At 39.3% G+C, this 72,089-nt stretch overlaps 2 protein-coding genes across 2 annotated transcripts; both read left to right on the forward strand.

Annotated features, from left to right (window-relative positions):
- Positions 1–5,519: 5,519 nt before the first annotated feature.
- On the forward strand, positions 5,520–25,659 carry LOC142159512 (histamine H3 receptor-like). The gene is made up of 3 exons (XM_075214406.1): positions 5,520–5,703; positions 12,907–13,073; positions 24,833–25,659. The coding sequence occupies exons 1-3, from the start codon at positions 5,520–5,522 to the stop codon at positions 25,583–25,585; spliced, it is 1,104 nt and encodes a 367-aa protein (XP_075070507.1). The 3' UTR covers positions 25,586–25,659.
- Positions 25,660–34,506: 8,847 nt separating this feature from the next.
- LOC142159513 (histamine H3 receptor-like) lies at positions 34,507–39,401 on the forward strand. The gene is made up of 4 exons (XM_075214407.1): positions 34,507–34,759; positions 36,369–36,538; positions 38,484–38,819; positions 39,324–39,401. Exons 1-4 carry the CDS (start codon positions 34,507–34,509, stop codon positions 39,399–39,401), a joined length of 837 nt encoding a protein of 278 aa, XP_075070508.1.
- Positions 39,402–72,089: the final 32,688 nt, after the last annotated feature.

Here is a 72,089-nt window from a genome sequence, read left to right on the forward strand (position 1 = left end):
TATTAGTGCTCCAAGTATATGGTGTATGTTGGGGTTGGGTACGTAACTGTGATGATGCGTACAGCGACAGCACTTATCCCATCATCTTGAGCGCGAATCTCAGGACCCTGACATGCTCTAAATAATGATTCTTTAAAAAAATGACTTTCAATCACCGCGACTGTTTAAGAAGCCAGGCGCACAGAATCACGTGACTTTGAATGCTGGCACTATTATTCTTGGTCTTAAGGGTGAAACGGAAGAAGGCAGCGCCTGTACAATGTACTTAATAAAACTTCTATAATATACAGGCGCCGCCTCCTTCCATTGCATCCTTAAGAGCAAGAATAATATTGCCAGCGTTCATAGTCACGTGATTCTGTGCGCCCGGCTTCTTAAACAGTCGCAGTGATTGAAGGTCATTTTTTTAAAGAATCGATATTCAGAGCATGTCAGGGTCCCGAGATTCGCACTGAAGATTTCGGTGTAAGTGTTGTCGTGGTAGTCATGTTCGGGAACATGACTACCACCGGTATATTGAGTGCACTGAAAATAAAGCAGACTTTGGGATCAATTATGTAGGCATTAATTTCTGATTCCATAATGTGGTCGCCATCTCTGTGACTACAAATATTCTCTGTTTTTCAAAACACAATATAAAAACTATGTTGGTTCTTCATCAGAGGCTGGCTGGCAAATTTTAGCCCGGGGTAGACTCGGCTCAGAAGCCTATTAGGAACATTTTAAAGGGCAATAAATGCATGTAGTCCAATGACCCAGCCCAAGGTAGCTCACTATAGGACCGGCCTGAGGGACATATGCACCCCTGCCCCCAAGCACAGCCAGCCAGTCCCTGTTTGTCATCAATAGAGGAGACTAGTCAATGATGTACCCCTATTCCATCAACAGCCGCAAGGCCACCATCTCTTTGACTGGGTCATACTGGTCAGTGGGTATGTGGTTGTCCCCAAGCAGTCAGGAAAAGTCAGTGAATGGAACACAATGCTTTGGTATTTCCAACTGATAACAAAATCTTAGCCACCCACAAGAGCCCAGGCTTAGTCTCACTGCTCCATATTTGGGTTCGTACCATTTACGTTTATTTGCTGAGCAATAATCACTTTTATGTTTTTTCACATCACAGGCTCCATTGCTATGGTTTATTTTCAAGTGTGACATACAGCAGCTGTGTTCCATCACAGGAGGATTTATTGGCCATGGTGGCTGCTCTGTGTGAGATTATTGTACTTGATTATTGTTACATTGTTACTTTTGTAGTATTGGCATACAGGAGACCGAGTCCACACCAGCGTTAAATTCACTTGTAAGGGTCACTTGATCCAAAATACTTGGGAGGCCATCCAATACCAGTTCAAACTTCTCAGTGCTCCTGCATACTACTATCCTGTAGTCACATTCTATCTCACGGTCACCAAGCTGAGAGATTGCTAGCTCTGAAAGGCATCTGGTGGGGTTGCCTACATAGACAAAGCCATGATTAAGGTCATTAAAGGTCATCATAAATCTAAATATGTACAGCTTGCCAACAGACTGAAACAGTGGGTTGAGTTTGTCCTTGTAGATCTCTTGGGTCAGAGTGCCATTGAAATTTTCAGAACTGTTGGGGGATATTTCCCCAACCCAGCCTGGATGGGGCCCACTATATTTCCTCTGTCCAGTGACTTGTACAAGGTTATTGCAAGTTTTCATCCACTGCATGAGTACATACACTGCATAAGTGCATCTTTATTGTTCTTTTTCATGTAGTTGAGCCAACCTCATTGTTCTCTTTGTATTCTTTATATTCTGATCATAGTAAATCATCCTCATTGAACACTCCACCTTATATTTTTAATATTAGACAGCATACATCAATGAAAGTGAAGAGGCAGTAATCAGAGGTTATTAGATAGATAGTGGCATCAGTAGACTTTTAGACAAGTAGATGGATGAAGGTGGCTGCACCCAGAAAAAAAATGGTGAGAGATAGACCATGAACAAAATATTTTTATCGTTAGCTAGCATGCATCACGGAAAGTGAATAACTCATTAAATGGAGAGCAGTGGACAATAGACATTTTACATAAGATGATAGACCAAGGCCCTAATGTAAAATAGTGCAAGATGGAATTGTCCCATATGTTAAAAAAGACATGCATAGTTTAACAAACCAAGCACTTCAGTGACCTGGACTGCCACTTTTGTGGCTGAAGTGATTGTGCCCCTACAAAACGAACATTTTGGTCGCTGGTTGAATTCAAAGAGGGTGTCTGTGATGCTATTTACTACATAATCATTAACATAATCCTCCACCATTCAACTAATACAAGATGTTTCAGATTGAAATATGGTAGAGGTGTCAATATATTTGGGCATTTTTTTGAAGCCTGACCAGATGTCATAATAGCCTTTCACATTGGTGTGCTGTGTTGACTCACCATCAGTGTGACTTTTAAAAAAAGGAAAGTTTTTTTCTGGTAGTAGCATTTGCAGAAGAAGTTAAGCAGGAGACTTGCAATGTGCAACTTGATCCGACATTTTGGTCACAAGAAGCTGTTTTCAGCTATGAAGATTTCTGTCTTGTGTTTGCATTACGACTGGGTGGATTTCAACATGTACTGTCAAAGTTATTTTTTGATGAAGCCAAAATATTAGTAAGTATACTTAATGTTAGTAAGTATACTGTTTTGTTTTATTTAATTTGGTATTTTTTGATTTGTTTGTGTGAGCTGGGAGACAGAGATGTGAGCAGCATTAGAAGAGATAATTCTAAGAACAGATGTTCCTAATCAATAGTCGACAAAGACATTCCAAGTTTCCATTTCATCCTTAGGAACGTGAAGCACCACAAAACGCCCATATTCTATCTCAGACAATTGTACTATGCAATTGATCTGTAACATAGCCTACTGTTCAGTGTCTATAATAGAACTGTTTAATTTGAAGAGGCAGAATCTCAGGATTGAAATTTTAAGTGATACAGCGTAAGCTTGTATTTAGTAATTAAACGATTCTACTTTTTTCTTAAAGTTCGTTTGCTGTAGAAATTCAATTATTACTTTAACAGTACCATGCTTTGCACACACAATAAACTTGGTGGTGCAGAATTTCTCTTACATCTGCCCTGTAGCTGGTGCAAGTAGTACAGCTAAAAATCACTTTCCCTGAGTTTGAACTAGAGCGATGTGCATGCGCTCAACCTTGACATGCCATTACTGTACATTGACTATGTGCATATGCCTCTTTCCTCCCCGTTCCGCTGTTCAAATCGTAGGCAGTCAGAAGTGTCCTTTGTGTCCGATGATGAATTGCATGCACTTGTCTTCAATGGCGTATTGTCTGTTTCTGAACATGTGCAGAGCAATTTTACTCAAAATGCAGCATGTACCATACCTTAATGAATCAGGCTCCAATTGCATGCTATTGCGTTCATTGGCGTTAAGTCCATTATGGCGCATGTGCAGAGCTCTTTCAAGCAAGATATCATTGAGGCGAATCGGGTTAACAACGCCTCTCCATATCATCCTAGGAACAATATCAGAATAGGTGGTCCTCAGGCCAGCAGGACCAAATCACCTCAAAATCAGACTTAATGTTCTCGATGAGTTTCAAGCCCATCAATGCACCTAGGTCTTTTCCACACAAATGATCCTGGGGCACCCAAACCAGGCCTCATTAGCGCATAGAATACCCAATAAGGAAGCCCAGTGAAACCCCCTAAAACCCAATCAAAAGAATCTGTCTAGCCCTGGGAAAAATGCTTGAGCTACGAGCCTGACCACTCTTAACTGGCCCAAAACACAAAGGAATGACCCACCAGTCACACCGTCATAGAGTTCCACCATGGACCTGAAACATGGAGTTAAATCAAGCATGAGCAAAACCAAAAGCATCACAGGAACAGCTAAACAGAGCAGGAACAGCTAGACACATATGTAGGTAAAACCGAAAAAGCTTGGAGAGCCACAAGTCAATCAGGCCCCCCATTTAGAGAAAAAATAGACAAATCTATCCATGGCCCCTTATAAGACAATGCAAGTAACGCATGTCATTGATTCCACCGGGAGGAAAAGCTAGCTTCAGCATACAGGGCCTGGCTTAATGTACTTCTTAAAACACTCAGTCCTTCACCTACACAACAACATGATAGACAGAACAGAACAACCTTCCGAGGCTGCAACCATGGCATGACCAATCCAAAGGGAGTGACCGGCCGCGCAGAAGCCCCATGGAGATGGGGAACAGGAAAGCTTTGATGAGACGGGGAGGGGGCACCCTGAGCCTCTTTGGACACGGCATGCACAGCGGAGGAGGGAGAGCGAAATACAAAGTAGGGAACCAGAAAAGAAACAGGGTGAAAAATGGGAGAAGAGAAGAACAGAATGGGGCAGAGAAAAACTATACATAATACAGAAACACAGAAGATTAACAAGAAAAAGAAAGGAAAAAAACAGGAGAAGCAAACAGCAAAAGGACAGGAATGGAGACGAGCAGTCAAAGGCAATATACTCACCAACAAGTCAGTCAGGTTATACTCAGCAGAACTTTCCTGATGGCAAGAGAATGAAACTAAACACATTCCCATCCTTATAAGCCTTCCTCAGTTCAGGCCAACCCTAGACCCCTGTATTGTATTGGCCGTTAAATCATAACAAATAACCTGTTATATTAACTCTTGCCAAGCTTAATTCTTTTTATTTTACACACCTAGGTGCTTATATTTCTTCTGACCAATTCCTGGCCTCTTACTAACAGATGCAATACTTTACGCATGACTGCCCTAATCTAAACACTGGTGACTCCAGGATAGGTCCTCCTGCTCCCAGTTGGAAGGTGGTGGTAAATAACGAATTTCCTTCCAAAGACTAAACCCACAGAGGCTCTACCTCCAAAATTGATGGGATATGGGAACCTTAGGTACAAAGTCTACATACAGTACTTAGTTGTTATATACATTGGCAAATTAGAGTCTACACTTGTCGTTTTATTTTAATGTGTATTTAAATAATTAATTTTGCTGTACAATGCAATATAATACCTAAAAAAAAGAAGTTTAAAAAACAAAAACATTTGCCACCATGCATGAGAGTGAATTCTAGCATAATCTTTCCTACATTCTGTTTTATAAAAATGGGCACATAATTGTTATGATCAATGTAAATTAGCATCCAACAGGGAAAACATCTGTAATATACTACTGTTTTCCCCAATTTAAATTTGGTAAAATTACGTTACAGGTTCCTCGCTGTGATTTCCCTTGTGCATTTAACAGAAATAGGATTAAAGCTGTTTACTGAAAGCCAGTATAAAAAGCATCTAAAGATGATTTACACTATATATGATTGCGGCACAAGAAGTATAGCTCTTGCTTAGTAAGAGCCCTGAAATGCTGGACTAAGTCCTAGCACTGGTCACCCAAGTTCCGTTGTTCCATATGTAGCACTTACTGCAGAATATTTTTATCAAGATTGTCCACATTGCATATAATGAGAAATCAAAAATCATATAATGAGACTAGTGGGGATGTGTTAACTTTTAATATGACTGCTGACTTGCAATTTTCAGAAACTGCAAAAATCATGACGATGTTACTTATATCTTTATTTATTTTGCTCACAGTTCTCGGTAATATTCTGGTTATGATGGCTTTTATTGTGGAAAAGAGTCTTAGAACTCAAAGCAACTTCTTTCTTCTCAATTTGGCCATCTGTGATTTTTTCATAGGTAAGTCTTTCCCTTGATATCTGTAAAACATCTCTTTAAGAAATACTTGGGGACATTTACAGAAGGCAAAGCAAAAAGTGCAGATGCTGCTTTGATACATTTGTGACTTTACTGTGTCTAATTTTTATTATTTTAAAGTAACATCTATGTACAGGAAAATGTGGTTTTGTAAATTGGGCATGCTTTTTATGTGGAAAATGAGTAGATTGATGTTGCCAATATGTATAATAAGTCAGTGTACACAGACACAAAATAACAGCTTTGAAAGCCTGATATTTATGCTAAAGAACATTGACTGACCGTACTAGGAGGCATGCCCTTTATTTGCAACAGGATGTAGAGCATTATCAGAGCACAGACAAGTCGGGTTATTACGCTTGCTTGGTGAGTGTGTAAGATTATTTAATGCCAAGTCATAGACACACCTTAGTGCACAGTATACATTGTCTTTGCTGTTGTGAGCACTGTAAATCAATGCAGGCAAAATATTATCAAAACAAATGTCATACATGAATAAGATCAAGCCCAATGTATCTACTAATTTACCTGAATTGTTTAATTACATCACTGTATGGCAATAAAATAAGCAATACATTGGTATAGTTGCTTTAATCAAGATTTGAATCATAGGGACACCGGTAAACAGATCTTAGAATTTCTTTGCACGTTTGCATCCAGAGCACAAGGGCTGTGCTCAGACTTTCCTCTCAAAGAGATTTCAACCCATTTTGAATAAGCCACAAGATCATGAAGATTTTGTATGAACAAGGGTGCAAAAAATGCTGCATAGTGTTGGCTAGTTGTAAACGACTCCTCATTTGTTTGCCGCCATTGAGTTCAAAATGTTTTTAAAGACTGTGCCTGAATGACAACAATACAATATACAATGTAAAATGTTGATAAAATAGAAAACAAAGACAGGAAATTAGTTTGGGAGGGGAGAAGAAGAAAAAGAAAATGGTGAGGATGTATATACATACATATATATATATATATATATATATATATATATATATATATATATATATATATATATATATATATAAACAGGGATACTCTGCACTCTCCAAACACATAATTAATGCTGTACTAAATTAAAAACAGGGAATGATAGTTCCACATATTGCAATATATGAAGGGGTTGCCCACTTGGTGTGAGTTGGTCAGCTTAACATATATTGCAGTATGTGGAACTAACATTCCCTGTTTTTAATTTAGTACAGCATTAATTATGTGTTTGGAGAGTGCAGAGTATCCCTGTTTTTTGTCTATACAATGTGGGCAACCCCCTCTTGGACCCCAGTCTGTACATGGACAGTGCAGAGGATCTATGTCTGTTTTTATATATATATATATATATATATATATATATATATATATATATATATAACAAACAGACCAGCACCAGCAATAAGAACAATAGAAGATTTTATAGAAAAGAATAGAAAGATGCACACCGATTAATCACACCATTAAAGATCCTTTAAGTCCTGTAATTTGCGAGGTGTAGCCTCCATGGCTCGGACTTGTGTTTCCGGCACATCTCACAGATGCTGGACTGAATTCTTTGTCATGTTCCTCAAACCATTCCTGAACAATTTTTGCAGCGCACATTATCCTGCTGAAAGTGGCCACTGTCATCAGGGAATGCCACTTTGGAGAACCTCTGATTCAGTCGTCTATCCATAACAATTTGGCACTTTTCAAAGTCACTCAGATCCAGGGGTACGCTCGGCTGGGGGTAGGGGTGCATCTGCCCCCTGGGCCGATAACCTAGTGGGTTGCCTTGGGCTGGGTCACTGGGCCACCTGCATTTTTTTTCTTTTAAAAGTTGAGTCTTGCCCCAAGGCTAAAATTTGCCAGACCTCCTATGCTCAGGTCCTTACGTTTGCCCATTTTTCCTTCTTCCAACACAACAACTTCAAGAACTGACTGTTCACTTGCTGCCTAATATATCCCACCCCTTGACAAGCGAGTGGTGAGGATGAATGATAATCATTTAATAGTGAGTGGGAAATATTAGTAATTAGTATTAATTTAAGGTGGTGTGATGGCATTATTTAATTAATGCTAAGGTGGTTTGGGGGCTATTAATTTTATACAGAAGAAGGGCTATTTCTTAATTGTGAATACCAATTATTTAATACTGGGGCGATTTGTTGGGAAATAGGTTTAATTATTAAATGGAAATACTAATTATTTAATATTGGGGCTGGTCAGTGGGAAATACATGTATTTATTAAATGTAAGTACCATTCATTTAATGTCAGGGCATGTTGTGGGGGAAGTAGGTCTATCTATTAATTCTGAATGCTATTAATTTAATGGTGCTAATTGTGGGGATATAGGTATATTTATTAAATGTAAATGTTATTTAATGTGAGAGCTGGTAGGGAGGCTATAGGTCTACAGGTCTATTTATTAAAAATTAATCCTATTTATGTAATGTCAGCACTGGTTTTGGGTAGGGAGGCCCAATTATTAAATGTAGATGGAATTTATTTAACGTTGGGATTGGTTAGTGGGGAAAAAGGCCTAAATGGGTCACTCACTGCTAGACTTTCCATATTGTATGTTCCTATTCCTTTTTTGTAAACATTGCCCAAGTATTCCAGGATGCAGACACGCATCAACTCAGCTCAAGACACGGGCAGCAATAAGTAATGAAAGTTTCAAGAAAGGTAAGAGAGGTCTGCGCAGTTTGACAACTGTCCTAATTTTGGGGGGGAGGGGGGGGGGGTAGTCCCAATTTTGTATGACTGTTCTGCTCAATCAGGACTTTGTCTCAACCGCAAACATAGTTGGGAGGTACGTCCCGCTTCCCACGCAACTGCTCGTTAAGGGCCAGCTGTATTTAGATGTAAGCAGTTCGCCTTTAATAATCAGTTCAGTGTGAAGCGGGAAATTCCTCCCAACTGTCCTTGCAATCTGAACAAAATCCTGACTGAGCGGGAGAGTCATACAAAATTGGAACTGTCCCACCAGAATGAGGAGCTTTTGGCTACCATTGCCCGTGAATTTGAAAGGAATGGGAGGAGTTGGAGAGCAGCCAAGAATTGTCTCAAATGATAGCCACGGCCCTTGCATACACTAGCAGCGTGGCTATAACCCCTCCTCTAGAAATCCTGGGTTTGCCCTTGGCAGTGGGTACAGGTTGTTGCAATAGCATATTATAATATATATAGTAGAGACAGCAGTGAGCTGTATGACACTGAGCAGCACAGCACAAAAAACAAATAGATTTCCTTTGTTCTAAATCCCAAGTGTTTTAATCCGCAAGCAATTGTGTGAGGGACAGCATCAGTGACAGCTGAAGTGTAGATGTGGGAGTAGAAATCTGGCGTGTACATAACGTGTTTACGGCATACATAACTAGAATGCAGAACAGAGAACAGGAACATCCCAGCATGACTAGCCAATGGCCTCACTAGCTCTGGCAGGTCATACATTTACATGAAATATGTAGTGGACAAAAAACAGGGTGTTGTGAATGACCTATCACTGTGTGCTAGCTCTACTATACTGAAGGCATGAGAAGGATGATGATGATGCTACAGGCACTGCTGCTGCTGAAGGCGATACACCTACCCAGTGGGCTGTCACAGCCATGTAGTCTTTTGCTTGACCAGTACAACTTGTCCACATATCCGAAGTCAAGTGGATAGTCAGTACAATGGCATTTTTTAAGGACTGAATTACCTTTTGTTTATCCCCCCCCATACAGCTGAGGAATTGCTGTTTAGGAGAAATTAAATTAAGATGGAATTTAGTAGCGTGGACACATGATCTCAACTAATCTGCTAAAATCTTAAGCATTGATGGTGGAAATTGGATGCACACCCAATGCTAACATAGCTGTCAGAACTTTAGTGATCCGCTGAGCAACTGGATGCTGGCTGTCTTACTTGTCAAACACTTGCTTCATATACAATTATTATTTAAAGTTATGCTTATACTTCTTGCTCCCCTTCTGTATAGAAGTTTCCCCCCTAACAGCAGCAACAGATGTAGTGCACAAGGATGCCTCTTGGGAATCCAGGACTGCATTAGCGGTGTCAGTTTCCATTTGAAAATTGGACTATGTACTAAGAATGAGGAGGTTGATGATGAAAGTGTTAAAAGGGGAAGATTTCATGAGGTGTCTATCCTCTCTGCTGCTATCTGATGCTGGACTGCTTGTTACTATGATTTTCCCCTTTTTGATAAATTATTTGTTAGCGCTATATAAATAAATGATAATGATGATGATGATGAAGGTAGGAGTTGTCTATATATAATTACTGTAGCATCACAAAGGCTACAGATGCCTTGACAAATGTTGTCTGGTTTGGGATAAAATATTTCTGAATGCAAGAGATGGATTTTTTGGTCTTTTCCCAGACTTGATAATGCACTTATCATGCACATGAGGTGGTACCACTGGTGACTGACTTAATGACATACATCATTCTTCTCATTATCTTGTTCAAGTATAACACAGTGTAACATTTTCAGTTCCACAATGATCTCCCTCATCCTGTTGCACATTAGCAAGTTCTAAACTAGCATCCTAATATCTATGTCTAAATCATCGTCATTACAATTCATTCTCATATTTCCAGGTTTGGAGTTGATGGCTAGACATTCATTTGTTCAACATTCAAAAACTTAACAACATTACATAAACAATTTAAATGTAGACAGTATTATATGTTTAGGTGTAGGGTTAGTGATAGGTTTAGGGATAGGGTTAAGGTTATGGATAGAATTAAGGTTAGAGGTTGGGTTAGAGTTAGGGCTAGGGCTAGTACTAGGGATAGGGCTAGCCCTAGAAAAAGAAAAAACACAAACATAGCGTGATACTGTATAATAGCACAAAATATTAACTCCAAAATGTAATCCTTGTAATGATAATTTCAAATATTTGTTGACTTCCTTCCCCTGTAGGGAGTGCACTTGCAAAAACAATGTATCAGGTGCCGTCCCCGCACCGTGCATACGTACCGGGGACAGACATCTATCTTCTGTTCCAATTCGCCTGTCTTCCACCTTAACCTTGGATTGATGGAGGAAAAGTATTAAGCAATTGTTTTTCAACGTCGTCAAATCTACTTTGAGTAAGGTGTGAACAGTAGACTGATGGTGCCAAACACATTTTTTTTTTAATAGGAAAGTAATTTCAAGCTTATCAAACTGCAACAACAATAACGAGGAAATCTGAACTAGTATGACAAAAATGAGAGCCATGGCTGATAATACACACCTATGTAAAATACAAACATGCAAAAAATATTTTTAACTGGTTCAGTAACTATTCTAACCACTGACACCTGCTAGAAAAAACATATCCTCCAAAATGATATTTAATGCTTTTTCCCTGACACACTCAGGCTCTATTTTCGCACCCTATTAATTCCTATTAATTCTTGTTACAATATGAACTATTCTTCGGGATACATTCTTATTCAAACTTGGGTTCTGGCTCCAAAATAGAGCCTTTAACATTTGTAGTCCCTTCTATTGTGCTCATGAATATAAATTACAAATGACACTAGAAACTTTGTGTAAATTACACCTATGCTGGTATTAGAATTATACAATAGGTTATGTACAGTGCACACACTTTATTACAACATCCTTGCTTAACACCTGTTATATTCTTTGAGCAAAAAGATCTTAAAGCTTATATATCAAATAGGTTGCTATAACTAAACTCTAATATATATATATATATATATATATATATATTCTATAATATAAATGTCTAGTGGCGTGTGTTAGTCTGTGTGTGTGTGTGTGGAAAATATAAAACCAAGCTGCAGCGCCACCTGCTGGGCAGAGTTATACACTGACCTACTAAATTGTTAGTGTGTGTGGGAAAAAAAATTCAGAAAGGGCTGAAATTTGGTATACTAAGATGTTTTTAATTTGTTAATTTTCAAAAGTGTTTATAAAGATTTTTTAAAAATATATATATATTTCTTGAAGGAGAAGTGACAGTTGGGAGTGGTTGGTGGTTGCCGGGGGTGACAGTGGGGAGTGGTTGGTGGTTGAGGCCTGGGCTATGGCCCAAATGCATGACAAGAACCTTTTTAACACCTTAAGTAGCTTGATTTGACTAGAATGCATGAGTATCATGCACGGGATAACTTGTGTGTATATATATATATATATATATATATATATATATATATATATATATATATACATATATATACACACACACGTCTATCTATCTTCTATATCCCTTGTGTATATATATATATATATATATATATATATATATAGATAGATAGATATATACATACACCTAGCTATGCAGCCTTCATTTTCAGATGTTTGTGATACAAAATGTGTTGTTCTAAGGAGCTCAGTAAATTCAAGCGTGGTACTGTGATAGGAGATAGGATGCTTCCTTTGCAATAAGACTGTTTGTGAAATTTCATCTCTGCTGAACACTCCACAGTCAACTGTAAGTGATATTATTAGAAAGTAGAAGCGTTTAGGAACAACAGCAACTCAGCCAAAAGACGGAAGACCACGTAAAATCACAGAGCTGGGTCAACTATTGCTAAGGCGCATGGTGCGTAACAGTTGCCAACGCTTTACTGATTCCATAGCTGAAGAGTTCTGAAATTCCACTGGCATTATTGTTCGCACAAAAACTGTGCGGTGGGATATATATATATATATATATATATATATATATATGTATAGTATACATCCTTTGATTTATTGAGCAGAAAGAAGATTGCCTGTAGTGGAATGAAAGTCAACTGAAATAGATGGCTTTCAAAATAACATGGCAAGTGCAAGCGGTGGATTTCAACTGGGTGAAATCTAATGTGGCTTTTTATTACCTGTATTCCCCCCTCCAGCACTTTTCTATGCAGGAGGCCTTGAAGTCGGTTAACAACACTCATCTGTTATTATTACTATTATTTACCTTTATTTAATCTTTTGGCTTTAGTTATTAGATATTTGCAGTTATATAGTGTTGTGTATTTTTGTTTGCACCATGGCACTTATTGCTCTCACAGAAAGCAGCACATAATATCCAATGAGAGGATTATCCATTGCCCTCCAAAAATATTAATTTGTATTTGTACAGTATATTGATTGATGAATATTTGACTTTTCACCTCCTACTGCTGTACCCCTATTTGTATAACAGAACTTATTTCTATACTGTATACTGCATATTTTGTTTTTATTTTTTCCCAGGTACATTTACCAGTCCGATGTATGCACTGTATGCACTGACAGGGAGGTGGATACTTGGAAGATATATATGCAAAATGTGGTTAATTGCAGATTATATGATGACAACGGCTTCTGCTTTTAACATTGTTCTGATCAGCTATGACAGATTTCTTTCAGTAACAAAAGCTGTAAGTAAAGCACCATGTATACCATTTTATTTTTTACATAAATCTCAACACAATTAATACAAATACCGGTAAATATGGGGCCAAATTTCGGCACCCCCTAAACCATGGCACCCTAGTTAGGGTAGCACCAGTCCTGGGGCAGGAACATCTTATATTTTTGAAAGGCTTATTTACACAGACTTCAATGTGCTCACACATTTTGCTAATGTAGCTTTTAGAGTGTGGGTATTATGGAATTGGAGTGGAGAAATGTACAGTACATATTCATATCAGACCTTGTGCACTCAGATAACATAACAGATGTGCAGCATGCTAGAAGCAACAGTTCAACTACATCAAATTTATTGGCAATGCATTTACTGACAGTCCATGGTCACAGTTGGAATTTAGAAGTGGCGGTATGGAACTGTAAGTGAACATGATATGTTTGTTCTACAATTAAAGCAATAAGAGAAGTTGCGGTATGGCATACCACCGTATATCGCCCCACTTTAACGTCTGCTAACAGTAAAATAGTACATCTGCCAACAGATTCGATTTTTCTGGGACTGTCCTGGATTTCGTTGTGGAAAAGGAGAAAGGCCTGCTGCTAAAGAGCCTGGGCTTCCCAAAAGTTGTATGGTTTGGATGATATGAATGATCTGTGCATGGTTTGGTCAGATTGTGTAAATGGTCTATGTCTCAATTTTCCAGTTAGAAATGTTAGCAGATATGAAAATGTAGGGAAACATTATACAGGTCAGTAATAATGTCACATATTTCTGGTGCCATTAAAGCTCTTATATAAGCACTAAACTAATGAAGTTTCTGCAGGGTTATAAACCACTTTACCAACTTCCTGTTAGGCTGGCGGGACTTGTCATAAATTTACAGAACTAGCGGTAGAGGTCTTCACCTATAGTAGCCACCATTCCCGTAGAGCTTGATGTGCTCACAGGTACTCGGATGCCCCCAGGCCTTAACTCTAATGTAGTGTAAGTTTATAAGCAACACCACAGCGGATGGAGGATAAAGGATATCCAGATGGTAGCGGGTAGTCAGAAGGTAGCGGGTAGTCAGAAGGGTGGCCGAGGTCAGGAGGTTCGTAGGAGATAGGAAGGTCAAAGACAGACAATAAGATCAGGGCTGATGGCAAACAGAAGAATCAAAGAAACAGGTCCAGTTAACAGGCAATGTCCAATAACAAGCAAGAGGTCAAAACGATAGGTCAATCCAGAGTATCAGCAGTATACACAAGGTACTAAACACAACAGGTCAGCAAATCCTTAAGAGACGCTATAACCGGCAGGGAGGTTAAGCCCTCCCTACCTTAAATACAGAAAGTAGCCAATCAGAGCCCTGCCCGCAAAATACCCCCATGGGCTGCCTAATTAATACATCCATTAATTAGAACGCAGGCTATATTACTTAATGCACACGTGCCTGGCTGCCCAGTGTTGCCGGGACGCGGCGATGATTAGAAAGCGTCCCGGCAGTTGCCATGGTGACGGTTGGGACAGAGGATGGAGGAAGTGACGTCCTGGCTGTTGCTATGACAGCTGGGATGCAGCTGGAGGAAGCGAGCCGCGGTTCATTACACTTCCATGATCATCTCTCTCCTTCACATGCTGTTATTCTTTCACTTTTAGATTTAATTTGGCATGATATAATGTGTCAAGGAAATATGATGTCTGTCAATAAATTGTTACAATAATAATCAGTTAAAAAGATTTAAAGTCTTAGGGGCATATTCAAATGTTTATTTTCCGTGCCCCGGAAAAATTATTACCGTTAATACGGTAATAGATAGCTGGATTTCAGCTCGCGGCTCAGGGAGCTGCGAGCTGAAATCCAGCGAGTAAATTACCGTATTAACGATTTTTCCGTGCATGATTACCGTAATAACGGTAATCGTGCGCGGACCGCGAGATTCTCTGCGTTTCCGCCGAGAATTGAATATGCCCCTTAGTGTTAAATATTATTTTTTTTTACCATAGTTGTAATACAGGTTTTCCTAGGCCAGGAAAAAAACACTTGTAAAATCATTCCCCTCCTTTGGCATTTTCCAAATTTTTCTTCTTACATCATAGAATCATAATGCATATTTTTTGGAATGTTTTCCCCTGATCAAAACAAAACACTCTGTTATGTCAAATAGAAAACAAAACAAAATATATTAACTAATTGCAAATAAAAAACATAAAATAATTGATTACCTGCTTTGCAAAGATACACCTAAATAAACCCCGCAGCAATCAATTGCCAGATGGTTGATTGATAGAAGTTCACCTGTTTACAATTAAATTCTTTTAATTGGTTTCAAAACAAATATCATTATGAAGAACAAAGAACATTCAGAGAAAAGCTGAGAACAGGTTATTGAAAAACACTAATCAGGGGAAGGATATCAGAAGATTTTACTTTTAATATCCTCTGAGCACTAGCATATCCATTATAAAGCAACAGAGAGAATATGGCACAACTGTGAAGTTATCTACAACAGGCTAAGGCTCTAACAGTTGCAGTTTTCTGCGGCACAGATTTGTGTAACTGTTCATGAGATTACTATAGCTCGGTCATCTGCACGTTATGGGAAGGTGCAAAGGGAAATTCATTGTTGAAGGAAACTTACATGAAACCTCACATACAGAATGTATATCAGAACCTATGATCTGATGAGATCGATATTATACATTTTGCTGTTGGCATAAAATGCTTGCTACAAGCCTAAAGAGGCATGATCACTAAAAACAAAAGGTGGGAAAGGCCATTTCTCAGAGTTGTCAAGTTCGGCATTTAATCTTTGTGTTCTGCTTTTGCTTCAACAGTCAAAATGTATAGTGTTGAATAATAAAAATTTATTAAATATAATAGTTATATGGTTGCCATTACAGAAACTTGGCTTATCTTAATGACAGTCACCCTCAGACATACTCCCATGTTCCGAGAACAGAGTTCTGTGGACAGTGGAAATGAGGTTAAGTTAGGCATCCCTTCGAACCAGCCACTACTACATAGATTTTGTTTTATCATATATGTGCTTTATGTCACAACTCCACTCTTCTTAAATATTGCCATTTGGTTACACAGATATACAGGTAGTCGTATTATTGGTACAGTGCGTCTGGTATATCAGTTGAAATTCAGATGTGTATTTCACATATTGGTATGTCTTAAGGACACCTGACACAGGAAGTCCTATGTAAATGAGCAGGTTACAGGGATTTGATGGTCTATGGACAGGTTATTACCACTGTGAACAATGGCGCCAAGCTGAAAGGAGCAGCAGAGAGAAAGCAAATTCTGTGAGCAATGGTACAGCATAAAATATAGCAGAGAAACAATAGGAGTGCACAGGGAGCCATGTCTTCTTACTAGCAGGAGCTTGACAAAGAACAGGCACCAGACAGCTTTCACAGGTTCTTTATATATTCTGTCAGAGTGATTGACAGGCAAATGAATGAGAGACCGAGGTAATAGAAGGAGATTGGATCTGTGCATGTGCAGACCCGAATCTAATATGGTGACCAGGAGCGGTGACTCACGGCACTCAGCACAGAAGAGGACAGCTGTGGGGAACAGGTAAGACTGCCGGACCCCGGCTAGGAGGACCACAGGTCCGGCGTGTGACACCACTTTGTGCGCAGCACAAGAGACTTGCTCTCTTTGAATTACAGGAGAGAAATAAACTGGCCATGCTTATAAAGCCTTTTCCTATTGGCCAAGTCAAATCCAATCTAGAATAATTGTCTCAGTGCAGCTTACCCCATTTGCTGATTGGCTACCATGCACAAATATCCACCCTGTTTGGCCAGGACTTCAAGTGCTTATTTGAATTTATGGCAGGAGTGGAGACTGGCTGTGGGTCTTTATAAAGAGCACATTTCCTGCATTTCTCTCTCTCTTGCCTGTACCGTTTTGACTATGGGTTACAGCTTATGTTGGGCTCATCTGATGATTGTTCTTGAAGCTCTGCTTCTGAAAGTCTCTAAGGACTTGGCTACTCTGTGTACCTGCAAAAAGCAGGAGTACATTAGGCTTGGTCCTTGTCCTGCTGGCAGAAGAGTGAATACTAAGGCTCAGTGATTGGACATCACTCAAAGGAAACAGGTGAATATAGCCCCATTAGGTTAGAATTGAATAGAAGGCTATTTGTGCAGTGAAACCTCTGGCTTTTGATACCTGGTATTCCAATGTGTGTATAATATATATAATGTACTTTCTGTAAAATAAATTACATGTGCATTTTTTTTGCACAATTATTTTCTTAAGTGATTCTGAACTTGTAGCACCAGATATCCTCAGCCAGCACGTAAGGCTGCCTTCTAGCTGAGCAGCTACTGTTGAGTTTGCAAAAAAAATCTACACATACGCTCAGTATGCTCACACCTTCCTCTCTTTCTTTCTATCCTTTGAAATCCGCAGTCTCTATTAGCTCCTCCCCACCTTCATGCTGCTGTCATTTATCACAGAGATAATTCCTTGACAAGATGGCTGCATGGCTCAATCATTTCCTATCATTTGACCTGCCTACATCTGAAGGAGGTGATTTCAACATTCACATTGACAACTCCACTCTTCTGACACAAAACTTATTTCAGTTATTCCCTCCTTTAGTCTCTTTAACTGGACTTCATCTTCTTCCTCTTCAACCTGTTTGTCACCACTGGCACATTTTCATCCTCCTTTAAACATGCGCTCAACTCACCAATCATAAAGAAAAATCTCTCATAGCCCAGCCGATCTCATTTTCTCTGCAATTGTCTTTCACCATTGTCACGAACATGCTCTCAGTGTCCGTGATGTGGATTTTTACTGTGATTAGTTACAGAGGATTTTAGCACTCAATGTTCTTTAACATCCTTATTTACATATTGTCTGTCATCACCTATTGAATCCAGGCAATAGAAGCACAAGACTCAAATGCACACACTGGCTCACACTATGCTCTTTGTTATTTAACAGTTTACACACTTGTCTTAAAAATGTTTACATATCAAAACTCTGTCAAACAAATGTACATGCTTGCACACATTAGGTCCATCGTTAATCAAATGGTTATCAATTCACATGGTGAAGCAATATTTATCTTCATAAAAGGCTTATAGATTTGTTAGTGTATCAAGGACAAACATACAATTTTAGATTTAATTTGATATGGTACAGGGCATTTGGCAATGATACAAAAATAAATGCAATATGGTTACAAATTAAAGGGATAAAGATACAGAAATATAACACTTACGTATTGTCGGGGGAAGAACATATCATACACATAGTATATAAACATAATTCACTAGAGAGCACTCAGAGGGGCAATGTATTCCTTCTTAATGTCGGCATTCTCCGTATGTTTGGTAAATTATTTGCACATCAATTTCCATATGTAGATTGTTAGTATATCTTTACAATATCTTCATTTTGGTGTTAAATAATTTGCTGGATTTTACTCCTTCCCACATATAACAAGATTCCATTTCATGACATCACATACAGTATATTGGGAAAATGTTGATGTTATGTTGTGGATTAGTATTTGTGAAACATAATAATACATTTTTGAACATTTTGTGTATGTTCTTTATGTATTTTTACTAATGTATTATCAATGATGATTGGGTGGCAGAGACTTTAGAAATTAGTCTGGACTGTCACTCCTCCCACCTTGAGAAAGATACTTCGGTATTGAAACACATTGCTGATTGCAGACTCCTTCAAGCTAGCTGGATTTCTCCTCTCTGCTTGGAGCATTCAAATGTGTCTCAACCCACACTTCTAACAACTACACTTCTGTACAAAAGGAGATTTACAAACTGTTTCCTATTGTCTTTCTGGTAGCAGCCTAAACACACTTTATTGAAGGAATCTGTTGTTTTTAACTTTTAATTTTCCTTTCTTTATGAAATATTAAATGTATCTAATTTTAAACATATTATATGAAAGAATCTCAGTTCCTTGCATGTTACTGGAGAGCGCTATGTGCGTCTAAGAACAAAAGCGAGCTCAAAGAAAGACTGCTTATATACGTTGATCCATCTATATTGCCATGTGAGTGCAAAATTTGCAGCTCTTTATTGGCTCGATAATTTAACAATATTACACCATTATATATCTCAAAGTGTTATCCAGATATTGCTACAATAGTGTAAGTAGCATTTATTGCATGATAAGTATTCACTGCTTGTGTTTCTTACACAGTGGTGTTATCACTTTGTTCATGAGTAACACAAGTTGAATCTACATGTGTTTACTATATATTTCTATTCATTTTTGCTTTTGTATTTTTTTTTTGGACTTTATTTTTTCACTTATGAAGTTGATTTTTTAATGGACATTAGCGTTGACACTTGCCTCTCATTTGCTGTATTATTTTATTTATTTATGCACTTCTTATATTCATATTAACTGTATTAAAACTTTTTGTAACTTTCTTATCTGTCCATTTATGTATCTGTGTTTTTGTTTGATTTGCGTGTTATGGTTTTTGTAATTTAATTCTGTGTGCTTATTGATATATTTAATGTAACTTTTATTTGTATTTAACTTATATGATTTCCTGTATGTATTGAGTGTTTATTTAGTACTCCTTAGTTGTCTTTTTCAGCCTGCTCTGTAGTGCACTGAGAGAGATCTTAATTAAGGGAGGGCATTGTTGCCAACATTTTAAAATAGCTTCTAGGGACACTTTGCTGCTGAGCCAATGCATCTCAGCATGTCAAGTGTAATGCTGTTTCACTGTACCCTAGAGCACTGCTGTCTTCGTCATGTTATGTGTACTGAGATGTAATTGAGATGTTTACTGACCACCGTGTTTTGGTTTTGGATCTGCATTAAGTTCGTGTTTTGGTTTTGGTTTTGGCAAAATCGCCCTCGTGTGTTTTGGTTTTGGATCTGTATTTTTTAGAAAAATAGCTAAAATATGCTAAAATCACATAATTTTGCTCCTACATTATTATTACTCCCAATAACACTAATTTCCAGTCATTTGCAGTCAATTTTGACCACCACACAGGTCCCAATATTATTTTCATCCACTTTCGGACAAGGACTGCAGCGATCTGGCTGGATGCTAAGCGACAGAGCAACGACACAAACACACGGCAGTTCATAGCACATCTAGGAAACATTGCCACATAGCAGTGGCAGAAAAGAAAAGTGGTGCAAGATGGAATTGTCCTTGGGCCCTCCCACCCATCCTTATGTAAGAAATTGAAAAGGACATGTACATTTTATCAAAGCGAGCATTCCAGCGACAAGGAGTGCCACTATTGAAGCTGAAGAGCTTGGTTTGTTTGGAGCTCCTACAAAACAAGCTTAGCTTTTTTAAGCCCAACAGTGCTGTCAATGAACTCTACATTTTTAAACCATGTCTGCTCGTGCTGTATCTTTATCCTCCTTCTCCTCTCTGGATACCTCCCTCTCATCCCTGAAGAACTGCCAAACTTATGTAGACAAAGGAATGGATATTACAACTGGAGTGGCATTACATCTGCTTCAGGCAGACAGTGACACGGAACATGTGGGCAGCATGGAATCCGTCATGTTGGCACACGCTGCATTGAACAGAGATTTAAACCAATATATAGATGCAGCAGATAGATTAAAACGTGGCGCTCAAACACAGAATATGTGAGTAGAAATTAATAAATATCCAATATAGGAAAACACTTTCTTCATAAGATAAGGCAGCCTCCCTCCCAGATTACGGATGGTACTCCGATAATAAATAAATCAATATATACACAGATAGGAGGATGAAATGGCGCCAATGTAGGTAGTGTTAGCTGGTAACAATCACCCAGACAGTCAATAATTACTGATATGCAGTGTATGAATCTTAGCAAGCTGGTACAGTCATTATTCAACAGCTTCCAGATACTCCAAATATATACCGAAATGCAGACAGAGAAAAGCAAAAGATGTAGTTGCAAAGGCACCCGTGATGTACAGTAAATAATAGGTGGCAGTGTACCAAGTAGATATAAATAAACAGCTTATCTGTGTCAGAATAATCTGAACGTAGTCTCCAAACAGCCAAGTAAGTAAGGAACTGATGTGTAAACTGCTTGTGAAGATATATTATATCTGGATCATCAACCACAGCAAATTCACTGCTTGCAAACTCCACTCAGCCTCCACAAATCTTGCCTTCTAGATCTTCACACTGCCGATCATCACACTCACAGTGTTTTCCATACACTCGGTTATCTCCAGGTGGGAAACAGGTACAGTGGCCACATTCACATTTCCATGATCTGAAATCCTTCCTCTCAGCAAACAGACAGGGCGTGTCTGGTTGTGCAAAATCCTCCTATCTGTGTATATATCAATATATAGATGCAGTTGAGAAGACTGTACTTAAATTAATAGAATGTCGCTGGAGACTTTTAAATACAGTGCCAGCACTAATATTTGAATTTCTGTTTCAGCACTAAACACTGCCACCTCTCCTATTTCTGGGTGAGCAAGGGCACAATAGCTGACTGCAGATTTTGAAGAACACTGCCAGCCCTATTTCAGCAATGACAATTAGCAATGGACCTCTCCTGTTTCTGTGTGAACTATATAACACAGTACAATGTAACTGCAGATTTTGAAGAACACTGCCAGCCCTATTATATCTATTTCAGCAATGACAATTAGCAATGGAGCAATGGACTTCTCCCGTTTCTGTGTGAGCTATAACTCAGTAGAATGTCACTGGAGACTTTTAGGAAAACTGCCACCGCCTCCTCTTTCTGCACCCCCTCCTCTTTCTGTTTTAGATATGACGCTGCCCAACTGCACTAGAGACTGCTAAGAACCGTGCTACCCCTTCTGTGTCTATCTGTGAAATGGTGCAGGATCGCTGTGGAGGGCGGTACTTATTGAATCCAAAACTTGCGAGATCCGAACGATGTAACGTTGATGTTTTGCCTCATTTTCACTTCCGAGGGCGCAAAAGTACTGAGCCAGTTCAGCTCAGTACTCGGATCTGCGAAGTTCGGGTGGGCTCGGTTCTCAGAGAAACCTGAGCATCTCATGTACTGAATTTGATTACATTTATTTTAACACTTTGAATACTCTCTTCAATAAATGTCAACTTATAAAGCCAAGAGAAGAACATTGACCCATCTATCTGTGTGTTGCAGCCGAAAATTAAAATTTTTCATACCAAGTGACATATTGCCAATCTTCAGCTGAACAGTTTTGGAAATCCTGTGCCCATGTTTCCTGTTCTTTACTAACAGGAGGAGAACCTATGGTTATCTTCTGCTGATGTTGCCCATTCACTTCAAGGTTTGATGTGCTGTGCGTCCAGAGATACTCCTATGGACATTGCTACTGTAACACATGGTTATTTCATTTAATGTCAGCATCGAACAGTTTGGCCATTCTCATCTGACTTCTCTTATTACCAAGGTGTGTTCACCCATAATACTGCTTACTGGATATTTTTGTTTTGCTTGCCACTGTGTGCAAACTCTACTATTGTGCATGAAAATCCCAGGAGATCAGCAGTTTCTGAGATAGTCAAACCATCCTGTCTGGCACAAACAATTACTTCACGGACAAAGTCACTTAGTCACATTCTGAACCTCTGGACCATATCTGCATGAATTTATGCTTTGAATTTCTACTGAATGATTGACTAATTATTTTATATGCTCAGGTTACAAATTCTGTGCAAGATTGTTGAGAGAAAGAGAAAGTTGAAAATATAGCAGTTTATGTACTGAAATATTCATTATGGCCCTAAAATAAATAAAATAAATACTTGCATATGTTTGCGTTAGTATGTAGATATCATGCATCAATTTAGCGCTATCTTGGTTTCTGGCTTTCTCAATGCAATTAATGTGATTTCCGGCATTATGTGCGAAACTTGTGTAGATATGGGCGTTTTGTGTGAATTCAGTGTGTATTTGGCAAGGTGTTTGTTTGTGTGTATGTGTGTCTGGCTTTTGTGTTTACTTTTCAAAGCATTTTCTATGGCTTCTGGCTTTTCAAAGTATTTAATATGATTTTTACAGCTTTTTCAATACGCTTTACATGGTTTCCAGCTTATTCGATGCATTTACTATGTTTCCGGCTATTCTCCACACCCCATGCTTTACACTTCTGTTACAGAGGTCCTGTGCCTGCCTGCTCACTGCTGTGCCAGTGAGTATTATGCCAGGGAAGACCGAAGATCCCTGTGCGCCTTGTTATATAACTAGGTCATCTGCAGGGAGCTGGGCGATGGGACCCTCTCTCTAATGGGCACAGCTCTCTGTCTGAGAGCCGTGTAGGTGCCACCCTGTGATATGCTGGGCATTGGGATCAGGACTGTGGGGCCCAGTACTAATTAATCTGGCGGGCCCCCCCCGTGGTCCAGTACTAATTAATCTGGCAGGGCCCCCCCTCCCCGTACATGTGCCCTCCTCCCCATGCATATGCACCCCTCCATCTTCGCCATACATGCGACCCCTATCCCTCATCACAGTACATTCCCCCCACTCCCTCATCACAGTAAATGTTCCCCTCCCCCCATAGTAAATGTCCCCCTCTTCCCTCCCCGCAATCACAGTAAATTTCCCTCTGTCCCCTCTCCACCCCACAGTTAATGTCTCCCTCTCCCCCCCCACAGTTAATGTCCCCCTCTCCCCCACAGTTAAGGTCCCCCTCTCCCCCCAATCACAGTTAAGGTCCCCCTCTGCCCCCCAATCACCGTTAAGGTCTTCTTCTCCCTCTCCCCCCCTGCACAATTAAGGTCCCCCTCTCCCCCCTTCCACAGTTAAGGTCCCCCTCTCCCTTCCCCTCCACAATTAAGGTCCCCCTCAACCCCTCTTCCACAATTAAGGTCCCCCTCTCCCTTCCCCCTCCACAATTAAGGTCCCCCTCCCCCCTTCCACAGTTAAGGTCCCCCTCTTCCCCCTCTCTCTCCACAGATCAGGTCCCCCAGGCTCTCCCTCCACAATTATGGTCCCCCAGGCTCTCCCTGTCCACCCCCCTCCCTCCACAATTATGGTCCCCCAGGCTCTCCCTCTCCCCCCTCCCTCCACAGTTATGGTCCCCCGGGCTCTCCCTCTCCCCCCCTCAAAAAAAATAATAGCTTATTTACTTACCTTCTCCTCTGCAATGGTGCAGCTCTGCCTCCCGGTCACTGATACACTGGGAGCGCGGCGCCCGGTGATGATGTCACCTCGTCGTGCTCCCAGCCTATCTGGGAGGCAGAGCTGCAGCATCGCGGAGAATGTAAGTAAAAAATAAAGGGGAGGCACGGTCGGTGACTGCAGGGCCTGGACAGTCCATGGAGTCTGGACAGACGGAGAGGTCTGTCCAGGCCCCCTAGTCTGTCTGGGGCCCTCAAAGCAGTACTGGCCATACCCCCCTGATGGCGGCCTTGATTGGGACAAAGGGCAGGCCAATGTGGTGCCAACTGAGCTTTACATCTGGGCTTCTGAACCGGCAGCACCACCCTCATTACAGTGCTGTTGCATTGAGTCTATCGGCTGAATTATCATAGTGTTACAATAAAGAGTCAGGCAATTGTAATGCTGCATAAGCCCAAAGTTAAGATAGTAAGATTAGATAGATAAGAGGTGACAGCGTGCTCTCCTGCAATCCAAGTACCTTTGACAAACGCCTGTGTTACTGTTTCCTCAAATCTGACTTGATACCAAAATGTATATTAACTTTATAGGATTTTACTGGCACAGGCCAGTAAGCAAATTAAAAAGAAAGAAAAGTAATATCATACAAAATATTGAACATTTTAATATCCTCGAAGTAAAGTCTTTTTTCTTTTTTTTACGCAGGTGCTCTATCGCTCTCTACAAAAAGACCACAGTCAGACAGTTCTCAAGATGGCTGCAGTCTGGGTAATGTCTTTCCTATTGTATAGCCCAGCTATTCTCTTTTGGGAAAGTGTTCTCGGTAAAAAGGACCTGGCAGATAGTGTATGCATTCCTGCCTTTTATGACTCCTGGTATTTTCATTTGGGAACATCAGTTTTTGATTTTTTGATCCCATTGGTTAGTATTTCATACTTTAATCTGAGCATCTACTTAAACATCTCTAAACGCAGCAGAAAGAAAAGACAATCTTCTGTCCCTCACCTGTCCGGAGGAAATGATATCAGACCATTCACCATAGCAACTAATCAAGTTCTATTTTCTGCACAGTTAGATGGGATAATGACTATGGCACCTGTAACAAAGAGAGTTAGGAAATCTCTCAGACAATGTTTTTCAAGAACAATGTTTTCATCCTCTTCACACAAGGACAATATACACAATACTTACAATGTCCGTGTCATTAATCTCACCAGGGACAAGAAAGTAGCCAAATCTCTTGCAATTCTCGTTTGTATCTTCGCCATTTGCTGGGCACCGTATACTTTCCTAATAGTTACCCGAACTGCATGTCAGGGTTATTGCATTCCTTCTTATTGGTATGACATCACACTCTGGGTGTTATATTTAAATTCCGCAATCAATCCTGTTTTGTATCCATTGTGCCATAAAAGTTTTAGAAAAGCTTTCACAATCATTTTACACCTGTGCATGTAAGAGCTCACAGTGTTAGTCACAACAATCTACCTTCCAAACTTATCCTAGTACACTATGAGATCTGTGTGTTCACTACGGGAGCTGTGTGTAATTTTTCACCCACTGACTTTGTCCATTTATAATTTCTTCGGCACCACACAATTATAAATATATTCTACATGTTCAGCTAGCAGTGTCATGTACACTAATGAAATTAAATGAATTCAAATACTTCTGAAAAAACAAAATTGTGACTTGGTGTAACCTTGGTGAGAAACTGTGCGAGGTTCCTAGTGTTTGGCAGTCAGTACTATTGACAATGTTGTTATTATAATCATTACCATTATTTTATGCAACTTTATTTTTACCGTACTATCTTATTTTATTTATTATATTGTTAATAAATAATACCATTACCCAAAGAAAAATGTGAAAAAGGTTAATAAATAATAATGTAAAAAAAATAGAAATCAATTCACCAAATATACTCTGAAATAAATCAAGCCACTGATCTAATTATATATATATATATATATATATATATATATATATATATATATATATCTATATCTATGCACCCTTTTGATAAAGTCATATGCTGACGAAGCGCGTTAAGGGAGCAGCTGTCTTTGTATCATCCCTGTCGTTTGCGGAGATTGTTTCCTTGTGGACAGTGAACCTACCCCCGGGACAGCCGAGGGATTTGTCTAACAGATAAGCTTTCTGTACTTGTATTTTATGTACGGCCATTTGTTTGCTTTTTATGGATACATTGTTATTAAAGCCTGATTTTATTTAATCTTGTGAAAAGTACCTATTGCAGTGAATGCACTGCACTATATTATTTTTCTTTGTCTTTGAGTCATAGCACTAAATGTATGGGATCGGAGGTGTGATCCACTCAGGGAGAAGATCTGGATGTCAGCGGAATTTTCCACCAGATAAGCCATTATATTTTATTCATTTGGTACGCGGCTAATTTGGACACTTGTATTTTTGTCTATTATGAATTGATGATATCACACTATGTTTGGCGCTTTCTTCTTTTTTATGTATATCTAGGCTCTACATCTGCAATTGGATGTTACTGAAGTGAAGCAGCCTACTGTATATAATTATTATTATATATATTTTTGAGCACTTATTGTTCACCTGAGTTTTTTGATTGCACTGAGTGCCGTTGTCTTTTCACTTTTGTTTTATATATATATAAGTCAAAATTGAAAATACCCATGACTACTAATTTATAGCAAATATGAAACATTAATTGGTGAAATTGTATACAGTACAAAATATTTATTTTATTAATATAAACATATTTCTGAAACCAATCGAATTATCCCCCAAAAAATGTGCTGGCCACTGACATGAAGGAGAAACAAATACAGAAGTGGAAGTTGCTCAAATCAATTTATAGGCCATAACAGGTGCTTGAAAGGGTGGGGTTATCCTGCAAGGAACATACACACAACATTTTTTCCCCCAGCACACTGCTATAGCCAGCAACAGATCTGCCATTTCTACTGTAGATAAAAATGCAAAAGTCTTTGTTGCACACATTTGCAAATGTATGTTTAAGCCATCCGCCACGCCAAGGCGCTTTTGCTAATAGGATGGTCCTACTCTAAACAATGAGAGTCCCATATATTTGGGCCATACATATGTGTTTTTAAATTGAGAGCCAACTTACCAAAGAGGTACCCCAGAAGCCTCCAAACAGCAATTCAGTGCCAGTACCCCCTCTCAGCTACTGACACCAACATGCCTCTGAGACAAATACAGAAGTGGAAGCTGCTCAAATCAATTTATAGGCCATAACAGGTGCTTGAAAGGGTGGGGTTATCCTGCAAGGAACATACACACAACATTTTTTCCCCCAAATTGTATACAGTACAAAATATTTATTTTATTAATATAAACATATTTCTGAAACCAATCGAATTATCCCCCAAAAAATGTGCTGGCCACTGACATGAAGGAGAAACAGCCAGCTGCTTCTTCCAGGTGAACTGTTACTCTGGGAGTATGGTACACGTCCAATCACCACACGTCAGGTCCGAGGTGGTAAGAGGTCATCCTCACCTCCCGTCTGCTAAGGTAAGCAGCTGGGGTAGGGATACAATGAGTGAATGGGGACGCTGCATCCGATGGGTGTGAGGGCACCACCAAAGGCTTACGCCATCCCTGTATTTCTACTTAATAAAACAAATCATTGGTGAAAATACCCAACCAAATAAATATACATCACCTGTCATGATATTATTCCTCAATGGTTTGGAAATAAACATATATTACTGTAATTGTACTGTAATATAAAGCTCTTAGATCTAAGTAGAAAATAAAAAGAAAATGGGGTAAAAAAACTGTATTCATTGTTTTGGTACATGTTCTATACTATCATTTCTTAAACAGACATCCTTGGTGGTCATTTAAAATGGGGCATGAGAAATAAGGATACATGACCTCACCACTGCATTGCATTCAAAGTAACAGCACAAGACAAGCAGCATGCAAAGCAACGCATATATTCTTAATATGTAATTCTTATGCATTGTATTTTGGTTTGTGACAAGCTAGCATAGGTTTTCGTCAAACCTATCACATAAATAGAGCAATAGCACTCTCTAGTGACGAACTTACACAATATTTTTGAAGTTGATAATTTCTTTTAAGAGGAGAACAATAGAAAAATGGTATTTGAAATAATGTAATCATGCTAAAAAGACCATATATAAAGGCATAATGTTTTACTTATTACAAATTTAAAAGGTTAAAAAATAAAAAACACCATAGATCTATATTATCAGTTATTTTTTTCAGTATTATTGATTATGACAACAACATACCGCAACATACCACAATATAAGTGGTGCTGGAAAATTAGTCGATATAATAGCTTTTAAATTATTGATGAACAGGATACTCAAGTATGTAGCTCTTAAGTAAGAAATAAATATTTCCCTGTCTGCATCATCCATATTAGAGCAGCTAGCTTGGCATAAATAGGTGCAAATCTTAAACATGTATTTGTGCATTCAACATAATTTTACTCCACTCCTACTTAACATCTACCGGTAGACATGAGACATAGGGGTATATTTACTAAACTGCGGGTTTGAAAAAGTGGAGGCGTTGCCTATAGCAACCAATCAGATATTAGCTATCATTTATTTAGTACATTCTACAAAACGACAGCTAGAATCTGATTGGTTGCTATAGGCAACATCTCCACTTTTTCAAACCCGCAGTTTAGTAAATCTAGCCCATAGACTTTTGGTGCCTAAATTACTACCTAACTCCCCACTTAGTGAGACTATACCGAGAATAAATATTTGTGTATCAAGGAGGCTTGACGTAAGGTGATAAACTCTTGTGAGGGTTTGCTTCAACAATTTTCCCATATCACAATGTACACCGACCTGCCTGCAGAAAAAGTCACCAGCAGAAATGTAACTGCTAGCACCAAAGCTCTTCTGTATTATTTGCCGATATCCTATCCTGAAATCATGAGATATCATGACGGGCCCCAGGACAAACAGAATGGTCCACCCAACAGAAACAACCAGCCTGAAAGCGCAGTGAACCAATTCTAATGCATCATGGAAAATTAGCTTCTCCTGTACTGTATGCTCCTCCCGTTTCAAGGCCTGGCAAGACAGAGATATCAGGATGGTTGGGGACGTTTTACATGCAAACCAATGCATTTCACTGCCTTTGCTACGAGAGAAATATGATTTTCCTAATGCAAAGCTGTTTGCATTTCTCCAAGTAAAACACTATGTTGACTCTCTCCCCAAACCTGATATAAACCTTTGACTCCCCTGGAATCCCTGTGTGTACACTCACCTCTGCAAAGGGGGATTATCTCCACACTTTATGGGCACCTACAAGCATACCGATTTCTCCATTCACAAACTCAGGTGGGAGGCTGACTTGGGTGGACCGCCGGACGTGGACACTTGGGCAACAATTAGAGAGAGAGTCTCTAAGACATCCATTTCATCCCTTGTCAAGGAAAATGCATATAAAATATATTATCGCTGGTATCTGGTCCCCGCTAGACTGAAAAAAATATATGGTTCCACCTCTGACTCATGTTGAAGAGGTTGTGGGGAGCAGGGGTCCTTTCTCCACATCTGGTGGTCCTGCCCACGTATTGCCTCTTTCTGGGATGATGTCACCACTCTCATCAGTGATGTTACTTAAGCCCTAACCTTCTTGCTCCTTTGCTAACCTCCTTCTCTCGTTCTCCCCTCTCTCCCCTAGCCCCGCCTTTCTCTCCCTTACTTTGATGGCTCCCTTTTGTGCCTCTTTCTTCACCCTCCCTTAGGATGTGAGCTCGTATGAGCAGGGCCCTTGTCCCCTCCTGTCTCCTTACCTGTTCTACTGCTCCGTCTTTACCCATATGCCTGCCCGGAGTTTCTGAAGTATTGGTACTTTGTGTTTATTGTTCTGTATGTACTGTGTACCGCGCTGCGGAAACCTTGTGGAGCCTAACAAATAAATGATGATAATAATAATAATAATAATAATAATAATAATAATAATACTTCCATCCAGATTTCCGAGTGTCCTTGGTCACTTCTCCTCAGCTACCCTATCGAGGTCCTGGATAAACATGCTGACACATTATCTGTTCAGATTCTCAATGCTGCCAGATGTCTAGTTGCAAAGCATTGGAAAAATCCTTATCCCCCCTCTAGACAACAACTATTTAACAAAATCTGGTACTTGGCATCTATGGAAAAAAATTCTGCATATCTAAATAAGAAAACTCATATATTTTCTCAAATTTGGGATGATTGATTTATCTATAATGGTGTATCTGGGCTTGCACACCCAAATGACTTTCCTCGGAGTGTCTCTGCCATTTTCTTGTGATTGATTTTTGGTAGACAACATATATCACATTATCATTCGGCCCCGGGGCCCCGGTTTCGGTCTCACCATTTCCCTTCCCCCTAATCCCTCTTTTCCTCTTCTCACTTTTTTCCTTCCCCTTTATATAAATCGTCACTATATTACACACCCTTTCTGGGTCTATTCTCAGTTCCGGGTTATTGTCACTACTAAATATATTTTTCTCAGGCTATCATTCTGTTCATATTTGGCAGCCACAGCATGGCTTTACTGCTAGATATCATTTGTTTATTGTACCTTTTGACCATGTCGAATGTTTATATTTTTCTGTGACGAATCCTAATAAATAAAGTCTTTAAAAAAAAAAAAAGAGTTATTGCTTAGTGGTCATTTACTTATTTACCAAATACACTGAAGCATTCCCAACCAAAATGTCCCCAGTGGAACCTTTTGAATCTTATTCTAATAATATCAGATCAGTATTGATTGAAAAAGTACATATTTAGCAAAGCAGAGGGTATGGTTTATTGGACAACCTCTTCCCTGCTTAACCTTGATGCAAAAAGTTTGGCTTCAATCCTGGCACATATGCTTAACTTAGTCCTAGGCTCCTTGATATGTAGGAATCAGGTGGGATTTATCCCAGGGAATCAGGCCTCTGATAACACCAGGGGGTAAATGTATCATAGTCCGGTTTTTGCATCCCGCGCGAGATCGGCGAGACAACAGCTAAAATTTAATGCGGCGCTGCCTTGTAAAGGCAAACTTGCCTTTACAAGGCAGCGCCGCTTTAAATTTTAGCTGTCATCTCGCCGATCTCGCGCGGGATACAAAACCCGGACTATGATACATTTACCCCCAGGTGTGTCATTATCTTAATTTCTCAGATCAACAGTTTTAACGCTTTAATGTGCCTGGCGGTTTTGCATATGGAAAAGCCTTTTGATAGCTTTTCCTGGATCTCCTGGTGCACAAAAACAATGCTCTAGTTGTGCACTGGTGCACCTAGATGGTATGCACATTACCTACATATTAAGTTATACTGCATGCCTCTCTCAAAATTCCTGGCTCAGAGTCAGATTACATCCATTGTTCAGGGCACAATGTAATTATGCCTACTGTTCACAATGTATTTCTCCCTGACGTAGAGCCATTGGAGGCGGCAATCAGGTTGAACAAGAACATCTAAGGCTAACTGTGGTATTACTATCACTTGACCCTAACATAAATAGCCTATTTACACTTTAACTTTACAGTACATGTCCAACCTGTGAAAAGGTGTCTCTGTGAGGTTGTGAAGAGGGCGAAAGAAAGAAGGAACTCACCTGTCCACGATTCACTGCTGGTCAATTAGTGGCCGGGATGGTGAGCCAACCAGGGATCACCGCTGGCAATTGAATTTTTCGTGTCGCAGTGAACCAATATGTGTTTTCTGCATCACCACTCTGCGCTGGCTAGTACATAGCTGTCCTGAGCGGCAAGTGAAGAGCTCCAAAGTGAAGACTGTGTGCCTGTGCATATGAAGAACTATGACCGTATGCTGTGTAACTACTGCACCCTGTAACACCGAGTTGAACAGCAAATTGTGTTACATCTGCTAAGTGTGGGCTGGAGTAATGGGTGTTTAAAGAACAAAATTCTATCTGAAACCGTTATAAGTATGGGCTGGAAGAAGGAATTTGTAATAAGTTTACCATTTGATTTTGAACTGAGATGGCCTGGCGCCCAATTTCATTTGCATTACACCACACCACTGCCCTGGAGTCTGCCCCACATGTGATTGTGTTAAACACCCATATATTCGGGGGAGGTCCTCTGGTATTGGTTGCTCGTACCCACCAGCTAGCTGGGGCAGAAAGTACTGACAGTAACTGCATATATGGTCACCAGGGGCACCCTTCACACACAACCCCAGTGTCAGGACTTAGAGTCTTGGCCTCTGTGATTCTGCTCTAATGGTACAGTAACATTCTCAAACCTGAGGTATTCCAGTAATGTAAAAGTTACCATCAGCCTCCAGCCAGTAATGAGTGCACCTGTGTTGTGGCTTTATAACTCAGACTATCACAGCTATTAGTGCTGGTTATACTGTAGGTTCTTTTCCTGTTTACTGTCTCCTGTTGTGTTTTGGTTTGTTCACTGTTGCTGACCCTGTGTTTGGACTTGGCTACTTTATTTGCCTGCCACCTGCAACTGACCCAGTGGTTGGACTTGACTACGCTACCTGCCTGCCACTTACCTCTTACATTGTGTTTGGATCTGTTTCCAACATCTGTTACCCTCTGTCTGACTAACGTCATCTGTCAGTGTTTCCTGAGTTCATGGACATCTGGAAAACCACCTGTGATTGATTTTTTTTAGTTTAATTTATTGTGTCTCCAATATTACCCTGCAGCTGTGGGTTTGCACTGTAGATAAGATACTATTACTATCTGCTTAAGTTCAGCTAGCAGCTGAGTACCGGTGAGCATATATATGTTCTATGGGATAAGGGGTTCCTATAGGTGAATATTAAAGCTTGGTTCTAATATATTATCTCAGCGCAGACCACCCCTGGCCTTACATTATTGCTAACCCAAAGCAAAATGGAGACCAATCCAGCTCAGGTCCTGACAAACCAATTACAGGTTTTAATGTAATCGGTACAAGATTGTCTGCTAAATTATTTGCAGAGGAGAAAACAACCTGCTCTTGTCATGCACCTCCCCTTGGTTCTGAGGAACCTAAATGTAATCTTCCAGACCACATTTCCAAAATGTTACAGTAAGTTAGGACTCCATGTCTTGGGTACTGAACAACAAATGGGTGGAATTGTTATATCCTTATTTCAGGGTGACCCACAGAAATTGGCCTTCAGGCTTAAATCCTAGACTCCTGCCTTATCATGTGTAGATGCATTTTTTGAGTCCTTATAGGTGCTTTATGATGATCCTGATAAAAATTTATTTTCAGTTAGACTTAGGTGCCCTTCAACAGTCTAGCTGTCCTGTGGAAGAATATAGATTCTGAATTTAGGTGCTGGTTATATGATTGTGTCTGGAATGCGTTTAATGCAGTACTCCCTTGGGTTGTCTAAAAAGATCAAGGACTACTTAGTGCAGTTTGCCTCTCCTAGGTACATAGAAAAGAGAGAGAATACACAGTTCATCATCATCTATTAATACACAGGGAGAACATACAAACTCCACACAGATAAGGCCATGGTCAGGAATAAAACTCATGACCCCAGTGCTGTGAGGCAGAAGAGCTAACCACTAAGCCACCATGCCGCTCTAGTACGTCATAGTATGTCATCATCATCATCAGTTATTTATATAGCGCCACTAATTCCGCAGCGCTGTACAGAGAACTCATTCACATCAGTCCCTGCCCCATTGGAGCTTACAGTCTAAATTCCTTAATATACACACAGACAGACAGAGAGACAAACAGACAGAGAGACAGAATATGATATTTCTGAAAATAAGCTTTTTGATAAATTTATATAATGTATGCTGGCAATACTCTAGGAACTCCAGACAATGGGGACCACTTTTATGAGAAGGATAAACACCAGCCCAGTATAGAAGTAAAAGAGGTTTTCTTCTTTACCATCAAGATAATGAATAAATTTGGAGGGCATAAATATAAGTTGGACTAGTCCCGCTTATCCTTTCCTTTTAAAATAAAATTTAAAATTTTATTTCTTCATATGCAAACAGTATTTGGCAATGATACTTTTTTCAAACTGTTATTTTCTTTTCAATAAAATGATATAATTACTACAGAATAAACTAGTAGTAATTAGCTTATCCTACACGATGGGTTGTTAGATTTGACTGTTGATTATGTCTCAGCAGAAAATGTCCCTAATGGACTGATGTATATATAAATAGATGCCAGGAAAGGTATTTGCCATAAAGTAGTTATGTTATTGCTGGCTGCTGATGCTATTAGCAGAATTTAAGGTTTGCTAAAATTATATTTATATTTAGGGCGCAAAAAGCATCCATTTTTCATATTGTGTGAAGACATAATTTTTAACTCCAATGTGTGTCTTTTTTGCAGTGATATCCAGGCGAGAGGCTGAATGAGTACGCATCATGCATATCTACAACAACAATGCCTCATTGACTTACTCAGGTGATGACTTGTTCTTCAACACCGTCAGTATTTCCAACCTAAGTCAAGTTGCAGATGGCATGGGAGTCATTCAGGCTGTGCTAATGTCCTGCATCATTAGTGTGACAGGCACAGGGAATGCGCTGGTAATTCTTGGTTTGATGGCAAATAAAAAACTTCGGACTCCAAGCAATTACTTTATTCTAAACTTGGCCATCAGTGACTTCCTCACAGGTAAAAAAAACCAAACAGTTACCATACGTGTATATAATAGTTTCTATAGTAATATTTATCAATAAGTCAGAATTTTTGCATGAACGCTTGCATATAAAATTGAAAATAAAATGCCACCCATTTTTCTGTTATACCATCCAGCCGAGAAAATCATTTGTAAATTATTGCTATTCTCTTTTCTGTTTGACTTAAGATTGAAATGTTGTTTTTGTGAATGCAGGTTTTTAAACATTTACGTGTCCGAAACAGGTCCTAGCTGACATTTATCATATGAATTTGCAAAGGAAGCATCCTTCTACTTAGCTCCTAAGCTGCCCACACACCGGGCGATTTTGTTTTCTAATGTAAATCAAACTTGTCTTAAAGCTCTATGTATGTGCGGAACATCACAAGCTACCAAAGATGTCTCTGCAAGATTGCATTACCTACCTGTTGTTCAGACAGCTGTCCAGCCACACAAAACATATCCCACAATCTCATATCCCACATAATGCCAGATTAGTAATCTGGCATTATGAGGACTAAACCCAGTTTGGGGGTATAACTATTTTCAAATATTATATGACATAAGGAATAAAGTAATTTATTATAACAGACCTTGTCAGGCAGCCTTCTATCTCTGAGCTGTCACATCTACTTTTTGCACTTAAACGCAGTTAACCACAGTTATTGTTGTAGAAATGTTTCTGTAGATAATTAATGTATTTGAAACCATAAGACTACAGAAAAGTAATAGTGATTGTAAAAGTATCTAAATTGAAATGATCTAAATGTCAATGTAGCCAATTTGTATTCAAAAAGAAAATTCGGTTGAAATTTATTTTAATGTCATCATGTGAGCCTGGTGCATAATGCTATTACAGTGATGTTAGTAATAAGAAGGTTCAGTTCTTATAGAAAAATGAAGATAAGTGATAAGGAAACAGAGCTAGATGAAAATCAAATGGGACCACAGGCAGGTAAACTGTTGTGGGCACCACCTCCAACCTCCAGCCATTCCTTGCACAGACCAGAACCCTAGCCACATTTTACAGATTTTCAGCCATACGGCAGGTCATCAGTCATAACAAACATATATATATATATATATACAAATAAGTAAGGGGCAAGAGGAACAATTGCATCAGTGAAATAAATAGATGAGACAATAGAATAAGCATTTACGGTAGAAGATACATCTAGAACACAGTAAAACCTTTAAAAGATGACACAGAAATAGGATCTAGAGAGGGGCTGAGCTAACATTCAAGAGCGGTGGGAAGCAAACGGAGACGATGGGAGTGGAGGGAAGTGAGTGGAAGGGGTAGGTGGAGAGAGAGAAGGGAGTTATATATAATAATAGTGCAAGTGGTAATTCTGGTATGGAAATTGTTAGTGAATGGAATTTGATAGATTTATAAATAAAAGATAAGGAGAAGTGACTGGGCAAGAGGTTAAGTAGGTATTTACATCTCATTAATTGCATAAAATATAAAGGGGGCTTTGAATGTTAGTCATTGGATGACATACATTTATAAGCTCATCTGCATCTGAGTAATTGCAGGATATAATATTATAATAGTTTATCAATGTATTAAATAATCAGTTGAAAAATGTTTTGTTTTCTTAGGTACCTTCACCCTCCCACTGTACTTAAAGAATTACGTTATTAACGGAAGATGGGTCCTTGGAAAAAATATTTGCAAACTTTGGCTCACAATCGATTACACTTTGTGCCAGTGTACAATATATAACCTTGTTCTAATAAGCTGCGACCGATTTCTGGCTGTCACTAAAGCTGTAAGTTATTTTTTCTTTTTTAAATATTTTTACAAGTTTGTTTATGCAATAATTCAAAATGCACTAAATCATAATGTATCATAAATTAGATAGACTATAAAAAATTGTTACAAAGTGTCTGTCATGGAAGGAAAAGCTGTAGGACTGCTCATTACCTGACATTAAGGTAATATGACGCTGTCTGCCATACATTTATTTGGAGGACTGTGGGAAAATAGAGTTTCTGTACCTAAGTTTTACTGCTTCCCCCTTAGAGCGGGAGAGAAGTTGAATGTGTTTCATGCTATAATTTCTATGTCTTCTGCCTACCCATTGACACAAACATTCTGCTTTATCATAGTTCCCAACATTTTAATTTAGATTCCAATTATATTTAGCTGCTCATCATGAAGCATGTTATACGAAACTTACCCACTCTCCCACAACGTCCGGGAGACTCCCGAAACCCGGGTAAGTCTCCCGGACTCTCGGGAGAGCAGGCCATACTGAATTTGATTATGCTATTTTAGCATTTTAAATATACCTAAACAATGCATATCAATTTACTAAGAACAGATAATAATAAACACATGTTAAGAATTGCATCAAACATTCAGAAAAAAATTAAATCTACTGTGCAGTTGGTCAATACTGAAAAATAGGGACATTTTCAAAGATGAAAATTTCCAGGTCCAAATCTTTAAAATTGAAAGATTAGGAGCTATGCAATATTATTTTACTTCCAAAGGTAATAGTTACTGATGTGGTTTTGGACTGCTATTACTGATACAGACACAACAAAGGTCATGTTCTGTTTCAAGGTACATCAGCTGGTTTGGCAAGAGTAAAGTTTTATTTTCAGTTAAACATCACAACATCTAATTATTTTGTATTTTACACCATATTGTGCATTTTGTTATAAAGTAATTATTAAATTAGATGAATAACTTGTTAGATATTAGTTGCTTAAGCATTTATTGAAAGTATTTGCATTAACAATAACATAGGCTCTGTGTATAGATCTTAATGTGTATAGATCTCTTGGAGTATTGTTCTTAGGAATTATTTTCCAATGTCAGTAATTGTAGTAAACAGGGAACAATCATGGCTGTGAAAGTTATTTTGTGTAATTTGTGAAAGTTTCTCCCAGAAAGAAAACCACTATATCATCTTATTTGTTTAGCCAATTTATAGTTGTATGAAATATCTACAATCCAGAATTTGGATGCAAGATATAGCAGTGTTATGGAACCGATTACTTAAACATACCCCCTGACCAGATAATGTTCTAAACAAGCCTGAAAATGATAATTTTTACATTTAGTATAGTGGGTGAATTATACTAAATGGCCTATCTTTGGATATCAGAACAAGCATTTTTTCTTAAGCTGGGTACGCACTACAGAATTTTCCGCCAACTTTTTATGCCGATTGATTTTACATCTGATCGATCAGTCCATGGACTGCATATACACTAGCTTTGTTTTAGACGATAAAGGGAAAAGCAGCTGTCCCGTTAGCGACTTTTTACAGCCATGTTGTCGTGAGCAATGATTGTAATTTCGTACTCACTGTTGTGGATCGGTCGGAAACTTATACACACTACACAACAGAAAGGAGATTGGAACGAAAATATTCAATGGTATGACCAACCATTTGGGCAGATTTTTGACCATCTTTTCACTACACACACTGACCTGACTTTCGAACGAGCGGTCGTATGTCGGTTGGTTGAGCCGGTTATTGGACAAAAACCCTGTAGTGTGTACCCAGCTTTAGAACACCCACTCAACGGTTTCTCCATTCAAAATTCGGAGGCTCTTGGTACGCACAACATCATAATGGCAGAAACCAGTAAAAGTCACTGAGCATATCTCTCACATAATGTTTTAAAATAAATGTTGTAATTTCTATGTTAAGATATTTTGGGGTGCTTCAATGACAATATATTTTAATCATTGTGTAGGTAAAATATCGACAGCAGCAAAATAACATGAAAGCAGCCTTTATGAAGATGGCATCGGTCTGGATGTTGGCCTTCCTAAACTTTGGTCCTGCAATTATCTTCTGGGAGTACGCGGTGGGTTATAGCGTAGTGCCTGATGGGGAGTGTAACCCAGAATTCTACTATGGAGGTCGTTACTTGCTCTATTCTTCTTTTTTTGACTTTTTCACTCCAATGGCTGCAATAGCATTTTTTAATCTCAGCATTTACTTTAATATAAGGTGTCGCATGAAAAGTAGAGTGCAAACCACCGGCAATAATTCAAGTGATTTATTGGCAGACAGAAGAAGTGACAACGTATTTGTTGTAGATTGTAGAAATTACCATTCAAACTGTCTGTCAACTTCCACACAACTTGAGCAGGAGCTTCAACCAAATAAAAATAAGACTAAGTTCTTAGCAAACTTTTTGTTGATGTGTAAAACCAATCATCATCACTTAACTGAGAAAAAAGATGTAGGAAGAGAAAGTTCAAACATAATTGGTGAACTTGATTTAGCCAAACATTCAGCATTATCCAGGGACAAGAAAATGGCAAAATCGCTAGCTCTTCTTGTTTGTACGTTTTGCATCTGTTGGGCGCCGTACTCCTTCCTAACAATTATCACAGAGGGATTCTGGGATGTTTGTGTGTCGCCAGTCGTGTATGATGTCACCTGTTGGCTTTTCTTTTTCAATTCTACAATTAATCCTTTTCTGTATCCATTTTGCAACCCTGCATTTAAGAAAGCCTTAATGCAACTCTTATGTATTAAAAAATGTTATGGTAACAAAAGATGAATTATTTTGCTGCTCTCACAGATCATTGTCAACAATGGCATAGTCAAAGGTGGAAAAAATGTCACTGGTGTTTGTACAGGGAATATTAAAAAGGTTTGATCATTCTTGTACTGACTTTATTTATTTTAAACAGCAATTTATGCATATAAAATATCTACAATATTAGTACTATGCATTGAAATGATGACTAAATATACCTTTATAACTATAAATCCTGATTTTATTTATCCTGGCTTTACACTTTCCTGTATTATATACTTCACTCCTACCATTCACTAATGCATTTCAATGGGCCCATTTCCCTAACTGTACACACAGTTTGCAACATTTTCCACCACAACATTTCCCAAGATGCAAAATATTATTACTGTACAGTGTTTTTTATTGTTCTATATTACTGCAAGTGTCCAGTACAATACATGGGAATGGATATTTTTGCTTAGATCAAGATACTTTAAGATTTTTCTCAAGTTTACCTTACAGGTAGGGCCGTGGAAGGAAAGTCCACTTTGTGTGTATATTTGACATGATTAAACAAGGGATTTAGCACAAGAAATCATTACAATCACCTAAAAGTTGTATTTTTTTCCTGCTTGGGGTATATATATATATATATATATATATATATATATATATATACAAGTTAACCCGTGCATGATACTCATGCATTCTAGTCAAATCAAGCTACTTAAGGTGTTAAAAAGGTTCTTGTCATGCATTTGGGCCTCAACCACCAACCACTCCCCACTGTCACCCCCGGCAACCACCAACCACTCCCAACTGTCACTTCTCCTTCAAGAAATATATATATATTTTTTTAAAATCTTTATAAACACTTTTAACAATTAACAAATTAAATTAACAAATTAAAAACATCTTGGTATGCCAAATTTCAGCCCTTTCTGAATTTTTTTTTCCACACACACTAAGAATTTAGTAGGTCAGTGTATAACTCCGCCCAGCAGGTGGCGCTGCAGCTTGGTTTTATTTTTTCCACACACAGACAGACTAACACACGCCACTAAGCATTTATATTATAGATATATAGTGAGAAAGTACACCATTCACAGACATCGGACACAGGTATGCTGACCCATTTAGTTGTTTATAAGCAGTTGTCAGGATCGTAAAACAGCTCCTCTGCTGGTACAGTAACAGTGCACGAAAATCCCCATCACCTACATCTGGCTAGACATTACTTCCCTGTCTACTCGCCAGCCACTTACTGTCATTGGTGGTCCACCCATACATACAGGCAGTGTCTTTATCCTCCACCCCAAGCACTACAAAAATCACAGCAAACCAATCACACCCATGTGGAACACCTGTGTGTGTGTGTGCTCAAAGAGAACCCACCTAGGGAAAACTTAACCCTGTCTGCCGCCTGCTGCTGCAGATTGTGTTTCTACCTGTTCCCTTATAGCGAACTGTGGCGAATATCCCTCTGTGCCACGATAGATATATATATATATATATATATATATATATATATATATTACTTAAATTCATCCAATTATCATTATAAAACATTAGGAGATGAGTGCACCCTAAACATTTCTTAGATATTGTTTGGTGCATTTTGGATTGCAGCTCCCTCAAACACAGAAAAATATAATATCATTGTACAATATGCACCAGTTTGCAATCTCCTATATTTTATATGCACAGGACGTGGTAACATGGTTGGAACAAATCTTTGCCCTCTATGATTTTAGAACCTGTGTACAGTACAGAGTACTAATCAGTACTGCGTGCACAGTTTGACCACATTGTTACGAGCCGTAGCGATGTCACAAGCTGCGGCAGCTGGTTGTCTACTTGTGTGCCTCGTCCAAGCTGTTGACATGATGACGTCACTTCCAACGAACTCTGAATCAGCGCCACGTCGAGGCATTAGTGGACAGACGGTGCATACGCAGTAACAATTATTAGCCTCCTGTAACTAATTGCAGTCCTGCTGCCCTGGTCTCTGATTGGACTATTCTAGTATTTAAGACAGGGAGGGCTTAGCCTCCCTGCCGGTTATAGCGTTGATGCTGTGCATTAGCTGACCTGCTCTGTGTATCTGTGGATCCTCTGCTGAACGTCTGATTGACTCCTGCTGTGACCCCTGTCTTGTTTCTGGACCCTGCTTGAACTCTTATTGCCTTGACATTCGGCTTTGTTATTGGATATCCCTGCACGCTGCAGCCCTGACCTTTTGGCTTGTACTTGATTATTCTACTTGCTACGGACCACTGACCCTGGACTGCTCCTGATTAACCGCTCCTGTCTTGTTTACCGCCTCCTATCTACCTGCTGCAGTATTGCATATAAGCTTCCACTACGCTAAGAGTTAACACCTGGGGGAATCCAAGTACTTGTGAGAGCAACTAGCTTTACAGGAATGCTGACTGCTATAGGCGAAGACCTCAGTCTCCTGTTCTGGAGGCTTATGTCAATAGCCATTATTCCAAACTTTTTTGTCTGGTTTATACTGAATACCCCTGACAACCAGAAGAGCTTGTAGTCTATACCACTTATGGTACTTAGTCTGAGTACAGTGTGCTTGTTTTTTTGTTTTTTGCTAGGTACCATATAGTACATTCATCCAGATAACGCTTTGTACCTGCTTTAGCTCCAGGCAGTCAAAAATCCTTTAACATGTAAGTGTACTGCACCACTCAAGATGGAATAGGGAGGCAGTGGTTGTTGTATTATAGTGCACTTTACAATACAGTGGTCCAAGTGAGGTTTTGTGTCTGCTGTAGAAATACATGTCCCAGCAGATTTAAAGCCTTAGCAGGACGAGAGAAACCAGAGAAAAGAGGTTATTTACAAAAGCACATTAGACACAGCGCATAGTATTGTGTGTAACTTTATGTATTTATTAAGAATACAGCAAAAGGATATTTTACACTGTTGTGATTAGTCCCCTTCATCCTGGATAGTAATAAGGCAAAATATGATCAATGTACTGGTTACGAAATTCAACAGCTAAAATTTTTCCCTAGTATTCTTGCGTACCATAAAGTGTGATTCCCTTTGTTCCTTAACAAATAGGTTGGCCACTGAATTGTCCATCTAGAACTTTTAATTACCCACAAATACAACAAGTAATTGTGGAATTCAAAGAGCTATTGCACCTCTCACATGAACTTTAGGGCATGGTTTGTTATTGGTTAACAAGTGTTTTTTTCTTTGGAAAATACAATTGTTTCAGTACAATTCAGGACTAACATATATGTATAGTAGTATGTACATGACAGAATAATATTTTAAAGACTTTCACCAACATTCCACATCCTCAATTCCATTGCAATAGTGGCGCCTGAGTAACCAAACAATAGATGGTCATACAATAGGAAGAGTATATATCCAAAACACTTTCTAACCTGCATATTCATGATCTGTATATTAGAACCTTATTATTACAATAGCTGTGCCTGAGTGTCCAGGTATCTGCCACTATAATACAATGGAGTGCAACTTATTGCAACACACTAGTAATATCCACACAATTTATACAGTACTCCTGAATAAGAATTCTACTGGTCAGTACAGTATGGGATATTAATACAAAATAAAGGAATAACATTTCAGTGATACATTACTTATTCTGATCTATGTGCATAGAGCAGAGATTCCTTGGATGTCATCCTGTCATAGACCTTCACAAATGATGCACCTGCTGGACTGTCTTCGCTTGTCTTGGGAAAATGCTCAAACATCTCACCCAAACTGACAAGCCTTTATTCACGGCACAGTATGCTTGCAGACTGAAGTACTGCCCTAAAGGCTATACAGTACAAGATAAAGAAATATTCCTGTCGAGATTACAGTCATGGGCAAAAGTTTTGAGAATGACACAAACATTATTTTTCACAAAGTCTGCTGCCTCAGTTTTTATGATGTCAATTTGCATATACTCCAGAATGTCATAAAGAGTAATCAGATGAATTGCAATTAATTTCAAAGTCCCTCTTTGCCATGACAATGAACTTTATCCCAAAAACAACATGTACACTGCATTTCGGTCCTGTCACAAAAGGACCAGCTGACATCAGGTCAGTGATTCTCTCGTTAACATAGGTGAGAGTGTTGATGAGGACAAGGCTGGAGATCATTCGGTCATGCTGATTAATTTAGAATAGCAGACTGGAAGCTTTAAAAAGAAGGTGGTGCTTGAAATCATTGCTCTGCCTCTGTTAACCATGGCTATCTGCAAGGAAACATGAGCAGTCATCATTGCACAAAAAGGGCTTCACAGGCAAGGATATTGCTGCTAGTAAGATTGCACCTAAATCCACCATTTATCAGATCATCAAGAACTTCAAGGAGAGATGTCCAACAGCTGTGAAGAAGGCTTAGGGCTCCCAAGAACGCCCAGCAAGTGCCAGGACCATTTCCTAAAGTTGATTCAGCTGTGGGATCGGGGCACCACCAGTGCAGAGCTTGCTCAGGAATGGCAGCAGGCAGGCGTGAGTGCATCTGCACGCACAGTGAGGCTTTTGGAGGGTGGCTTGCTGTCAAGAACTTCTCTCCAGGAAAAACATCAGGGACAGACTGATATTCTGCAAAAGGTACAGGAATTAGACTGCTGAGGACTGGGGTAAAGTCATTTTATCTGAGGAATCCCATTTCAGATTGTTTGGGGCATCTGGAAAAATGCTTGTCCGGAAAAGGAAAGGTGAGCGCTACCATCAGTCCTGTGTCATGCCAACAGTAAAGCATCCTGAGACCATTCATATGTGGGGCTGCTTCTCAGTCAAGGGAGTGGGCTCACTCACAATTTTGCCTAAAAACACAGCCATGAAGAAAGAATGGTACCAAAACATCCTCCAAGAGCAACTTCTCCCAACCATCCAAGAACAGATTGGTGATGAACAATGTCTTTTCCAGCATGATGGAGCACCTTGCCAGAAGGCAAAAGTGATAACTAAATGGCTTGGGGATTACAAATTTGGATCCATGGCCAGGAAACTCCCCAGACCTTAATCCCATTGTGGTCAATCCACAAGAGGCGGGTAGACAAAAAAAACCCTTTCAATTATGACAAACTCAAGCATTGATTAGGCAAGAATGGGCGGCCATCAGTCAGTATGTGGCCCACAAGTTGATTGACAGCATGCCAGGGTGGAGGTCTTCAGAAAGAAGGGTCAACATTGCAAATATTGACTTTTAAACTTAATGTAATTGTCAATAAAAGCCTTTGACACTTATGAAACTTTCACATGGCTACTTTCACATGGAAGAAAGGCGCAATAGGGATATTCTGTATGAGACCAGAAAATAATGCTGGGTTCAGCACAGGACAGCTGGAAGAGGAATTCAGAAGGCATAGGTGTCTTGCAGGAATTAGAGCGAGATCTTTGAGAATAGTAGTGTTTATTGCTCAATTATAGCTCTTAAAAGAGTGGGGAAGGCAGCCTAACACCATGGGACCCGTTGGATTCACGCTGGATCACCAGGGATGAGTGAATATGATGTTCATTTCTAAACCATTTTAAACATTTGGAGATAAAAATATGTACTTAATATATTAACATGAAATTAATATTTATCAGCAAAATATTGAAGTCAGCTAAATCATATCCTGCCTGTTTTATTTGTAATGGGTCCCAAACTTTCTGATGGTAGCTATGACCGCAAGCAGGGCACACTTCCCAACTGTCCTGGAATCAGACTATATATGTAATGGGTGACTATGATTCATTCATGCCAATTATATGCAGCTTTTTCGGACCATGAATGCTACTACTTGCTACCGTTTGGGTGTCAGTTGTAATATAATCCTTTTTGTGGTACAAGCACTAAAACCCTTAGCTGTAGTGGGATGTGGTATATGTAACACTAGATAAAAGGGGTACTTATTTTTTGCTTGCCATGAAATGCTGTGTGGAGTGACTTGATGTCTTTTAGGTTGATGAATGGAGAGGTTTCACATTGGAGCTAAGGGTCTTTGTGGTTGTTGTGGAGGAAGAGAAGTGAGGATGCTAGCAGGCATGAGCATAAATAGTCTAAAAGCCTTGGGAAAGAGTTTATATCATTAAAAAACCTAATTGGGCTACATGATATAAGTAATATTTCTGAAATAAAGATATACATACAGATTACAATAGTAGTACAGTACGTGTGCAGCATGCTTGCATAAAAGGAGTATGTGTCTATATAGCTGTACTTCTTGCAGCCCAACACTGACATCATGAGGCTCATGTTGATCATGGCATGTAGTTCTTGAATTTGTCATTTCTAAGTTGTATTTTCACTGTATAAAGAACAGATTCCTTATCACTGAGTCAGGAAAACATACTTGTGTGAGGAGTAAAAAGGTCATCCTGCTTAAAGTCGAACTTAAATTGAGAGAGTGTCATGTGTGTGTGGACTTGACTTACTATACTCTTCATGCAACTTGTATCATCTTATGCCAGTGTTAGATTCTTGCTTACCTGTAACCAGGGGTGGATTGGGAACTTAAAGTGGCCCTGGAAAAATTTCTGGAAGTGGCGTCATGTGGGCGGGACCATATATCAACTGTAGGCAGGGCAAACATAAAAGGAGGCGGGATTATACAAAGTTGACTATGCCACCAGAGGGCTATAAAGTGCTAGACTGCCCATCACATATCTCCCTTCCCCCAACATTCCCACCCATGGGACAAACATGTCCCTGAAATCAGGACAGGCCCGCTGAAATCTGGAAAGTTGGGAGGTATGATTATTGGTTCACCCGCATAATGGCTGCCACCTCTGTGTATGAATGATGGGTACACTTTGACTTACTACATAGAAAGTAAGACAATATGAGCAACTAAATTTAGCAGTAGTATATCAGTAATAGAAAATGTCATCACAATATACATATTTGTGTTTATTTAATAACATAGTGCAAAGGAACTGCCAATATAGAAAAAAACAGTTGGCAGACTGTTCTGCTCTCTCCTACCTGTTCTTGTCATTTTCCCTGCCTGTGGTTGCTGGTGTCTCTTGCTCACTTGCCGCTTCTCTGGATACTGGAATGCTGGGGGCCCTATTTGAAAAAAAAAAAAGGGGTACATAAAATTTATAAAACTCCAACAAGCTTCAGTGTTAAATCAAAAGCACCCACATTTAATATTAATAAGGCCTCCCTCCAGCCCCAACATTAAAATACTAGTATTCAAATTTAATAGATAAACTTCTCTCCAAAAGCCCCAGCAACAAATCCTACACACAACATTGACATCAGCCCCCTTATCATTATACACACACACAACACTGACTTCAGCCTCCCAACCTCTTCACACACAACACTGACATCAGCCCCTCCCATCTCTTTACACACACAACACTAACAACACTCCCCAACCTCTTCACACACACAATACTGACAACAGCCCCCCCACCTCTTCACACACACAACACTGACAACAGCCCCCCCAACCTCTTCACACACAACACTGACATCAGCCCCTCCCATCTCTTTACACACACAACACTAACAACACCCTCCAACCTCTTCACACACACAAAACTGACATCAACCCTCCCACCTCTTCACACTTTCCTGTCATCCGCTTTCAGCCTCGCTTTCTGCTCTGCTCACATGGGACGAAATTTGTCACATGGTGCGCGTCCCATGTGATATCTTGTTCTTACAGGATAGGCCACACAAAGAAGGGAGGGAGGGACAGCTCCGCGACCACAAAAATGAATGTGGCTGGTCCCTGTCTCCCTTGTGTTAAAAAAAAAAAAAAGTCAGGTGGCACACGGGCGGCCTCATTAGGCAATCGGTCTAACGGGAAAATTCCCGGTAAGGCCTATGACAAATCCGCTCCTGCCTGTAACATTTGTATGACTAGAGTCTATGCTTGATAATATCTAAAACACAAAATAACAAATTGAAACTTTTCTAAGCGCAATTAAAGCTCCTATATGGAGGATACTTATCTTTTGGTGTGATGTTTTCCTTATATTCCTGGAGTCAGTGCATTCCCCATGAAGTTTCATTCCATGAATTCATATAAAGGAAAAATAATATATAATAGTGTGATATTGTAAACACCAAGTATTACATAGTCTGTGCAAAACAACACTGAGAAGAGTTCACATATGTTAAGGAGGCAATGGGCACACGCTGGTTGTCCCTCAAAGTGATGCTACTCACAAACTAGTAGCAGAATATGGGCCTTGAAAATCCTTCTTTGGATTTTTTCTAAAAAGCACCACGTTATCTTCACATCAAATATAGTCTCCAAAGGACATGATACATATAATAAAACAAAAAGAAAGTGTGATACCGTTTAATTGATAAAATCACATAAAAAAAATTATAAAATACACTCAAATGGTTGTAAAAGACAAAAGCATATAAACATTTGTTGAGTATAAACACTCCTACCAGAAGTGATGAGATATACAGCGGTGTATAAGGATGTATTCACATGGGCCCTGAGATACGTCCAAACCACTTGAAATTCCTAACATCAATAGATGGTATACAGGCAGGGTGTCTCTCACCACAAAATAATACAGCTAGTATTTAGCTCTCCTGCTCCAACATGTTTCGACTCACAAGAGTTTTTGTCAAGGTGCATGGAGAGCCTATGGAATCATCTTTAAATACCAGCACCTCCCAATCAAATAGACAAAAGAATCTAAAAAATTAAAAACAGGTTATCAAATGTTTTGAACGTATCCGATTAAAAGGTTAATCACATACCATCACAAAATTCGGAAATATAACATAAAAACAAGAATTCAAAAATCTTTTTCCCCGTCCCTGGAACGCACGGAAAGCGCGTCATCACTTCCGCTTTTCATCCGTAGCGTCATTTCTGGTTTATGCATTTTTTATGTGATTTGATCAATTAAACGGTGTCACACTAGATACTTGTTTTTGTTTTATTATATGTGTCATGTCCTTTGGAGACTATATTTGATGTGAAGATAACGTGGTGCTTTTTAGTAAAAATCCAAAGAAGGATTTTCAAGGCCCATATTCTGCTACTATTTTGTGAGTAGCATCACTTTGGGGGACAACCTCCTTAACATATGTGAACAGTGTCGGACCGGGGCATAAAGGGCCCACCAGGGGACTGCAACACTAGGGGCCCACCAGAGGGTGTGTGGTCAGCCATCATAGAGGCGGGACCTGACACTAGAGGGGGAGTGGTCAGTCCACGAAGGACAGCTAGCACCTTAGTGTAGTATATAAAGCATACAGTGTGTGTATAAAGAGTACACAGTGTTGACCTGCCCCTTAGATTGGGCAGAACAGTCACCAAAAATCAGGATTGTCCCACTAGACCAGGCATGGCTAACCTTTGGTACTCCAGGTGTTGTGAAACTACAAGCCCCATCATGCTTTGCCAATATATAGCAGCTTATTGCTGTAAGGGTATGCTGGGACTTGTTTTTTCACAACACCTGGAATACCACAGGTTAGCCAAGCCTGCACTAGACTCAGAACATTTGACAGACTGTCCTACCTGTTGTTGTCACTTTTACCACCTGTGGCTGCTAGTTTCTTTAGTTGCGGCTTGTCTGGGTCCTGGAATGTTGAGGGCCCTATTTGGGAAAAATAATGGGTGCATTTAGAAACGCCAACCATCCCTTCCATTAAACTCAACAGCACCCACATTTAATAATTAGGCCTCTCTCCAGCCTCAACATTAAAGTAATAGTGCTCACATTTGATAAATAGATCTATTTCCCTCCAACCAACCCCAACATTAAATAAATAGTATTCCCATTTAATAAATAAACCTATTACCCTCCCTCCAAACAGCCCCATCAATAAATTAATATCATTTACGTTTAATACATCGATTTCCCACGACCATTCCTAGCATTAAATAATTAATATTCACATTTAATAGATAGCCCTCCTCCCCACATTCAATTATAGACCCAAACCACCTCAGCATTAAAGGTCCCATCACCCCCTCCCTATAGTGTTCTCTGTGCAGCCCCCCTCACTATAGTTTAGTATAGTCAGCCCCCCTATAGTTTAGTATAGATAGGCAGCCCACCTATGCCACATAGTAGTGCCCCAAAACAATGTTATGCCACACAGTAGTGCCCCCAAAACAATGTTATGCCACATAGTAGTGCCCCAATGTTATGCCACATAATGACCCCAATGTTATGCCACACAGTAGTGCCCCCAATGTTATACCACACAGTAGTGCCCCAAAGTTATGCCACACAGTGCCCAAATGTTATGCCACCCAGTAGTGCCCCAAATGTTATGCCACATAGTGCCCCCATTGTTATGCCACACAGTAGTGGCCCAATGTTATGCCACATAGTGCCCCCAATGTTATGCCACACAGTAGTGCCCCAAAGTTATACCACACAGTAGTGCCCCAAAGTAATGCCACATAGTGCCCTCAATGTTATGCCACCCAGTAGTTCCCCAAATGTTATGCCATGCAAGTGACCACAATTCACACACACACACTATATATATATATATATATATATATATATATATATATAGTATAAACAAATGGTTAAAGAATATACTTACCGTTATGTTGATTGCTGCAGGGCAGGCTCTCTGTTCCTTTTCCCTTATTCAGCGGCGGCGGGAAGATCAGCTGACAGGGAGAGGGGGCGGGTCACATGATCGCAGCTGCGATCGCAATTGAGCAGTCGTGAGGGGCCTCCAGGTAAGCTCCGCCCATGGGTAAAAGGGGGTGTGACCATAAGGTAGCCGGGCCTACCGGTGGTTTCACCGGTAGCCCGCTGGGCCAGTCCGACGCTGTATGTGAACTCTTCTCAGTGTTGTTTTTACACAGACTATGTAATATCTGGTGTTTACAATATCACACTATTATATATTCTTTTTCTTTTATATGAATTCATGGAATGACTACTTCCTGGGAACACACTGACTCCAGACATATAAAGAAAACATCACGCCAAAATATAAGTAACCTCCATATAGGAGATTTAATTGCGCTGAGAAAGGTTTCAATTTGTTATTTTGTGTTTTATGGTTTATTATAGACTGGTGTATGTTTACCTGAAACCCATTAGAAAGCATTTTAAGTGAAGCGCTGAGGGAGTTTTTACTATTTTACATTCAGATTTGCTTGATAATATCTGTAGATCACTCACTCTGTTAAAATTGAGGATGGACGAAAAAAGACAGCCTTTAAATGTAGAAAGATGATGCAGGCTGGTCAGTACCACTAGGCAGTGGCGGATCCAGGGGGGGGGGGGGGGGGGAATCGGGGCGATCGTCCCCCCTAGCAGGGGCTTGCTGCCGGCGGCTGCACACTGTGCAGGTCCGTTCAGCTGTGACAGTGTGCTGCCCGGCTGCTCTGATTGTGTTTTAAACACAATCAGAGCAGCGGGGCAGCACACTGTCACTGCCGAGCGGACCTGCAAATACTGTGCAGCCGCCGGCAGCCTTAGAAATTAGAAAGGGGGCGTGGCCTAAATCACTTCCCCCCCTAAAATCGCCCGGGGTATAGCAAAAGTCTGGATCCGCCCCTGCCACTAGGTGTACCTAGGTGTTCACCTAGGGCACCAAGATTAAGGGGGTGTCTAAAACACTGTAATAGTGACATAATGAGATTTTTATATTCCACTGTCTTTACAGGTATATACCACAGTTGGTACTTTTAGATTACACAGTTGGGTAGGTCCAATGATTTATATGGAACGCTTTCTGATTTCTATTGGCTGAATTTTAAAGCTATCACCAAGACAGGATTTAGGCCACAATCACTGGTTGTGTACTATGCTGCAGAGTGCAGATTAAGAAATACAAATGAAAATGAAAACTCATTAAAACAATAAGAAAATATCTCTTATTTTGTGTTTAGTTTTAGTGATTCCCGAATGGAAGAGAAAATCTGAAATATCACTTATGTAGAGGAGGTAATAAAGAAACAGGGTAAATATAATAAATGATGACATTGTTACTATAAATTGCATAGAATAGACCTCACTAAAGTTTCCCATACAAGGGCCGGTCCTGCCCATGTGGTTGGCTAACTTGGACAAGATCCAAGTGGATAGATTACTTTGGTCTTTACTGTTAGAGCATTATGATTACACACAACCCAATAGCAATCATCTTCTGAGCACATTTTCCACCATGCCCGATAATAATCTTATCGATTTTGATGGGAATATTATCTAACAACATGGTTGTTTTGCCGCTACAGACTGCAGTATCAGCCAAATGCCAACTTAAAGGCCATATACAAGCTTGAGAAATGTGGACCAGCAGCACAAATGACATTGTGTGGCACCTGTTTAAATGAGAAGTGCAAGGACTAATGTGTCAAAATAATGGCATTTTTGGGGTATCTTCTGATGGGAGAATCTAGCTAAAACTCCATGGGTCAGGCGGTTCTTTCTTGAATGCTGGCTAATTGCACTAGTAAACCGTTATTGTGCTCACATACAAAAACAAGATTTTGTATTGCGAGACAGGATATTTAAATGTAGTTCAAGAAGCAGATAATGCACATTTGAAGCATGGATGAACATTTTTATCCCTGCAAAATGGCCTGTAGTTAATGTAGGCACAGGGCCTATACTTTCAATAGGACAATTTTTTGATTAACCAGGTGTACCAGGAAAGTACATTTCTAGGTACAATACTACCAATGAAAACAAAAACATTCAAATGTATGACCATGACCCATGTTGTAATGATAGTGCTGATGTCCCCTTGGCTTAAACATGCAGAGAAAAAGGAAAACCATTAATGATCTAGGTAGTAGGCAGGTTTTGGAAGTCACATGTTTTCTTTCTACCATGCAAAAGGTACACATAGTTTTTACGGCAGTAGCTCCAAGAAGCAGAATGCTTGAGTGTTCTTACATAGGAGCTAGGTGGACAAATAGGTGCATGTGTGGAAAGATAAAGGGCCTTGAAGTCCACAACATCAACAGTTACTGAGTGTGTTCAGCTGAGTTTTATTGTTTTATTATATGGTTAGTCTATATTGTTCTATATTGCTGTTTTTATGATTAGTAATTTATAGGTTTTAATTTATATTTATAGTGATACCATACTGCCCACATGGGAAGCACAAGGCTTTAAAGTCAGCCATACTAAAGGTTATCTATGGTGCAATACAAGGGCGGATTGGCCATAGACCTTACAGGGAAGTTTCCCGGTAAGCCGATGCCTAACGAGGCCACCTGGAGGCCACCTCAGATTTTCCCAGGGGGCGCGTTTAGATGCGGCGGGAGAGGCACGTACAGGAAAGCAATCTAAAATATTGGTGTTCAGTGGGCAGCAACAGGCAGCCAATTGCTAGGCTCCCACGATGCTGTTCGACAGACAGGAAGTCTGACTTCACTTCCTGTCTGCCTGATGTGAGGAGAGACGCTGCTCAGAGCAACTGAAGGTAAGTGAGGGGGGCTTAGTATACTATACTATACTAAAGGGGGGTCCTATACTATACTAAGGGGGACTACCTATACTATGGGGGGCTACCTATACTATACTATACTAAGAGGGGGCTGCCTTTAGTATACTATACATTTGCCCTGCATGGCTTTAGAGATGACCCACTGTGTGTAAAGTCATCACGTCTAGGTTTTCCTAAATGTTACTACAACCAAATTCCTGTAGTTCTAAATCCCGCCTACTTTTGTGTTGGCCCCACCTACAGTTATTTTGGTCCTGCCGACATGAGGCCACTTCAATAATTTATTCCAGGGCCACTTTAAGTTCCCAATCCGCCCCTTGTGCAATAGAAGGGTGCAAGGAGGATTAAAAACATGTAGCAGAGAGGTTGGGAAATATCAAAGCTGAGCAGGACGAACACTTGAAGTAAACTCAAGAGATCAAGCAGACAGTTCTGTCTGGAGCTTTTTTGACTCTTTTTTCAAATCTCTAGCATACACAAGCATTAAGACATGTTTAAACAGAAAAGCATGTGCCATTCCAACCAAGAAAACCTCTAAACCCCCAACATGAACCCTGCAAAACTGATGCTGTGGCAGTGGAGGAACTAGGGAATTGGGCCCACACCGTAACATGTTTCCCCTTACTGCACCAAAAATGATAAACAAGTTAATAATTGTATCCTTTATCATCATCACCATTTATTTATATAGCGCCACTAATTCCATAGCGCTGTACAGAGAACTCACTCACATCAGTCCCTGCCCCATTGGAGTTTACAGTCTAAATTCCCTAACACACGCACACAGACTAGGGTCAATTTGTTAGCAGCCAATTAACCTACCAGTATGTTTTTTGGAGTGTGAAAGGAAACTGGAGCACCCGGAGGAAACCCACGCGCAAACACGGGAAGAACATACAAACTCCACACAGATAAGGCCATGGTCGGGAATTGAACTCATGACCCCAGCACTGTAAGGCAGAAGTGCTAACTACTTAGCCACTGTGCTGCCCCTTTATTACATGAAAGGGAGAGTTGGGCCCGGAGAAGTATGCAGAGAGCAGTGAAGGGACCTGAGTGTTTAAAATGTATGGTTCCGGGAGTCCCAAAGGGAGAAAGACAAAAGAGGAAGTTGCTGTTCGGGTTTAATTTCTGGGACAGCTTTGATAAAGCTAGTTCTAAGTGAGGCCCAAGCTGGTTGTGTGACATGGTCTGCCAGTCTGAGTCATTATATATGATTGTGCTCTGACTCGCTGTACTTGAGTTCTGAGAGGTATTCTCTGGGCGTAAAGGTAAAGACAGTGACAGCTCAGAAGGGAGACTGATGTCTTGAGGGGATGAGATGCAGGCTAAGGTCAGAGCAGAATGCTGTTACCCCGACCTGCATGTGAGTCAGTGGCGGAACTACCATTGGTGCAGAAGGTGCAGTGCACCGGGGTCCATTGAGATAATGGGGCCCGTTGTATGGCAGATGCAAAGGATCAGGGGCCCCGGTTCCCTCTTCCCCGCCTCCCTGCACGGGGCCCACAGCTCGCTTGTTCCGCTTCTGATGTGAGCCCAATATGAAAGCATAGCCTGCTCGCTCAGCAAGATAGCTTTAACACAGCATTTACCTGTTCCATAAATATAGTTGAGGAGGAGGCAAAGGAGAGTCACTGGACTGGAGGCTGTAGTGTAATAGGAGTTGGGAGAGAGAGATACCACCTTATGGAGTGAGAGTGTTAGCTCCTGAACCAAGAGATGCACCAACACTGGTGAGATAACTAGATGATCACTCTGTCATGTGTTGTAATGAGACAACCTATATGGAGATGTGAAGTGATTTGACTGTGAACTAAAGCTAACTTGCTGTAACTAAGCTATTTGTGCTGGAGAGGAGTTAGGTGAAAGTGTCATACGGCGCTTATTTGGCTTCCATAAACAAAGACTAAGACACTCACCTGTGCCTCATTAGCAGACCTCAAACCCTTAGTCTTGATCTGCACATGTGCAGACTGAGTACCTGTCTGTTGCTGGCAAGATTTCTATTGGTTCCTGGTTCTGGCTCTAAACTTGAAAAGGTACCTCCTCCCTTTCCTCTGGGCCTGTTGATCAAGTTACCTGTCTGAGTAGGTTCCTACCTATTCTGTGAGCCTCCACCTGGATCGTCGGTGCCTCTGCTGTGTGTTGCTGTTCCACGGGCTATACTGCTCAAGCTGCACCTGTCTCCGCTGTGTTGCTGTTCCACGGGCTATACTGCTCAAGCTGCACCTGTCTCCGATGTGTTGCTGCTCCACGGGTTACACTACTCAAGCTGCACCTGCCTCTGTTGTATTGCTGTTCCATGGGCTGTATCGCTAAAGCTATACTTATCTTCATTGTGCTGCTACTGATTTAACTGATTTAACCCACAAGACCATGAGGAGTGTAGACAGGCTGAGCTGTCTCCAGATGGTGGTCTCAAGGTTACTAAAATTTAAGAGCTGTGGATTACTCCTACCAATCTGCAATCCCATGTAATATTAGTTGTGTTTCTTTAACAAAATTCACTGTGGCAGGCTAAAAGAAAAAGCTTTGTAATTAAAATTTGTCCTTGGTTTGTTTCTTCAGGCTGCTTTTAATGATTTATAATTCCGCAGAGTTTTCACAGTGTCATGTGACTATCATGGCAACCACAGTCACAGACACATGATGCAGTGAGCAGAGAGGCATTGTAATGCCCCTTTGAGCTCTGTCTGCACTTTTTAAAATCCTCCCTGTGTGTGTGTGATTGGCAGCCATACTGTTCTCCCCCTCCAGAAAGATTTTTAAAATGAAATAATGTTCTGTTTAAAGCCTAGTCCACCATAGAATGTGAGATTAAACACTTTTGATACAGAATAGCATTTTGAGTATGCTGGCCTGCTAAGTTAAGTTGTAATCTCATCAGTAATCAATCCAATGCTATGACGGAAGATTGTAATATACAATGACTCTCTTAATAACCAACTGGTGAAAAATAAATACCGAACTCATTTTTAGTTATAATTGTCAAATCAATACTGTGATTGCAGATTTTTATATAAAATGAGTCTCTTAGTCACCGTGACGAAATAGTAATGTATGACTTGTCAGTACATTAGCCTGTCACAGATGTGGCTAAGTCCTCACAGAAATTGCCGAATTTTTGAAAGTGTTCATACACTGGAACAATAGAAATAATTAATAACTTCCCATCCTGACGCATTTCTCTACCATACGGTAGTTTCAACAGCATTAGCCTTGATCTCAAGCTAAGAATTGCTAAAAAGACATTCCAAACAAAACGCTTAATACATAAATTCTAATATAAACTTCAATAGCTGAGAGATGGTATAAAATAGATAAAAATAAAACAGATATAGACAAAGTAATACAAATAACAAAAGGAATCAGCATGTTGTATATGGAAACAACAAAGTAGTAGTTGACTGGAGCTGAAACTGTCCCAAAATAAATTGCATATGTAAAACTTGGGGACACAAAATATAACAGACACAATTAATAGCAAAAGCAAAATGTACAACAGAGGAAAAAGAAAACCCAATTATCGTTGCTTCTTTCTTAAATTAGCATTAATAAAATAATTGCTTCAGTGAAACTGGTAATAGTAACATTTAAATATGACAAGTAAGAATACAATAGTGGTTCTCCAGAGACTTTGATCCGTTTATAGTATAAATAAAACATTGACTTCTAAATGTCCTTACAATAATGGTATATTGCAGCTTTAAAAACTATGTTTATACCATTGTCCGGCAGCTAAAGAAATGAATATAAACAGAAATTACTTCATAGCACTGGAGAACCTTATCGGATTGTTAATTTTCTTGATGTAAATGATCTAATGCCAAAAGTTAATCCTGAAGCATTGTGCCGCTCTTTGGTTATGCCACAATTAACACATAACCAGTGGCGGAACTACAGCAGGTACGGTGCCCCGGGGCCCATGGTGATAATGGAGTCCGCTACATGCGGAACTAGCGAGCTGTGGGCCCCGGTTCCCTCCTCCCCGCTCCCCTGCACCGGGACCCACAGCTCGCTAGTTCCGTCTGTGCACATAACCATATATAAAGTGTTGTCATACAACTAGACAAGCATGCAACCTTTAATCAGAATATTCATATAATAACTAGATAGAGTATCACATATACTATTGGCATATCAATCATATAGATGGTCTATAATACCATATCACACCTCAAATCTTAAGGAATAATAATTTTTATATGACCAATTTAAAAATACAACTGAATATATTATCATGCTATCTCATAGATAAGTACGTGGCAATGCTTAGCAACCAATACACAGAGTCAGGCTTAGTATGTGAGCAGAATATATAATAAAAGAGCAATATAAATATAATGCTCCAAGTATTTAAAAATAGCACAAAAGATGTGATTGTTAAAAGCGATATAACAACACCATTAAGTGTAATATAGAAAACAGATATTACATTGGAAAACAGTAAATAGGTCACCTAAAAAAATAGTTACCTAACAAAATAAAATAAGTTACCCAAAAAAACATGTGAATACCTGATAGTCAAAAAATATGTTTGAACATCTTTTAATCCCAATAAATAAAATAAAACGGCAAGAATCAAAGTAATAAAAAATTACAACGTGCTGAAATAGCGAAATCTATTAACCCTAGTGTAAATCAAACATAAATATTCCTAAATGCAAGTATCAATAAAGGTCGATGAAAATCCAAATATTATTTAAGTCTATATTTTCATTAAGTCCTCCCCACTACATGCGCCTGACCAGGTATGCTCTAAAGAGTTTCCCTCTGAGCAGAGCAAGAGATATTCTAAATGCTGCTAACTGCTTATTAGCTTCACATTGGAAGAACCCTTCCCCTCCTTCGAACCCTGCAACTATAAACATCATTTGGTCAACATACCGATTAGAAAGCATTACTGCCACATTAAACAACACTCATTCACAAATTTAAAAAGTATGGTCACCCAGGACATCTTTCTTTGAAGCAGAGCTACCTTTATTAACAATATGACATTTCCTAAATTTAAAAAAAACAACTTTTACTTTGATCTTCCATGGTGACTTGGTCTCTCGTCATAGCTCTACTCAACAAAACTGGACAATTGGTGGTAAAACCCTCTCCCTTTCTCCCCCTTCTCCTCCCTTCCTTCTCCTTGTTTGTCTCTCCCCCTCATATGCAAGTCATAACAATGTATACACCCTACGACGTATGTACATGGACCTCAGATTAATGATTATATTTTAAATTATTTTTAATGTTATATAATATTGCACAATGTATACAATACTTTTTCTATGTTTATACCCTCTCAAACTTGTAAAAATAATACAAATTTACTTTTAAAAAAAAAACCTACTGCTGAGATGCTTGAACATTGCAGTTTTCTCAGGCTCTGGTTATCTTACTGGATTAGGCAGTTTCTGAAGACTCGAAGCAATGACATATAGAATTGGTGTAGGAACGCAATTAGGGAGGGTTATCCATTGTCCAGGACCACCTCTCACTCAAATTGCAATTTTGCAATTTCATTCATCGTTATTGTTTTAGAGTTCCTGCCAAGTAAGTCTCCTGAGTGGTTGTGTAAGGTAGAGTTTCCTGTTGCACAGAAGATCACGTGTCCAGGCCCAGTGGACACAAGGGATGCTGAGATGGATAGTCTGTGGTAATTCTGAAGCATTTGAGGAACTTCCTCCCTGCCCTGCAATCATAACTCACAGGTAATAGGGTTACAGTAACTCTGCTCATTAACAATGTGTCCATAGAAGGGAACATAAAACTGTAAAGGAAACATAATAAAACTTTTGTCAGTAATGTTACTATGTTTGCATCTCATATCCATGGCTGTACTGAAGTCTGTAGCTCCCATGGATATCAGTCCTACGCATATTGAAAGAGAATTTAGAATGCAATAACATTGTTTTATGATCTATCTGTCTCTCTCTCTCTCTCTCTCTCTCTTTCCCTCTCCCCCTCTCTCGCTCACGTCCAAACGTTTTACTTATTATTGTGCATTCATCTTTTGTATCCACCTACAGCTAGTTACCCGGTATCCTACTTAGTAATTGGCATGCAATTTAACACCTGTCTAGCTCACTAAGCATGTGCAATTATATTTTATTTTAATGCTTTAATAGAAAATTCCTATCAGATGTTGAAGTACTGATTTCACGAAAGTATTATACTGTATATGTTCCCAAACTATTTACAGTAAGTCTTTCTGATTATGTGCCTCTGAAATTTAGCAGTGTGGCTTATACTTTGGAAAGGAGCTTGGAAACATCTGTAGAACTGCAAGTTTTGGCCTTTGCAAATATCAATGGGGAATTATAAACAAAAACAAATGAAAACATGTAGCCAAAATGTGGATATAATAAGCCAGTCCAAAAACCACTTTCATTTGGCTCAGTCAGAAATAGAAATGATCTATACCTTTATTATATTTGATGTGTCATTGGCAAAATATTTATCAGGAAAATATTTTTAACCACAAAGTATTGCTAATAGTATTGGGAGTATATTTCTTAGTCATTAATACACAAGGGAGATTTAATGCAGCTAGCTGCTGTTACAATGTTTGAGCGCAGAAGTTTTAGCTATGGGTTAGTTATACTTATTTTACAGGGTCCTATTCATTAACAAAAGATAAGCAAAATCAAGGAATACAGAATTTTATTGCTTACAAGTTAATTTAGCTGTGATATCAGAACAGAATGCAATAATAAAAGGTGTATCAACACCTGAATACAAATAACAATAACAAGCACAATACAATAGAAGAGGGATGACGTTAAGAATGGAATGTCTCTTTAGAAGGCAAATAGATAGACAATGAGAATGCAGTACATTCAAAATGTTATAACTGACTCTCTTTACATATGGTAATGCACCTGGTCCAAGGTAAGAAAGATGATGCCATTTAGCAATATCACATTACTCCTTGCAGAAATTAGCACTCATGTTTAGTTACAAATTACTGGAGGCACTACAATTTAATGTACTACAGGAAAACCAATCTTTATTTAACTTAATACTGGGCCACTGCTAGTTTACATACAGTATGATTGGGCACTATTACTTATTTGCTTTAGGATGGGGGCACAACTGTATATGTACCTTACTATGGGGACACTATTATTTATTTACTTTAGGATGGGGGCACTAATATATATTTACCTTACTATGGGGGCACTATTATCTATTTACTATAGGATGGGGGCACTATTATAAATTTACTTTAATATGGGAACACTACTAGTTATTTACTTTAGGAGGTGGGCATCACTTGTAGTGCACTCTCTTGTGACACTGCAAAAGCAAGTATGCATTGGTGCACATGTGCATGTTAGCAGTAGTAGTGTCACAAGAGCTTGCACTTTAATTGGGGAATATTACCCTGGTACCCACCAGCCATGGGTAAAAGGTAGGGTCAAGTACTACTCAGTATTGGGCCAGTACTCCCTAGTTGCCAGTGCCCAAACATTTTGTTCGGGTTCCCCCTAGAGGTCAGGACTCAATGCTGTATAGGCTGGGCTTGTAAAAATGTAAAGGAGGGTTGTTTTTTTTTTACTTTTTTTATTCTGACAAGCAAGATAGATTAAACAGTATGCAGTTTGAGCTATTTCACCGGTGACAACAGATCTCACAGTTTTTTTAAATTTAGTAAACAGTGGCGGTTGGCCATGCTAATTTGTCAAATAGAACGGTTTCTATACCTGCCACATATAAAAATCGGGATTGCAGTTTTAAACCTTGCGGTTTCAAATAATGCTCTTTGATGTGCAGTTTGAAAAAATCGCCCCTTAGTAAATCCCTCCCCTCTAAAGTGCAATTAAATCTTATGGAATATAAACCATCAGTAACAATGTTATTACCATATTAGTGTTATAATGGGCAGCAGCAGTTCTGAAGAAACAGAAAACCATAATTATGGGGGTTTGCATTATAGGAATTTTAGTCTGAGCATTATAGTTTGAATGAGGAGGGTTTATGTTTGGTGGCAAGTAGTATGGCCAAGTGTGGGGTAACTGGAGTTTTATCCCACACCAAAAATATACTGTTCCTTGCTGTGTCCCTTATGTGGGAAGCACTATTAAGAGTATGAACAGGATTAGGATGATGGGAGGAGTAGTCCCGGCAAGGTGAAGTGTTTTTTTTTCCACCTGTATCAGGGGCAATTATCTTAAAAAGGTGATTAACAGAAGCTGGTGAAAACGAAAAAACGACAGGTACTTCAATTATTCAGATCAATAGTATATACTTCAAACAAACTTCCTCATTCTATCCGGTAAAAACGACGTTGGGAGGCAAGAATGACAGCGGATCGGTTCGATGTACAGCATTTACTATAAGATTTGATATATGCTTAGAAAAAGTCTCCAAATTGTAAGTGCATTAACAACGGGGGAAAGCGATGTTGTTACTGGGACACTCAAATGTCTATGTGCATACTTGTTTTTGATCAGAACAAAGTGTTTAAAAAGAAGGATTTAATTATTCAGTTATTTTTATTTAATTTCAAGGAGGAATGTGTGGGTTGAGATATAAGAGATGTATATTATATATATATGTGTTATAACACAGATCAATCGGTGTGAGGATACCACCCTTAGCTAGGATGGCAGGTGTTGCCCAGCCTGGGTTACTGGCTCACAACGACCCTGTCATGGTAGGGTTTCCTCCAGTGGCACCACGATGCCTGGCCCAGAGTCCTATTCGCTGATGTCTTGTACCTCCAAGCTAGAATAGCTCCCCTGGCATTCTTCTCTCCCTATATTCTTTGCTGTATACACAGGAAGTAGGGTCAAATGCCTTACACCTCCCCCTTACAGCAGGGGTTTCTCTGTCAACACTTTAGCTGCTAGACATACTGTCCCTGTTAGCTTGATTATACAATGGAATGACTGGACTCAATTAGCTATTTTGGCTGGATACACTGAACATGGGGTTACAATATTACAGAAGGGAATGACACTGCACACTTACATGAAACAATAAAACTTTTGACACATTGTATCAGCAGTGTTAAGCTGAATCTGTGATACATTTTGATACATAACATTTATATTGATACATATTGATACATTTCCCAATGCTATTTCACCCAATATATTACTGTGGAGGCACATTGCATATCATTTAGAAGTTCTAACCTCATTACCTCTCAGGTTACCTATTGACCTAGCTAATTAACATGGGCTGCCAGCTAGTTAACTCAGACATTGTTGTGATTACAAACCAAATCTCAGCTGTCCCTAATAACAATGGACATTGGAGACAAATGGTAATTACATTAGCTAACACAAGCAAAATGAGTGCTGCTGTTCTGTTATTTTCACACAGTATGGCAATATTCTTTATATTTATACTACATACAATATCGCAGGTAATAGCAAGGGCAAAATGTACCTAATAACATGAAATAATAATACACCGATGCTCTGGTGTATATACTTAGACTGGGCCAAGGATTAAAAAGTACATTAAACCGTGAGAAACGGGTTATGAATACAAAGTTCTCAGTCCAGTAGCACCCTGTTTCCTCACAATCGGTTTTATCACATTTATGTATTATATTTGTTCGAACAGGGAAAGCACTTAGTTTCTGTCCTTCATTCTTTTCGCTTATTGGCCATCTCTTTCTCTAGGTCCGACTCCTCGAGTGTTTCAAACTCATAATCCTGACCTATGTTCCCACATTCCATTCTAGCCTCCCTCTTTCTCATCCTGTTCCTACCCTGGAGGCCGATATTCTGGGCTCCCGGTTACCAGAATTCGAATTGTTTTCTTCATTTCACCTTAACATTTTTACCCATTTTCCATGGCTATGAAAATCTTGATACTTAATGTAAAGCATTTGAATAATCCACAGAAGAGGACCACTTAATTTATTACCATCAGACAGATGGGATGAGACATAGGGCTAGATTTACTAAGCTGCGGGTTTGAAAAAGTGGGGATGTTGCCTATAGCAACCAATCAGATTCTAGTTGTCATTTTGTAGAAGGTACAAAATAAATGAAAGCTAGAATCTGATTGGTTGCTATAGGCAACATCCCCACTTTTTCAAACCCGCAGCTTAGTAAATCTAGCCCATAGTGTTCTTACAGGAGACCCACTTTTCTCTCATTCCTGTCACCCTGAACCTAAATCCAAGTACTACCCTTGTTCATATCATGCATGTTACCCTGTTCACAAAAAAAGAAGAGCAAATCCCTATAGCTAGACATCTAGGGGCAGGGCTTGACGATAGAGATTACTAAACACTTCCTTGCCCAATGTTGTCTACCCAGACTCCTACTCGAAACAATTGAAATATTAGAAGCAGAATTTACAGCAGAAGAAATATCCAAGGTAATTAAAAAATTTAAATCCAACAAAACACTACTATATATTTTAAGACGTACAATTCAATTATTTTGCCTTATTGAACAGATCTGTTTAACAGTGTATTGAGGGATGGCTCCTTCTCTAGAGAAACTCTTGAGGCGACGATTATCTCCTATCCCCAATGATATTCATATTATGTATGGAAGCATTGGCACAGTCAATCAAGGCTAATCCTGATATCTCAGGACTACGAATGGGAGACAAAGAATTCAAACTTGCGCTTTTCGCTGACAATCTCTTAGCTATACTCACAAATACCATTGTCACAATTCCAAAATTTATGTCCGAAGTTCAACTATTTGGAGACCTCTCTAACTTTAAAATCAATTATACAAAATCAGTGATGAGAAGAGAGCCCACTGCATTTCAATCTATATGCACTGCAACTCAATATCCCAAACATACAACATCCACAATATATAAAATTTTGTTTGAACAAACCTTTGGAACTCAGCCCAATTTTACCAAAATTTGGGAATGTGACTGTCACGATCTGCCTCCTGCAGCTTCTGTCTTCCAAGAGCTATGTTGGACTTTTTCATTCATAGATATTCAGCTTGCAGTTCCACTGTTCCACCAAATGGGCCACTGCGGTACTTAGACATTTCTCCTACTTGCCAATGTTAGGCTCATTTGTCCAGGATGCTTTGCACCTGTCCCTGGGCTACATAAACCTGCCTGTCCTAAAATCCCCAACATCACCATCTATTAAAGAATTGTTCACACGATTACATTTTTACATGTCCATGGATGTTCTGATCTTACCATCAGCAGACAAGTACCATGAGTACTACATGTTGTGGTTCGAATGGCTAGAATTCAGAAAACCCCACTGTATACCCATTGGAATATTGAAATCTCCTAGAATCCTTCCATAGTGTTAATACCCACTTTATCCTACATCAAGTGCTAATACTATACTATGTTCTTCCTCCGGATATTTTCCAATCACTCCTCTTCACTGTACAATTCTCCTTATTTCTCCGCCACCCCCCTCCCTAATCATATATTACAGCGATAATGTTATATAAAATCCATACTTGCCAACTTTTCCTCGTTGGCTTCAGGGAGATCCCGGGGAGGTGGGCGTGCAGGGGCAGGGCTTGACGAATAGCATAATTTTGCCCCCGCCCCCTAAATGGTTGTCACTAAGATGACGTGATATTTGCATAATTAAGCCCCGCCCCCTCCACTTATCTATTACGGGAGCGAGAACCGGGAGGTTGCCTTGCTCTCCCGGAAGCCTGGGAGGTCTCCCAGAAATGCGGGAGTCTCCCGGACATTCTGTAAGAGTAGGCAACTATGCGTTAAAGAAGAGCAGCTAATGAATCTCTAGAGACTGAAGTGTCTTCTACATTTCTGTCTCCATTACTGAAGTCATGTTGTCTTACCTGTCAGTCTTTGATTAAATCTTGGTCTCCATGAAAATGGCCACCTCCATAGGACTCAATACATGGACATAGGACACAATTTCTGAACTGTGTCATCATGCCACAGATGGCGAAGCCAACCACGTCTTGTACTGGCTCAGCTTCAGGGAGAATGCCAGACTCTTCAGGGAGTGAGGGAGATAACCCCTAGTTCAGGGAGTCTCCCTGACATTCAGGGAGAGTTGGCAAGTATGATAAAATCTGGTTTGTATAAAAGTGCTCACAGTAAGTCCACTTTGGATATCTTTAAATTTTTAATTTGTTATCTTGAAGACATACTGTACTACCATGAACACAAATGTATGATATCTTGTTACAATATTCACATTACATGCTTTACATTAGATTGCATGCTTCTATTGTTCATTGTTCATTATTTGTACATTGTACATTGTTCATTATGTGATTTGCAAAAGCTGTACCTTTTTTCCAATAAAAAAATGATTGAAAAGAAAATGAGTGGACATCTCTGAAATACAATTGTCCTGTAAACTCATTAACTTGACAAGTGTGTGGGTAGATTTTACAATTATGTCATCAAAATGATGTAGCCTAAAGTAGCCAAAATAAGGTTAACTCAATGCATTTAGACAGTCGAAGCAGCCACTCATATTCATGAGAATGCAACCTAAGAATTCACAGGTAACTATTGACATTACTGAGGCAGCCATTTTGTGTGCTTTCATGTCTCATTGATGTCATTAGGCCTTATTTAATTGATGGCTTCCTGTACTGTGTGTGCCTGGAGGCGGAAGGTGCACTTCAAGTCCTCAATTTCTTGTCCTGTGCCATGCATATTTCATTGTCAGATGGTACAATAATAACAAAAGATTTAGTTAATGAATCATCTCCAAGCATGATTTTACTATTCTGAACCACTAGATGTCGGTGCAGCTCTATGTACTTTAGCTAACGGCTTTATCTTACATTGAAAGCCATATCAAGATGAATACACGTATTAATCTTACATATTCTACATCATTGATTACAAGCTTATTATAGCTTTCAGTAAAATAAATTACATCTGTAGAAGATAATCATAATTTAGGTGTTTGAATGTAACGATAGAATGTAGAAGTAAATACAACAAAAACAGTTGTTGTATTTCTAACATCTAACATGTAGTTCTCTTGCAGATAGGGCAGCACTAAATATATATATATATATATATATATATATATATATATATATATATATATATATATAGTACTTTTTTTGTCATAGAGCTCACGGGAACGGAATTCCGGCACCTTTTTTCAACAAATTTTCTAAGTTTTAAAAGTAACTCTTGAACATTTTATGTTTGGTCCACGTGTACTTGAATCGCCCTGTCGAGCGTAGCAGGTCGACGGCAAAATCATTAAAATGGTGCATGAGGGCTGCTTGTGTGTCGAGTCCGATGCATGTGTACTTCTTCCGTGCTGGTTGTGATGGCACTGCTCGGCTTGTGGCGCTGCTCAGCATGTGATTGGTCGTGTGGTCACGCGCTGAGAGCTTACTGCAGGCGGCGATCGTTATGTTTCGTTACATAACTGATGTGTGTGGGTGTACAGTGATTGACTGCGTGATGTGAGATCCGGCACCTTTTTTCTTACAAATAAGCACTATATATATATATATATATATATATATATATATATTCCCCAAATTTAAAGCAGTAGGAGGGCACTTAAGAAGTGCAAAGCTTTGGTACAGTGCTGATTAGCTATTGTCCCTTTGTGCACCTATATTTACTTAACTGCACATAGATTTCCACATAAACTCCCAGAGCAAGATGGTGGTTGTTGAGGAGAAGCAGAGATTTTCACAGGTCAAGGGGAGGAGTTAGGTGGCGTGAGGGCGATTCTTACTATTTGCTATGTATGGAGTTCTGAACTTTTGCAGAGCAGTGCAAGAATGAGTTTTCATTTAATAGAGCAAGATTTAGTGTCGGACTGGGTCATGAAGGGCCCACCAGGCACCTGCAATAATACAGGCCCCGAAATAATGTGTCCGTGTGAAGCAGCACCACGCCGGTGTAGGTGCGTGATCAGACGGCAGAGAGGTGTGGCCATGCACTACAGGGTCACCTAACCTAAGGGAGTCTTCTTTACTTCTGACACAGTGTGTGTTGTGTCAGTGCAAGGCTGCTCTCCAACCTCATCCCATGCAGCTTAAATATACAGCAATGCTGCAACCACTATTGTGTACACACAGCCACCTCTCTAAGTGCCAGGACTGCGTAAGTCTGTATAGGCACATATGTATGCGCCCACTGGGCATGCACAGATCTAATTCAAGCAAGATACGCTATGAAAACAGGTGTACGTTCCACTCTGCATCAGCCAGATTGTATTCACGTGCAAAAACAAGACAAGATATTTAAATGAGACTCATGGGTGGAATTGGCGTCTTTATGGGGTCATCCCTGGTTTAGGAAGTGGCTGCAGAGGCTATTTTGCCTTGTAAAAGGATTGTCTTTTGTACCTGGTCTCTTTTTATTACGTGTGTGATATTTGTACATTTTACTATTTTTAAACATTGGTATATGGGTCCCAAAAAATGTGCTTTCCCACATAAAATATGGGAAATGTTGGAAGATGCATATTTGGGAGGCAGACATATCTATGAAGATATTAATATGTACAAATGTAACGTGTAATATAGAGAGTCCTGGGGGTAAATGTATCAATCTGCACATTCTGAAAGTCACCAATATTCTGTAATCCCAAGTGAGTCCTTCATTCCCACTTCCATGGGTAAGATGTCAGGAAATCTCAACAGATGGATAACTGGGTACAGATGCTTCACAAATGAGGGTACTAATGCAAGTCTCTCCTCCTCGACGCGTTTCGTCTATCAAAGACTTTCTTGATAAATGTACCAAGCATTATGCTGGAAGCTGTAAACAGTACTGTTGGATAAGGACAAACAAATCTATAATATTTATAGATGATAACATAATGATATAAAAATGTAATCTAGTATAACACATTGCAGCATTTATATGGGGAGTCCATGTTAATGTGGAACACAAAAAATATCTTAGGGGAGGTGAAATGGGAGGAAGGAAGGGGACAGTCTGAATCGTGTTATTTTGGCCAAGCTCTGCTATGCAATGATGCGAAAACGGCATTTTCACGGCGAGGGGTAGGGCCAAAATGACGAGATTCACCACAAATTGCATCATGGAGCCTTCCCATCCTGCTCACTTCACTAGGAAGTGGTCAGAATGAGGGAAAATTGCCTCCTCTCCTGGAAGTCCAGGAGACTGACCCGGAATTTGGGAGTCTCCCGGACATTTCGGGAGAGTGGGCAAGTATGAAATTCTTGTTTCATGTTGTAAAAACAGCAATGCATGTTGCGCATACAGGTCAACATTAACAGAGTTAGTTATAAATGTACTTATGAGATGTGTTTTGCCACCCCACACTTTGAATATATACTTTTTACTGACAGCTGTGATACTAACAAATAATACAAGAGGGTGTGGTATGTTTCTACAAACACAAAATGATTAAGGGAGAATTGTCTTCTGCATTTGTAAATTGCATAAAAACTATCAGTGATTGTAACAAATTCAAGATTTCCATAAAGTTTATAAAACCCGCAATGAAAAGAGCAAAATATGCGAAAGGCCTTAGAACTTTTAATCTGTTTATGAACATTTTTCTGGTGAGCCTAAACTATAGACTGCTGGCATTAACATTCTCTTTATATTATGAAGAGAGAGACATTTCCCTGTCAGAATATGAGCATTTATTTGCTAAACTTGATTCAATTTAAATTGCAGCATTCACCTTTACGAAGTGGGTGATCTACATTAGAGAGCCCATTATTTGACTTGCTACTGATTTTTAATATTATAACTGTTATAAAGTATTATGTCCACTAAAATTCTTACATCTTTTTGAGAAATATACATTGAAAGCCAATAGTAATTGAAGGCAAAAACTAAATGTTACAATGTTTTAGATGTATATAACTTAAGAAGGAAATGCCTATATATAAACTGGCCCATTAATTTAAATGAAAACCCATGTAATATTATTATGATTGATGGACACTGCAAATAAATGGAATTACATTATATATATATATTATGTGCTGGTATCATAAAAAATAAACTTGACCAATTATTAAAAATCTATATTTGAAACCTTTAAAAAGAAAAAAAACCACTATGAGGAAAAGAACACTTTATAACTTTATGAACTAAATTATATGTCATTTTTCCAAGCAGATTATGACCATTATTCGATTGACCTAATAAACAGAACTGTAATAATAAACCTCCAGGTTCCTTTGTTTGTACTAAAAGAGAGGTCACTGTAAGTCTAATTACAACTTGTGGTTATGTCCACCGGAACGTTACACAGATCTGTTTTTATGTTGGAGTACCATTAGGCAAGAATAAATAGTTGCAGTACTTTGGTTGTGGTAGATAAAAAGGCAAACTGCATTGTTAATGATCGTGAAACATTTTAATAGCGGCAGCCTGCTGCACTTCTACTGTATAGTGTGTATGTATATATATATATATATACTGTAATAGAAATCTACAGGACGGCACCTATATCAAAGAGCTTAAAAATATGAGCACAAATTACTTATGTATACATGATATATTACAATTCAGGAGAAAGATGGAAATATGGACACTGGAAAGCAGGGTCTGGAAACATTGGGAAATAAGAGAGAAAGAAAAAAGAATAGGGGGAAGATCAAATGAGAAGAGATTATGTAGGTTATGGTTTATACTTTACAGCAAAAGTAATTATACTAATTCATCATGAGGTCAGGAATCAAGTTGATTATTTTACCATCGACCATTAAAATGCTCATGCTTTAAAATACTGACATCACATATAATTTCAGAGCAACCAATCAGATATTTGCGATATGTATACTGCACTATGGTGATCAATGCTGATTGGTTGATATGGAACACTGCATTTTTGCACTTTGTTGATAAATAATCCCTGCTATAAAATGAATGGGGGGGTACAGAATCTTGAGTTAAACTCTATATAAATTAGGGATGTGCACCGGCGACTTTTGAGGTCTCGTGTTTTGTGTTTTGGATCCGGATTTTCGTTATTTTTGGGGTTCGGATTTGTATAACTTGACGAAAAGGTCTCGGTTCGGATTTAAGGTTTTGGATTCGGATTTTTTTTGAAAAAAACATAAAAAGTTTAAAAATCAAGTTTTTGGGCTTATTTTCACTCCTAGGCTATTATTAACCTCAATAACATTCAATAACAAGCATTTCCACTAATTTACAGTGTATTCTGAACACCTCACAATATAGTTATTAGTCCAAAACGTTGCAACAAGGTATCTTTCTGGACTGCGTAGAGGAGTGGGTCACCACAATATATATTAAAAACCCTGAACTTTTATGATTCGCACCAATAAATGTACCTGGACTGCGTAGAGGAGTGGGTCACCACAATATATATTAAAAACCCTGAACTTTTATGATTCGCACCAATAAATGTACCTGGACTGCGTAGAGGAGTGGGTCACCACAATATATATTAAAAACCCTGAACTTTTATGAATCGCACCAATAAATGTACCTGGACTGCGTAGAGGAGTGGGTCACCACAATATATATAATAAGAAAACCATCAACTTGTTTGATTCGCACCAATAAATGTACCTGGACTGCGTAGAGGAGTGGGTCACCACAATATATTAAAAACCCTGAACTTTTATGAATCACACCAATAAATGTACCTGGACTGCGTAGAGGAGTGGGTCACCACAATATATATAATAAGAAAACCATCAACTTGTTTGATTCGCACCAATAAATGTACCTGGACTGCCTAGAGGAGTGGGTCACCACAATATATTAAAAACCCTGAACTTTTATGAATCGCACCAATAAATGTACCTGGACTGCGTAGAGGAGTGGGTCACCACAATATATATAATAAGAAAACCATCAACTTGTTTGATTCGCACCAATAAATGTACCTGGACTGCGTAGAGGAGTGGGTCACCACAATATATTAAAAACCCTGAACTTTTATGAATCGCACCAATAAATGTACCTGGACTGCGTAGAGGAGTGGGTCACCACAATATATATAATAAGAAAACCATCAACTTGTTTGATTCGCACCAATAAATGTACCTGGACTGCGTAGAGGAGTGGGTCACCACAATATATTAAAAACCCTGAACTTTTATGAATCGCACCAATAAATGTACCTGGACTGCGTAGAGGAGTGGGTCACCACAATATATTAAAAACCCTGAACTTTTAAGAATCGCACCAATAAATGTACCTGGACTGCGTAGAGGAGTGGGTCACCACAATATATATAATAAGAAAACCATCAACTTGTTTGATTCGCACCAATAAATGTACCTGGACTGCGTAGAGGAGTGGGTCACCACAATATATTAAAAACCCTGAACTTTTATGAATCGCACCAATAAATGTACCTGGACTGCGTAGAGGAGTGGGTCACCACAATATATATAATAAGAAAACCATCAACTTGTTTGATTCGCACCAATAAATGTACCTGGACTGCGTAGAGGAGTGGGTCACCACAATATATTAAAAACCCTGAACTTTTATGAATCGCACCAATAAATGTACCTGGACTGCGTAGAGGAGTGGGTCACCACAATATATTAAAAACCCTGAACTTTTATGAATCGCACCAATAAATGTACCTGGACTGCGTAGAGGAGTGGGTCACCACAATATATTAAAAACCCTGAACTTTTATGAATCGCACCAATAAATGTACCTGGACTGCGTAGAGGAGTGGGTCACCACAATATATTAAAAACCCTGAACTTTTATGAATCGCACCAATAAATGTACCTGGACTGCGTAGAGGAGTGGGTCACCACAATATATTAAAAACCCTGAACTTTTATGAATCGCACCAATAAATGTACCTGGACTGCGTAGAGGAGTGGGTCACCACAATATATTAAAAACCCTGAACTTTTATGAATCGCACCAATAAATGTACCTGGACTGCGTAGAGGAGTGGGTCACCACAATATATATAATAAGAAAACCATCAACTTGTTTGATTCGCACCAATAAATGTACCTGGACTGCGTAGAGGAGTGGGTCACCACAATATATATAATAAGAAAACCATCAACTTGTTTGATTCGCACCAATAAATGTACCTGGACTGCGTAGAGGAGTGGGTCACCACAATATATTAAAAACCCTGAACTTTTATGAATCGCACCAATAAATGTACCTGGACTGCGTAGAGGAGTGGGTCACCACAATATATATAATAAGAAAACCATCAACTTGTTTGATTCGTACCAATAAATGTACCTGGACTGCGTAGAGGAGTGGGTCACCACAATATATATAATAAGAAAACCATCAACTTGTTTGATTCGCACCAAAAAATGTACCTGGACTGCGTAGAGGAGTGGGTCACCACAATATATTAAAAACCCTGAACTTTTATGAATCGCACCAATAAATGTACCTGAACTGCGTAGAGGAGTGGGTCACCACAATATATATAATAAGAAAACCATCAACTTGTTTGATTCGCACCAATAAATGTACCTGGACTGCGTAGAGGAGTGGGTCACCACAATATATTAAAAACCCGGAACTTTTATGAATCGCACCAAT

The sequence above is a fragment of the Mixophyes fleayi genome, chromosome 5, assembly GCF_038048845.1.
Source record: "Mixophyes fleayi isolate aMixFle1 chromosome 5, aMixFle1.hap1, whole genome shotgun sequence".
NCBI classification, from domain to species: Eukaryota; Metazoa; Chordata; class Amphibia; order Anura; family Limnodynastidae; genus Mixophyes; species Mixophyes fleayi.

What these genes read in the sequence shown, in the direction of transcription:
- LOC142159512 (XM_075214406.1), top strand. Translation starts at nt 5,520, where the DNA reads ATGACTGCTGACTTGCAATTTTCAGAAACTGCAAAAATCATGACGATG. An exon ending in CATCTGTGATTTTTTCATAG is followed by an intron (nt 5,704 to 12,906) that starts GTAAGTCTTTCC and finishes ATTTTTTCCCAG; the next exon opens with GTACATTTACCAGTCCGATG. An exon ending in TTCTTTCAGTAACAAAAGCT is followed by an intron (nt 13,074 to 24,832) that starts GTAAGTAAAGCA and finishes TTTTTTACGCAG; the next exon opens with GTGCTCTATCGCTCTCTACA.
- LOC142159513 (XM_075214407.1), top strand. Translation starts at nt 34,507, where the DNA reads ATGCATATCTACAACAACAATGCCTCATTGACTTACTCAGGTGATGAC. An exon ending in CATCAGTGACTTCCTCACAG is followed by an intron (nt 34,760 to 36,368) that starts GTAAAAAAAACC and finishes TTGTTTTCTTAG; the next exon opens with GTACCTTCACCCTCCCACTG. An exon ending in TTCTGGCTGTCACTAAAGCT is followed by an intron (nt 36,539 to 38,483) that starts GTAAGTTATTTT and finishes ATCATTGTGTAG; the next exon opens with GTAAAATATCGACAGCAGCA.